This window comes from Talpa europaea (assembly GCF_964194135.1).
Source record: "Talpa europaea genome assembly, chromosome: 13".
Lineage (NCBI taxonomy): Eukaryota > Metazoa > Chordata > Mammalia > Eulipotyphla > Talpidae > Talpa > Talpa europaea.
Window position 1 is genome coordinate 97,771,117 of NC_140080.1, and position 69,134 is coordinate 97,840,250.

Genomic DNA, 69,134 nt, shown 5'->3' on the forward strand with positions numbered 1-69,134 from the left:
CCTCTAGGCCTCTCCCGCCTCGCCCTGCTCCCTGGCAGGGAATTTCAATAAATCCTCCGTTTCTCCCCTCTGCTCAGGGGAACCCTTCACCTGGCAGGCGAGCCTCGCCGTGACCCCACCGCAGGACAGAGTCAAGGGGCGTCTCCGCCCACCCCCCACACCTGTAGCTCCAGTTTAAGCCAAAGGAAAATTAGCATTGAGGACTTTTTGGTTATGGCCTTTGCCCATATTCCGCTGCAGAGAAGCGTGTGGAGTCATCAGCTCTTCCAGGTACCAACGTGTCACCATCTGACAAGACTGCGAGGATGTGGATGGAGACAAACGCCAAGGGCGCGGCGTGGGCAGCACCGCACTGAGGACACGCGCGTGCAGCAGGCTCCGTAGTGCAGGTGCTGCTGCAGCGCAAGAGCCTGGCCCTTTGGTTGAGAACAATCGTGCAGGAGCGGTTGTGAGGGGACGGAGGACACGGAGAAAGGGGAGGGTCAGACCAGAGAACTGCCCGGCAGCTGTGGTGCGGGGCTGAGTCTGCCCTGCAGGCGCCTGCGTCTGCCTGAGGACTCGGCATGGGGAGTGGGCTCGGCTCGGGATCCCAGCCCGGTCTCCATCAGATCGCCAAGGCGCCGGCTGGTGAGCTTCTGGGTCCGGTGTCAGCCCGGTCCTCAGCCTGGCGCCCCCAGCCAGCACCGCCTCCCGAGCGCGGCCTTCCCCTGGACGTCAAGCTCCAGGGGGACCTGCATGAGCTCCGGGGGACCTGCATGAGCTCCGGGGGACCTGCATGCGCTCCGGGGGACCTGCGTGAGCTCTGGGGGACCTGCATGAGCTCCTGGGGCACCTGCATGAGCTCCGGGGGACCTGCATGAGCTCCGGGGGACCTGCGTGAGCTCCGGGGGCACCTGCATGCGCTCCGGGGGACCTACATGAGCTCCGGGGGACCTGCATGAGCTCCGGGGGCACCTGCATGAGCTCCGGGGGACCTGCATGAGCTCTGGGGGCACCTGCATGAGCTCCAGGGGGACCTGCGTGAGCTCCGGGGGCACCTGCGTGAGCTCCGGGGGACCTGCATGAGCTTCAGAGGGACCTGCGTGAGCTCTGGGGGCCCTGCGTGAGCTCCCGGGGGGGACCTGCGTGAGCTCCGGGGGCCCTGCGGGAGCTCCGGGGGCCCTGCGTGAGCTCCGGGGGCACCTGCATGAGCTCTGGGGGACTTGCATGCGCTCCGGGGGACCTGCGTGAGCTCCGGGGGACCTGCATGAGCTCTGGGGGACCTGCATGCGCTCCGGGGTCACCTGCGTGAGCTCCGGGGGACCTGCAGGCGCTCGCGAGCCCCGGGCTGACTCGCTGGCCCGGCAGAACGGCGGCGGCCGGTTGCAGGCCGCGTCCCGGTCTGTCCGGGACGAGCAGGCCCGGAGGAGGGAGAGAGAGCGGGAGCCGTCTTGTCTGGAAGTGTGGCAGTTTGCGGGAAGCCACCTCCGGTGCAGCGCTGACTCATTAGAAGACAAACCAGCGAATGAAATAATTTATGATTTATTTAAAATACACATCGTTATAAATTCCAGGACTGGGGGCTTCGCGGGCGAGCGGCTTCCCGGGGTGGGGAGGGGGGGCTGCGGAGCCCGGGCCGGCCCAGCGCGGACCCTGAGGCTGCGGGAGACCCGCGGGGTCCGCCCGGGGCGAGGCTGGCGGCGCTGGGGGCGGGGCTAACGCGCGGTGGGCGGGGCGGGCTCGCGGGGCGGGGCCAGCGGGTGGTGGGCGGGGCGGGGCTAGCGGGTGGTGGGCGGGGCGGGGCCAGCGGGTGGTGGGCGGGGCGGGGCCAGCGGGTGGTGGGCGGGGCGGGGCTAGCGGGTGGTGGGCGGGGCGGGCGGGGCGACGCCGACGCCGGCCGAGGCCCGGGATTGGGCGCCGGGGGCGGGGGCGGGGCCGGGGCGCGCGGTCGGCGCGGCGCGGGCGCGGCGGGTGAGGCGCGGGGCGCGGGCCGGGGGGTCGGGGGGCGGCGCCGCGGCCGGCGGGTGCGCGCGGAGCCGAGGCCGGGGGCGCGGGCTCCGGCGGGCGCCGCGGGGCCGGGCGGGCGGGCGGGCCGCAGGCCTCCGGGGCGGCCGCGCGCGGGAGGCCCGGCCGGCGTGGGCCACAGGCCGCGGCCGGCTACGGGGCCGCGCGGGGGCGGGCGCCGGGGGGACGGCGCGCGGGGGCCGCCGGCGCACCCCGGTCAGCGCCCGCGCCGGGGGGGTTTGGGGGGGCCCTCGCCTCCCGCGGGGTTTGACCGGGGCGCCGCGTTCTGCCGCGGCGGTGCAGGCCCGACCTCGGCCTGGCTTTCGGCCCCTGTGAAGGGGAGGTGACCCCTGACCCCTCAGGCAGGGCCAGCACCCCTCCGCCTGGAGGGGACCCCTGCGGAGGGGCGGGACCTGGACCCGGAAGCCCCGCGGGTTTGCGAGGGAGGAAGCCGGGGTGTCCCGGAGCTGCGCATCCGGAGTGAGGCCCCAGACTGCACATGGGGGTCCCCCCATGTTAGCGGGCGCCTTGCAGACTTGCAGCCCCGATGCAGCATTTATGCCGTCAGTTCTTGAGGGACGGACGGGATGGGGACTTGCAGAACTGGGAGATCACCTGTGGCAGGTCCCAGGTGCTGCCCGAACCCTTCCCCTGCCCCTCGCTAGATGCGCTGCTGCAGCTGTTACTCCGGGGCGGGAGTGAGCCCCCCGGCGCGCACAGGGAAGGGGGGGGGTTGCTCTTGCTCTGGCGCAGCACTGTCACCTGGGCGCGTGGTGCCACCTTGTCTGGGTGTCGGGTGTATGGCTGAGGTACTGATGGCTGGTGGGGGCGCAGCCGGGCATACCCAGACTGTGGGTCGGAGGGAGACTGGGCTCACCTGGGCTGGATTCCTGCCTCAGAGCAGTCGCTCATCCCTGGAGGACCTTCAGGTACCTGTTCCTCTCTCCCAGGTAGAAGGTGCAGCTTGCACACCTTGTCTTTGAACCACCTTAGCTGGAAAGTCGTGGGTTAATTTCCCTGCCAGGTTAGGAATATGTGGTATTTAATGGTCTGGACGGCAGGTGTCCCTGTTTATGCTTCTGGTGCTGGGTGAGTGAAGATTTGACAGATAAAAGCAGTGGCTGAAATCACCCAAGTGTGCTTGGAGGCTTGTGGCCACAGGGTCCGGTGCTGGGGTTGAGGAGGCAGCCGGGGGCCGGACCCTGCCCAAAAACCGCAGCTCAGCCCTGCTCGCTCCTGGCGGGATGGTCACTGCTCTGCTCAGAATCCCGCGGGACTCCTGTGCCGGGCAGAAATAATAGCTCTGTAACCGTGTTATGTGGGTACACAGCACCCCTGGGGTCCTGGGACTCCCAGCCAGAGTTCTCAGCCAGGTTTCCGCAGGACCCCGCCTCCCCGGCTTCTCAGGGCTGTTTAAGCTGAGGGCGCCCCGTGGTGGAGTCAGGCTTGTCAGTGGAAGGGAGGGGAGAGGCAGGCCTGGTGTCTGCTCCGTGTTCTCCCCTGGCGGGTCACGGAGCCTGTCTCTGTACTAGTGGGAGAGACTGGAAGCGAGAAAGTGCTCTGGGGGAGGCTGGAAGCTTCTTCTGTCCTCGCCGGCCTCTTCCTGGACTCACTCCCTGTCTCCTAGCGGCTGTGTTTGGCGTGTGTGGGCTTGTGGCCGAGACTCAGGAGGTGACATCTGTGCTGGGATCCCTCGAGCGACCCCTTCCTCTGTGGTGACTCTCCAGGAGGCTTAGGAATAAAAAAGTAAATCAAGAAAGTTTTCCTGCTGGTGTATCAGGGTTGGGGGGAGTCATCAGACTGGCCTGCCCTTGGGTATGATTTGTGTACACTTGCATTAAAAAAGGGGGGGATCCGCAGAAGGGCGGTCTGTGCCGGTCACTTCCTGGACGACAGGCCGCGGGGGTGGAGCACCCTTTAAGAGCCGCGCCCCTCCCAGCCTCCCTGCACTCTGCTCCCTGCGTCCCAGACTCCAGGCTCTGCTGCTGTGCAACCATGTCGGCCCTCACTGCCGTGTTTAAGTACGTGGATGAGAACCAGGATCGCTACATCAAGGTGAGCAGTTTGCTCTGATCGTACCTGGCACAGAAACTTTCAGGAAGCTCCTGTGACTCGTGCTGTTTAAATCCAGACTGAAAAATACCTTGGAGGCAGAGAAAGACAAACGCTTACTGACAGAATGCGTGAGCTCACTCTTGTGGGGGATGTAAGAAGAGCACAGAGGGTGTAGGGCTGCAAGTGCCGCCGGGGTGGGGATTGTGGGGAGATGCGGCCATGAGGTGCAAATTTGCAGGTAGAAGGTGGAGACGCTCTTGGGGTGCGACCCCAGGTGGGACTGCAGGTGGCACACTGTACCGAGTGCCTGAGAGTTGCAAAGGGCGTATTCTCTCCACACGAGAAAAAAGGTGACTAAGAGAAATTACATGGACAGAGTCTGGAGGGCTCCTCTGCCTTCTCGTGAGATGTGTGAGCTACACGTTTGGCCTTTTTTTTTTTTTTTTTTTGAAAGATTTTTTTTTTTTAAGATTTTATTTATTAATTTATACAAGAACTGGGGTACAGGCCAGAGGTATGGGGTGAGATGATTCACCAGAGACAGAGTGGGGAAGAGAACAGGCAGACTGACTGAAACACACTGCTGAGGGGAGCAGCGGGTGAGACAGGAGAGTCTGCCGCGCCATGTGGGACCCTCGCCAGCCGCCCAGGATCGAACTGGCTCTGCAGGGGCTGCGGACAGCTTCACAGCACGGCGCTCGACCGCCTACGCCACCAGGGGAGGCCCTACACATTTGGGTTTTGATAGAAAGTCTTAATATATGTTTCTAGAAAAACAAAGCTGTTTGGAGATTTTTTGTTTACTCTCCACCCACAATTTCTAGTGGTAATACTTCTTAAAGATTGCTTTTGCATTTATTGAGCATGTCTTAAATGATTAGGTGATGTTATGTTACTCCCTTCTGGATGTCACCTTGGAGAACCACGCTTTAAACTGCCTCTTGGTAGGCGCAGTTCCAGTGAGAGTCCTTATTCTAAAAGTTACACTTTAGAGAACTTGGCCACACTCAGGACAAGTGAGCCAAGTTGGACCGTGGAAACGTTGCGTGTTTTCTGTGTCTTTGGGTTCTGATTTTGTTGGATCCAGACAGAAACTTATTTATGGAACTGTCATCTTACCTGCAGCTCATACTTAATGGTCAAAGATAGACCTTCTCGCATCTTCCTGTGCCGCTGCAGTTCTCGGGACAGTCTCAGTGCAGAGAGAATTTAAAATCTTAAACAAAATGCAGGCTCGCGGCTCTCCTTCTGGAGGCTGGTCACGCTCAGGGTGCGGTCCCCATGGCCGCTGGCACCTGAAACCAGCAGCGGTGAGCACCTCGTCCAGGGGCGCCTCTTCTGAATCCCTCTTTGCTTGTCCACACACAGAAGCTCGCAGAATGGGTCGCCATCCAGAGTGTGTCCGCGTGGCCGGACAAGCGAGACGAGATCAGGAAGATGATGGAGGTGGCGGCCAAGGACATCCAGCGGCTGGGCGGCTCAGTGGAGCTGGTGGACATCGGGAAACAGAAGGTAGGAGTCCTGGGCCTTGTGGGTGTCACGTCGGACCTAGCCCAGCGGGAGGCGCTGGGACCCCACAGTGCTCGAGCCCTCTCCTCGCCCGGCCACCTGCTGTCTTTAGGACTCGGGAGGGAAAAGCCTGGTGTCCACACTGACCTCTGAGTTCTCCCAAGAGGGTTTTGTGATGCTCAGCAGTTTTCTCCAGGAAGGGGCGCCTGCAGGGCTCCTCAAGATGACTTCAGGAAAGCCCTTTCCTAGAACTCAGCTGACTTCCCCAGCAGCAGCCGGTCAGCTGCCGACCGGGAACGACGCCACTGTGCACAGGGTGAAGGCACCCCCGGCCCTTTTTCTGACTTGGTTCCTAGAAGGGGGTCCTTTGGGGTTGGGGAGCTCAGTTGCATTTTGGGTGCAGGTTTTGGAACGATGAGCTTGGTCTGTTTTCTTCCGATCTGAATGAACAGTCTCACTCATGGTTATTCCTCTGCCTCATGTCAGCCCGCAGTTGCTGGTCAGGTGCAGGCTCCCGGCTCGGTCCTGCACGGTGGCCACCCTGAGGGTGTCCTGCGCTCTTACTGTGAGGCTGGCCGGCTTCGCTTTATCTCGGCCTCTTGCCTGAGGATCTGAATGTTATGTGAAAGCCTTGCCCTGGGGCTTGAGGTGGGGACATTGAGCCCAGCTTTCCTTCTCATAAACAGAAGCCAGGCCTGAGCGGGCAGTCTCCGTGCCCAGCCAACCACTGTGGGCCCCTGGCAAAGAAGAGGAAGGCCTCTGGCCGCCCACCCAGCACGGTGTGCTGGAGATTTCCCCCGACTCCAGCTGTGGTCACGGACGAGGTCGTACTCCCTGCTGGGGAGAATCAGCCAGATTTCTTCACGTTACTTCCCTCTAGGAGCTCAACCCTCCCCACCCCACCCCATGTGGTGAGACTCTGGTGGCACGTCCGTCACCCTCCAGCCGTCTCGTCACGACCACTGGATTTCTTCCGTTTCCACAGACATTTCAGTGCAGTTCTCAAGAACACCCTCCACAAGAGACTAAAGCGACTTCCGCATTTTAAATTGCGTAACATTTATGCTTACCGGGGATCAGCAGAGCTTGCTGTCACAAAGTTCTGCCAAGATTCTTGCCACACAGGAAGGGCCGGAAGACCTGCTCCTCCTGGACTGCTGTTCAGTTTTCAGGGGTGGGGCGGCCGGGGCCGGGTGTGGCACATGCACGTGGAGTGTCCAAGGGGCGACCTGGGCAGGTCCGTGTCCTGCTCGCCGGCTGGGGCCAGCTGGGTCCTGGTGGGCGAGGCAGAGAGACAGGCTCCAGTGGGGAAAGGTGGGCCTGGAGCCATTTGGTGTTGGGCCTCCCTGCCGAGGCCACTGCAGGAGATATCACATCCAGCCTGTGTCCGGCTGGCCACTGCCTGGGGCCATCGGGGTGAAGGGACACTGTCCAGTGGGCATGGGAGACCTGGGCCCCAAGGGCCTGACCTCCATTTAGAGACCCCTAGGAGATGGCACAGGTGTGGCTCCTGAGCCCTGGGCGGTGTAAGGGTGGACACGAACAGTGTGCCTGAAGTCAGGTCCTCGGGGCTGGGGCCTGGGCATGGGGTGGAAATGAGGGAGAAAGGTGGGACCCTTGGCAGGCACTCCTACCCAGACGGGTGCCCTGCTTCTGCTTCTCCAGACTTTGTTCTGGAATGTTCGGAGTACTTAGCGACACCCTGACTGAAATTTGCAGTATGAATTTAGTGTGATTTTCCATGAGCCCAATCGGCTTCTTAGAAAGATGCCAAAGTATTTCAGGGACTCTGTGTTAAGTAGAAATTTACATGTGAAATCTGCTGTCCTTTAAAAGTCACTTTCTTACTGAGGCCGGCTGAGGGCCAGCTGCCCCCACAGTGCCGCCCGTCACGTGAGACCAGGGCCGTGGACACGCTCAGGCCCCAGTGGGTGGCCTTGGGGCCAGGGCTGAGCACGGTAGGGAGCGACCGAGAGCCACCTGCTTAGGCATTTATGAGCGGGCTTTAGTGAACACCAGCCCTGCCCACAGGAATTCCAGCAGGCCCCTAAAGTCCATGTCCACTCAGGGACCCCCAGGACCTGGGGTTGTGGAAGGACACCTCCATCCTCATCCCAACTCGCTGTCCATTTCACCCCTTAACTGTCAATCATTACTTAGCTTCATTACCAATTCAGTGTGTGTTTCCAACGCTGTTACCACTTGCATGCATGGAAAAGCTTTTGAGCATTTCCAGGCCTAAAAATGAGCTACCAAGTCACACCTGGTTCCAGGAATAGCGTCCAACTTCCGGCCAGGGGGCACCTGTGCCGCTCTTGCCACGTGTTTCTGGGCCTCTTCTGCGCCAAGGCCCTCTCCGTGCATGACTGTAACCTGCCTACGAATTTCAAAAACAACTCCCTGCTTTGGGATAATAGTAGATTTAATCCAGTATCTTAGAAAACAGTGGAATAAGCTGCATGATAAACTCCACCTTCTTGGTACATCTTGTTATATAAAAGTTAAAAAACAGCCTTTGAAAACTTACTAAACTGTAGTTGGTAGACGACTCGGCCTTCGAGCTCTGGATCATTGAGAAGGAAACCCTTGCTGTCGAATGCCTCTGTGGCACACACAGTCTCAGGCACTGCAGCGGCGGGGGACCGAGGAGGAGACACGCGGGTGCAGCGTGTGGTGCTAGCACTGCCGCTCCCCAGGTGTGTAACGCTGCTCCCTCTCGCTCCTAGCTCCCTGATGGCTCCGAGATCCCGCTGCCGCCCATCCTGCTCGCTAGACTGGGCTCTGACCCCAAGAAGAAGACCGTGTGCGTTTATGGGCACCTGGATGTGCAGCCCGCGGCCCTGGAGGACGGCTGGGACAGCGAGCCCTTCACCCTGGAGGAGCGCGAGGGTAGGGGCGGGCGCCCGGGGTCTCGGGCATCCAGAGAGCCGTGAGCCGCCCTGTTCCAGGGAGAGCGCTGGCCTCTCCTGCTGGCCTCTCCTGGCTGGCCTCTGTCCGGAACAGTTTGTTTCTCCTTAATCTAGAAATTGGGTTCTGGAAGTTTCCAGGTGTGCAGCAGGTGGCTGACACTGGGCAGCCTCCCCTGCTTGGCGGAAGCAGGTCCCTGCAGCCTGGGTCGCTGGGCTTGCAGCCGGGGCAGTACCGACGCAGACTCGGGGCCCTCTCCCGCCACCCCCACCCCCCACCTCCCATGCATCCCTGCTGTGGGGGTGGTCCCCAGCTCCCCACGGACTGCTGGGAAGCGGGTCTCCCCCGCCAAGCACACCCCCCTCCCGGCTGCTGCGTGCTCCCGCATGGCGCAGGACCCACCCTCCCGCCCTGCCTCAGCCCTCCCGTTTCTCACCTGCCCAGCCCTGTGTGCGCACCTTGCTCCCGGGCCACGTCCAGTTGCCTCTGCTGAAGGCCCTTCTAACCAGAGGTGCAGCCTCTGTTCTGGCCTCTGCCTGGCCCGGGTCAGCTGAGCTGTTTGCTCTTGGCCAGCAGAGAAGCCGTTGGCTGAGCCACGCGGGGTCGGGGCGTGGCCGTCCCGAGATGTGGCCACTGCGTGTGCCTGGGGCTCCTGGTCCGCACAGTCCACACAGGGTCCATGTCTCCACCTCTGGCCCACCCCACCCTCTCCCCCCCTCCACTACCTGCATCAGAAACTCGCGTATCCTGCCCCCCCATGCCTTCCCTCGGCCCCTGGTCTTCCCCGCTGAAGGCCTCAGGCTTGTTGGGGTCCTGTGTCCTGCTCGCTGCTTCCCTCCTGCCCCACAGACATCAGCCAACAGCAGAGACAGGCGGGGGGCTCCATGGTGCTCCCCTCTTCCCCAGCGGGGCTGTGCTTCCTGACCGCCCCCACCTGAGCCCCGCACACTGCCCATGGGCTGGTTCTCTCGGGCCTCCCCACCACGCAGACACACAGACAGACACCTTCAGTGGACATGGGGGCTCGGGGACGCTGGGCTCCCTGCTGGCACCACATGCCCGGGGAAGCGTCCCCGCACACGTCCCAGGCCTGCGGCCGTCGCCCAGGCGCCCTGCCCTGAGGGTACCCACCCGCACCTCCGTGCACCCGCCTGCACCTCATTCAGCCAGTCTTTGCCACAGCCAGGGGCTCTCAGCAGAGGAGCTGTGACCCTCTGAGAGTCAGTTTCGTTCCCAGGGTGATGTCAGCTCTGGCCTCCCACGGCCCGGTGGCTCTCGAAACCCTCAGCACTTGGAACAAAGAATGAGGAAGTGAAGTGGGGACCAGCCTGGCTGGCTGAGGGGGTGCTGGGCCAGGCCGACATCCTTGCCTCGCCCTGCTGTCCCTCGGGCCCAGCCCTAGGGCTCAGGACAGGGCTGGACGGGGCACAGGAGCCTGGGCTTGTAGGTCGCCCCCTCCCCGCTGTGCCCACGCAGCCGGCAGCCCCTGTGCTCAGGAGGTGCTGGGCCAGCCACGCCGAGCAGCAGCAGCCCAGCCTGGAGAAATGAGTAGCAACAGACATAGGTTCTGCTCATCAAATTAGGCAACAGAATTGCTGGGGCGGGGGACTTGGAGCCCCCTTGTGATGATGATGACTGGGCCTCCCCAGCTGGGGCTGCTTTCCTGGGCTCGGCTCTGGGGGTGAGCCCGGCCTCGGCAGGAAGGGGGAACGGCGGTCAGCTAGAGGTGGGGGACCTGGAGCGCACAGTCTCTGGATACTTCCAGCAATAGAATTAGTGCTGAGAGGCTGAGGTGCTTGCCGGGGACACACCGTTCTGCCCCCCAATCGTGACGGGCGGCCTGCCGGTTGCTGTTGCAGGGAAGCTGTACGGGAGAGGAGCGACCGACGACAAGGGGCCGGTGGCCGGCTGGCTGAATGCCCTGGAAGCCTTCCAGAAAACAAACCAGGTACGGGCCACTGCCTACCCTGACTGCCCGAGCCACCTGGCTTGTCAGGACGCAGGCTGGGTCTGCTGCTCCCAGGGCAGCTTGTAAAGGCCAAAGGTCACGCTGTCAGAGGCAGCGGCATCCCCAAAGCTGTGTCAGCACATTCACTGAGATGTCAGAGCGATCAGAAGTTGTTTTCCAGCTTCAGGAAGCAGCACGTGTCGGTGCTTTACAGCTGCTCAAAGGTCGGCACCCGGCGACTGAGCAGGAGCCACCCGAAAGGAGACCTGGGCGCTGGCCTCACCTGTGCGCTCACCTGTCGGGCCTCATGACCCAGACAGGCTCACTTTCTCTGCACAGTTTTTATCCACCAAAAACCAAGTTTTATTTTTAAAAATAAATTCCTCAGCTGTGAAATACCTGCTCCTTAGCAGAACTTTGTCAACTACAGACAAAGGGTCTCTGGTCCTGCGAAACTTGCCCTCTCGCCACGTCTCCAGCTGCCAGCCTTGTTGCCATCACGAGCGTTGATGAGCTGGCCCGCGCTCGCGTCTTGTGCCGCGGTGAAAGGAATAAGCAAGCCTTTTTGTCACAGTCTGGTGGGGTGCAGGGCCTCTGGGCCAGCAGTGCTGAGCCCAGACCTGACTGTCGCAGGGGCCACGAAGGGTCGCCCTTCTCCAGGGCCTGTGGGGTGCTCAGCCTCAGCATGTACGGTCAGAACCTCCCAGGGCAGCCCCACCTGCCCCTGCTGCACGTCCCGCGTGCCCGGCAGGAACGTGAGTGGGTGTCCTCTGGGGCAGTTCTGAGCCAGGGCTTGGTAGATTTCAGTCTCCTCTGGGGCCCTGATTCCGAAGCCACCTGGTTCAGGGTTATTTCCCGTCTGCGGAAGGGGCTGCCCACCTCACCATGCATCAGGGAGCAACCTAGGGGGCAGCGAGGCCAGCTCTGGAGAGGGGCCTTGAGTGCGTGGGGTGGAGGCGGCTCTGCAGGGTTAAGAGGGCCGCCCTCCCTCCCATGTGCTGGGCCCCCGCCGGGGAAGCAGACTGTTCCTGGGCCCAGCCTTTCCTTTAGAGAGAGCAGCTCCAGCTGCTGGGATGAGTGCGGGGACCCCGGGGTAGGCGGGAGCAGTGCTCGGGCTGTGGAATTCCTGGATGGAGTCCACTGAGCCAAGTGTCACTTCCGGCCCCAGCAGCCTGAGTGATTGGGTGGGAGGAAACGGGTTTGAAGTTCGTGGCTTCAAAACATTTGCTGACTTTCTGTTGTTTTACAAAATAAAAGTACCTGAAAGCTGTACCTTCCCTAATGCTCACCCCCCGCCCCCCAGGAGATCCCGGTCAACATCCGCTTCTGTCTGGAGGGCATGGAGGAGTCTGGCTCCGAAGGCCTGGATGAACTGATCTTTGCGCGGAAAGACACGTTCTTCAAAGACGTGGACTACGTGTGCATTTCCGACAACTACTGGCTGGGGAAGAAGAAGCCCTGCATCACCTACGGCCTCCGGGGCATCTGCTACTTCTTCATCGAGGTATCTCACCCGCCTACCCGGCAGAGGCGCCCCCTGCGGCTCCCCCAGCCCTGCACTCCCTGCCCCTCCGCCGCCTGCAACAGGCGGCCACGCTGACCGGAACCTGCCTGGCGCCCTGTCCTGTGTGAGGCAGGCCCTGGTGTACCCCAGGCAGGGCCACTCATGCTCCGTGGCCCCAGGCCACATGCATGCATCTGCGAGCCGGGAAGGCTGGTGCTGCCCGGGACGCTGAGCAGGGTTAGCGGGGGCCCGACTCAGACTGGAGCCTCACCAAGCTCTTCAGACGCGCGTCCCTTAAGAGTTAAAATGTTTCCTTGTCAGCCCGAAGCTCTTGTCCCCTAATCTTGAGGAAACTGAGACGTCGCACTGGCCAGGCCGCGCTGGGCTCCCACCCACAGACCAGGCAGGCCGCAGGGTGGCTGCTGGGGAAGTGGTGGCTGTGCGTGAAGCTTTTCACGGACTCGGGGTGCTGAGCGCTCCCCGTGCTCCTCGCCGTCTGCCAGCGGCCCGGTGCCCCGGGCCAGCACCTGGGTCTACCGTCGTTGACGTTCCTGAGAGTATTTTTTTTTTTTTTTTGATGCTTCCAAGTCTTGTGATTTCAGAAGCACCTTGCGTTGCTCCTTGAGGGGACACATTTTAAAGCCTTCCTGCCAGGGCTTGGGAATGTTCTCTGTAATGTGTTGTCACCCCCGGGTTACGCTGCCCCACAGCAGCGCGTGTGACCTCTGTCCCCAGGTGGAGTGCTGCAGCAAGGACCTGCACTCCGGCGTGTACGGCGGCTCGGTGCACGAGGCCATGACAGACCTCGTCACGCTGATGGGTGAGCAGGGCCTGGCCGCAGGCACCCTCCACCGTCCCCACCAGCCACACCCCACCCACTCCACCCCTTGAAAGGCCCACGCACATCATCTCTGCCCCTATCTCCTGCACTGGCCCGCCCTCCTGCAGCCCCTGCACAGGACTGGGGCCTGGGGCCACGGCTCCCACACCCACCCTTCAGCACATGCCACCCCGCCCCCGCCCGCTGAGCCCGCCGCCTCTGTCGGTCCCTCCAGGCTGCCTGGTGGACAGGAAGGGGAAGATCCTCATCCCTGGCATCAACGAGGCCGTGGCCCCCCTGACGGAGGAAGAGCTGCAGCTGTACGAGAAGATCGACTTCGACCTGGAGGAGTACGCCCAGGATGTGGGGGCCGAGACCCTGCTGCACAGCTGCAAGGTGCCCGCCCGCCCGCCCAGGCCGTCTGTCCGCGTCTGTCTGCCAGGCTGCCGGGTGCTGGCCAGGAAACCCGCGGCGGGGCGTGGAGCCCAAGCATTCCTGTGCTGTCCGCACACGCAGGAGGCCCTGGGATGGGTGGGGCGGCACGGAGGTGGGGAGCCCAGGGAGCTGGGCCCGTCCACTGGTGCAGGACACTCTTCACCCGGGCCCAGGAGGTGGCCTAAGCCGTACTCGTCCCGGCAGGACGGGCAGGCTCTGAGGACGCTGCTGTCCTCCCACCCCGCTGCCCCAGAATCAGCGTCTGCCCTGGGGCCAGGCGTCCCCTTGCGCTAGCCCCGGACGTTGAGTGGCTGAAGCCTAAGAGCCCAAAGCCCCAGCGGCTTCTCGGCCAGGCAGCCATGTGGGTGGTCTGTGGCCTCTGCTGACGCGCCCACTGCCGGGAGGCCTGGGGCCATAGAGCCCAAGATGCTTGGCGGGCTGACTGGCCACGGGCTCCCCCAGGACAGTGCATGGCTCTGGCCTGCCTCTCCCAGTGGGTTCTGCCCCCAGAGGGGGGCCTGTGTCTGCTCCCTCTTCCTCCTGGAGCCTCAAGCCACAGTGTCTCACAAGGCCCAGAGCACAGCAGGGAGACCAGCCCCCCACTCCACCGCGGGCCAGGCAGGCGTCCCCGGGGTGCGGCTGGTGACCAGGAGGGACGCCCCAGGACACAGCAGGGAGGCCAGCCCCCCAGGACACCCCAGTCACCGCTGTCCTAACCCACGTCCCCCCCGCAGACAGACCTCCTGATGCACCGCTGGCGGTATCCATCCCTTTCCCTGCACGGAATCGAGGGTGCCTTCTCGGGGTCGGGTGCCAAGACCGTGATCCCCAGGAAAGTGATCGGCAAGTTCTCCATCAGGCTCGTGCCGAACATGACCCCTGAGGTGGTCAGCGAGCAGGTAGGTGGGGCTGCGGATCAGGCTGATGGGGCTTAGGCAGCTCGAGCCAGGACGTCTGGGCTCCTGCCAGCTCGGGAAGGACCGGGGATGAGTAGTTCAGGAAGGGCAGGGGCGATGGGGCGAGGCCAGACAGCGAGCATCCCGTCAGCGACCCCGTCACTGCTGAGCCAGCTGCACTCTGACCTCTGACCTCTGACCTCACCTCAAGTCAGCGCTGACTTTGGCCAAGTCTGCTATTGCGCGTGTCCACAAGCGCCTTCTCCGGGCCTTGAGGAGGAGAGTGGGCAGAGAGGCCCAGAGGGGAGGGCACCGGCCCACAGGCAGGTGTCGCGGAGATGGGGGTGTCCCGGTCCACACCTGGCCCCGCAGCGCGGGTGTGATCAGTTCTACAGAGACGCCAGGAGCGTCCTTGAAACGCTGTCCCAGCGCGGAGACACTGCCGCGGGGAGCCAGCTGCGGTTAGAGCATCGCCCACACCTTCGAGTGTGTGGACGCTGTGTCCTGGTACACTTTTGCCGTCAGCACGTAGCTCCATGTTTGGCAGCAGAAATGAGACCCGCTGTGGAGTCACAAAGACCCGCTGGAGACTCCCTGCAGAGCCGCGGAGACGGGCTGTGGCCCGCGGAGGCCTGCTGCAGATGCGCTGAGCCCTCCGCGCGCGTTGGAGACGCTCTGTAGCCAACTGCGGACCACTGCGGACTCCAGCGGACTCCAGCGGAGTGCTGACTGGCATTGGGGCAGATGCCAGCCTGGTGATGCCAGCCTGGTGATTCTGGGTCTCTTCGTTTGTGGCACAGGTCACGGGCTACCTGACTAAGAAGTTTGCTGAGCTGAACAGCCCCAACAAGTTCAAGGTGTACATGGGCCACGGAGGGAAGCCCTGGGTGTCCGACTTCAACCACCCCCATTACATGGCTGGGAGGAGAGCCCTGAAAACAGGTCAGGACGCCCCTCGGCGCACGCCCTGCTGGCCGTCTGGGGGCTCTGCCCTGGGTTTGGGCACGGAGCTGCCCCCTGAGGAGCATCACGGGGGGCGGCCACCCCAACTCCGAGGTCTGGGCTGTCCTCAGCCTGGGGCCTGCAGCTCACCACTGCCTGGGCTTCTCCCCCACAGTTTTTGGCGTTGAGCCGGACCTGACCAGGGAGGGCGGCAGCATCCCCGTGACGCTGACCTTCCAGGAGGCCACAGGCAAGAACGTCATGCTGTTGCCCGTGGGCTCGGCCGACGACGGTGCCCACTCACAGAACGAGAAGCTCAACAGGTGGGTGCGGCTGCCAGGCCTGCATCATGGGTGCCCAGGGCGCCCCACCAGGCCCTCCACGCCCTCCTGGTCCCGCTGCTGCCCTGTGCCCCTCCTCCAGCATGTACCCCTGCACATGGTGGAGGAGTCAGGACACTGCAGAGCTCCTCCCACTGGAGAGGTCGCAGGTCTGGGCTGGCTCACCGGGCTCACCCTATCCTTGGCATGAACAGCTGCGCGGGCTCCTGGAACCTGCAGGGAGGGGCGTGGTGGCGGAGGGTTTGCAGCCATGAGGCAGGAGGCCCTGGCCGTGCAGGAGCCACGGATACAGGACGGGCCAGAGTGGGGTCACCAGGGCGGCCGGACGGGCTGACGCAGAGGGTAGAGGTGGCCACTTGTGTCTCCGGTTAAACCAGAGCCGCCACTAGTCCACGGTGCCCGTGGGGCCGAGCCCGTGCCTGATCACAGGTGGCCGCAGTCTCCAGGCCAGCAAAGCGCGGCCACAGTCCCAGTCAGACACTCCCGAGTGCCCCGTGTCCCTGGACCTCAGCCGTTCCGGGGCGCCACCCGCGCTGACCACATGCTCTGCTCCGCCAGGCACAACTACATAGAAGGCACCAAGATGCTGGCCGCCTACCTGCACGAGGTGTCTCAGCTGAAGAACTGAGGACCCAGCTGCGTGGGTGCCCGGAGCAATCCCAGCATGACCCTCGTCCTCCTTCCGTCGCTCGGGACAGCGGCCTCTCCCTCGACCCTTCTCAGATCACACAGCTGCCCAAGAACAACCAGGCAGCGCCCGCCTGTCCCCTGGGGGCGGTCCCTGGGCCCAGCGGTCAGCGATGTTGAGCCTGGGGCGTAACAACCCTGGATGACCACAGGTTCTCAGAGTGGTCAGTGACTTTGTCCCACAAAACAGCCAGGGTCTGGCAGGACAAGTCCTGTGCAAGGTTCTGCCTGTCGTCCAGCTGGGCTGCACAGAGCGCTCCAGGCCCCATCTCTGGTCCGCGGCGGGGTCTCCCCCGGCATCTGAGGCTCGAGGGGCCTCTTTCTGGAGGAGGCCTGGTGTTGCCTGTTTCTCCTCGTTGTGATCGCCCCAAACCTCATCTCCCTGGCGGGTTCTTCTGTCTCAGTCTGTGCTGCTGAATAAAGGAGGAAGTGAAGCCTCTGGGGGTGCTGCCCCCTGGGTGGTTTTGTGCTCTCAACAGTCAGGACCCATCGGACTTGGGGAGCTCCGTTACCTCTCCCTCAGCTGCCTGCCCAGACGCTGTGTTCAGCCAGAGCCACCGCAAACTGCCCAGCCCCTTGCGCGCTCCGCCCGCCCCCCGCCCAGCGTGGCACAGAGGCCTCCGTGGCCTCATGTCTTACGGGGGCGCCTGTACCGTTGGCGTTTCCCCGGTTAGCCTCTCTGTGGCCAGTGTAACTGTCAGAGGGGAAGGAGCGGAGGGACCATCTGCCCCGAGCCCTGACCCACGCGCTGGGAGCCTGCCGTGACCGGCAGCCAGGTCTCCTCCGGTGGAGAGGGGAGGCGGAGGGACCGCAGCCTGCCGGGGTGAGGGCCCAGCCCAGGAGGCTGGTCTCATGAAGGGGAGCTGGGCACAGAGGCGCCCAGGGAGATGCGGTGGGGATGACAGCAGAGCGGGGACACGACAGGGACACCAGTAATCACCAGCCGCCCCGGAAGGCAGGATACACGCCCGCACCCACACTGCCCTGAGGGGACCCGGCCCTGCCCACGCCTCGGTTTAGACATCTGGTCCCCAGAACCACACGCAACGCACTTCTGTGCATCGGCCGCCCAAGCCAGCCCCCGGGGCGAGGTAGGTCCATCACCAGGGTCAGCATGCCCGCCAGGGTGTCCGGCACCTGCTGCCCTGCAGGCCCACCCAGCACCCACTCCCTCCCAAAGGTGACACCTGGGTCGCCCTGGGTGGCCCTCACAGCCCCAGTCACCTCAGAGGCTTCCGGCCGCTCCCTCACCCCTGTGTGCACACAGGCCCATTGTCCTCTGCCGTCCAAACAAATGCCCGCCTCTGAAGCATCTTTGTTTCCAGATGTGAATAGGTCCACTGTGCCAGCCTGTCCTCCGTCTGGGGGCCAGGGTGGGGCGGGGGGCACAGGCGAGCCATTTGCTGAGGGTACTTAACGCCAGCTAGGCCTTGTGGGAATATCTCCACTCCCTGGGACGCAGGAGGATCACCGGAGGCTTCAGAACTCGGGCCCAATGGATCCCACGCTAGGGAGAATGGTGAGTAGACCCCCTGCGGTCCAGGGGAGCAGAGTGCTGGAGTTCCGTTTGTTAAAGCAGGTGAGCCCTGTCAGCGAGCCAGCCGGTGCCCCTGGGACGCCCCTGCTTAGAAGAGCTCTGGGGTGCGCCTTCCCCAGCCCGGGGTCCAGATGGCCGGAAGTGCTTTATCCGTGCGCTTTCAGTGGCGCACACCCGGGCAGGGTCAAGAGGGCTGGTGCCCCCCAGCAGTGCCTGGTGCCGTTAGACCTGGCGAGCAGAATCCAGGGTGAGCAAGGGCTCCGGGCTGAGTGCCACCAACCAGGGCGCCCCCACTCTCGGCCAAGCTCCCCGTCTCCTTCCCACCATAAGCAAATATCTTTTTAAAAAAAAGATTTATTTATACAAGAACCGGGGTACAGACCAGAGGCGTGGAAGGGTGAGAGGATTCACCAGACAGAGCGGGGAGCAGAACAGGCAGACAGAGGGAAGACGCTGCTGAGGGGAGCAGCGGGGAGACAGGAGAGGTCTGCGCGCCATGTGGGCATCTCCCTGGCCGGCCGGCATCGAACCTGCGCTGCAGAGGCTGTGGACAGCTTCACGGCGCTGCGCTCACCCGCCTGCGCCGCCAGGGAGGCCCCCTAAGCAAATTTCTTATTAAAGCCACGGGGCAGGACTCCAGCTGCCAAGTGTGAAAGTGGACAAGGCTGCACCTCCGGGGCTGGGGGCCCCTTTCACTCAGAGCCCCAGGCCCTGCTTCCCCTCCAAGCGCTGGTGCGAGCCCCAGGGGTGGAGGCCCAGGCGTCTGCGTGTCCCGAGGGCATTAGCCTTGCCCTCCAGCTCAGACAGGTCTAGGAGAGCTCTCACTGTCAGCAGGGAAGAAAGCCTGGCCCCGCCCGGGGCCTGCCTTCAGGCCAGGTGGCTGGGACCCTGCTGGGCACCTCCAGAGCTCGCCTGTGGCCGCCCTCCAGAGGAGCACGCTTTCTCCTGGGTGCTTGGCCCCTGTAACACGAGACAGATGAAAAGAACTGCCTGAAATCTACCTACGCGTCTCCCGCACACGCAGAGCCAGGGAGAGCAACCGGGCTTAGCCTGTGTAGCCTCTGCCGCGAAGCAGCTCGCACGGGACAGGACGGGGAAGCGGCCTCAGCTCCCGGGGGCGCCGTGGGGCGCTGAGGGGCCAGGGCTGCAGGGCCCTCCGGGCTGTCTCTGCGCCCAACGTCCTCTTGTTAAAGGAAATTTGTGTCTTGCCTTTAAGGCAGAAGTGGGGAGAAAAGGGCGAACTTCTCTGATGGGTGCTGCTGCTTAACTCACGTCAGCGCAGCGCCATTCCACGGCAAGGCAGCCCTGAAACCTCCTCGGAGTCGCACGCTCGAAAAGAGCGGGAGCTGGGGAGCGATTTGGCTTAGAAGCTGTGAGATAAGAAACTGGCAAAGGGAGAGAAAACCCAAATTGGAACATGGGAAAAAGGGCAAATCTTAACCCTCGTTCCCGTGGCTTATTGAATCAAGCCCTGGGTCCTGGGAAGAGGTCAGCCCGGTTGCATCATCGTGTCTCCCCCAAGCCTCCCCAGTGAGACGAGCAAGCGTGTGTTTAACGAGAAGCCTCCTAGGGAAGCGGGAGAGATGAAAACACATGGCACACGCCGTCCCTGAGCCCGAGGTGGTCCAGGGGCCAAGGAGGCGGGGCCCGAAGCACCTTGCTCTGGGGGGAAGGGGCAGGTCCCAGTCCCCAGCTCCCAGTTTGAAGGACGTTTGAAGGACAGAAGGCAGCTCCTGGTGTCCAGTGACCATCTAGGGGGCCCCGGTGACCGTCTAGGGGGCCAGGCCTCACCTGCAACCCCTGACCTCGTGGGGTCCCTCCCTTGCTGAGCCCCTGCAGCGGCACCATGGAGTCTGGCCTGTAACCCATTATCAGCGTTTCAAAGAGAAGAACTTGAAAAACAAAACACTTTAAAAAAGCAGTGAATCATTAAAAATAAATGATTATTTCTGAGGTATATAATATTTTAAGATAAAAATTGGGATTGTGATGAGTTATATGGGACTATCAATCCAGGACATAGGAAAGGCCCAGGAGTTTTATGCAATTTTTGAAAAAGCTGCATTAGAAATACATAAAGTCAGACGTCACTTTATGTGGCGCTGTCTCTCGTGTAACTTACCAAATATGCCTGATTAGTTTAGCATCACTCTTTTTAGAGGAGAGAGAACAAATCTTTGAGATTTTGGAAAATCACAAACGTGGTTACGGGTCAGCAGGACTTCATGTAGAATCTGTGGGAAAATGTCAAGAAGTTTAAAACATCATTAAATATGATTACAGGCCACGGCGAAACAGTACTTAGTCATCCATGTAACCAAAGTACAAATTTAAAAGATTTCAAAGAGAAGTAGTTAGAGTATTAAAAAAAAAAAACTACGTCAGTTCTTTTATTCTTTTAAATTTTTTTAAAGATATATTTTATTTGTGCATAGAAGAACTGGGGTGCAGGCCAGAAGTGCAGGGGGTGAGAGGATTCAGCAGAGACAGAGTGGGGAGCAGAACAGGTGGATTGACTGAAACCCACTGCTGAGGGGAGCAGCGGGGAGACAGGAGAGGTCTGCCGCGCCATGTGGGTAGCTCCCTGGCTGGGGATCCAGCTCGCTCTGCAGAGGCTGCGGACAGCTTCACAGTGCTGAGACTAACCCCTGCGCCACCAGGGAGGCCCCCAAAGATTTTCTTTTCTGAGCTTTTCCCAACTCTTTATACCTGTGTAAGTTTTTGTCTTTTAATCTCCTTTTTAGACCTTTAAATAATCTACACTAGGACAAAAACACATCTTCACACTTTTATATCTTTTCTTCCAAAAACACATTTTACATTCCTTGCAATCTTCGAATGAAGTTTTAACTCTGTGATTCTCTCTGTATAAATGTTCTTAAGAATCAGTAATAAGAGAACAGAGGCGAACCTGTAATAAGAAGCCAAAAGTAGATAAACTTTAGACTCGAATGTTTCAGAACTTTGTCTTATGTAAAAATGATGTGGATGTTTCCAGAACAGCCATCATTTCACTTAGTATAACTTTGTTTCAAGTTTCCAGAAAGATTCCAAAAACTGCTTTTCAGCAGACGTGTATGAAAAGTAACACTGGTTTGCAGGAAGGAGTTTGTTGGGTGCTGCCCCTACCCCCCCCCCACCACCCCCATGCAGGCATGAATGTCCCTACCTCAGACACGAAACAAAGCAGGGGCTGAGGTGGTAGCTTTGCAGGGCCCTGGGCCCCGGACCCCGAGGAGGCTTTCGTTACCACGAGTGACACCCGCTGAGTGCAGGGACCAGAGCCGCACAGAGGCTGCTGACGCCGACAGCGAGGGCAGGCGAGACCCCACAGGGAGCTGGGCGCTCTGGTCCAAGAGTGTCCCCCAGAGTCCATGTCCACCTGGGACTCAGAATGCGATCTCATTTGAAAAGAGGGTCTCTGCAGATTAGCTGAGGGGGGGTCACTGGATGGTGGGGGCGGGTCCTGAAGTCACTGGAGGTCTCGCAGACTCCCAGGAGGAGAGTGTGAGGCGGGATGTGGCCTGGAGCCCAGGACAGCCGGCCGCTCAGACACTGGGCAGAGGCAGGAAGCCTCCCTGCCCCTTCAGAGGGGCACGGCCCCCACACTGTGACTCCAGACGTGCAGCGCCCAGGACGAGCAGGAAGAAATTGCTGTCGTTACGTCACCCCGTGATTCCTGGCTCCCCTGCAGCCACTGGTACCGGCACAAAGGGACAGGCACGTCCCGGCCCCTGAACACTTGCTCTTGAACTTCAGCCTGGAATCGTCCCCGCTTTAGCCCTTAGATCTCGCTTCTCTGTGGGAGGGACAAGAATCCTGCTTTGAGATCAAAACAGGTTTGCTCTGAGCTTAAGGCCTCATCAGATAACAGAAGTTATCCAGGAGAGTATCTAGGTAATTCGGGTTCCCAGAAAAAAGCATGTGTCCTCTAGTGGGGTCCCCATCGGTGCCTTGCTCTGCCAGGCCAGTCTCCCGAACTCCAGCGGCCCCTACCCCGCCTCCCTCCGCTGTCCTCAACCTTGTTCCGGCTTCTCAGCTCCCAGGGACCTGCCCCCCATCTGCCTCCTGCCACTCCCTCCTCCTTCTTGTCTCTGGTGCTTCTAGTTGCTTCTCTCCTGTTGGGGTGCCAGAAAGCCTTGACTTCACCTGTTCCCTGAGATCAGCCAATCACCCCTGCAGGTGTGTCAGATTTGGACTTAACCAGAAGCTGGGTCCATGGATCTAAGAGAGGCAGCACAGTGGCGACGGGTCTGACTAGCCAGGGCAGGTTAAGCTGGGCAGGGCTGGGGCTCTGGGATGAACATGCCACTTTGTGGTGTGGGATTCACACTTTGCGCCCTTCTAGAGGGAGAGCACACCCCGTTCCAGGGGCAGGATCTGGGACAAGCTCTGTCCTGGGACCCGGCATTGCCTTTCAGGATGTTCCCAGCCAGTGTCCACGCCCTGCGGGGAGCCCGCATCTCTGGCCGTGCCATCCAGCTGCCGCCCACTCCCAGCTCACAGTCTCCCTGCAAAACCGGGCGTCCCCTAGGGGATGTCTGGGGACCCAGGCCCCCCCCAAACTGGGGGACTAGAAAGGGTCTCGGGGCCTCCTCACTGGCGATGCCCGCTCTCCCCTTCCCGGAGCCCACGCAGGTGGCCCGGAGCCCTCCTCTGTGGGCGTGGACCCCAGGCTGTGGAATAGGGAACACCCGGGGGTCAGGGCTATGGTCACTGGATGGGCATCTGATCCCCTGGCCCTGCAGGACCCTGGACCTGGCCCGGCCTGCCAGCCTCAGGAAGGGCTCCCACCTGAGCTGGCTCCACCTGCATTCCAGCAGCTGGGGTCCTCCCTCTCCAGCCTGGCCAGTCCAGCAGTCCCGGCATGCTGGGCCCCATCCTGCACATGGGCTACAGGCCAGCCTGGGTCTGGAGGAGGGGCCGCTGGACTAGACCTCAGCCACAGCTCTGGGGCCGGTTCCGCCCCCCTCTCCCCCCGCCCAGCCAGACCCACTGAGGCTGAGGACGCTGGCGAAGCAGCCCTTCTGGACCTTCCTGGGGCGCTCGGCTTCCTGGACCAGCTTCCCTCACCCTGGAATGAGTCCAGGCCCCAGAGGCCTCTGAAAGCCCCCCCCACACCCCCAACACTCCTCAGGGCGAGGAGGCCAGAGGGCCTTCACCAGGCAGCTCTTAGCGCCATTCTACTCCACCCCAGGGCAGAGCCCGCAGGGGTTTTAGCAAAATCCAGAAAGGCCTGTTTAGGGGGTTGGGTTTTTATTTGTAATCCCATCATAGTTAAGCTCAGCTAAAGAGGCAGTTTTCCCTGTGCCATAACCAAGTCTTCAAAGCTGACAGGGATCAGGACCTCAACCACCACCGGGTAAGTAGACGCTTGGCACCGGCCGACAGCACTGAGGGTGGGGCAGGCTTGGTCGGCTTGCAAGACGCGCGTCCTGCCCTGGGCTGTCCGGTGGGGGTCAGAGCTGCTTTCGTTTCCGTGTCCATCTCGGCAAGCTGCAAAGCCGCGGCAGCCAGGGATGCGGGGCGGGGTTTTGTCCTCACTTTCCTGCTCCCAGCCTCCTTTGGGGGCGCCCGGTGCTGCTAAGCAGCGAGGCCCATCAGCTAGCACCTTGGTGGGGAGGGGAGCAGGGGGGCCCAGGAAGAGGGGCTGCGGCCATCAGAACCCCGCAGCTTCCCAGCCCCCGTGTGGCCCTGACTTGGAGAAGTCGCTCACGTGTTTAAAGATGAAAACAAAACGTGTTTAGAAATGACTTCACTTTAATTCCACACCTGAGAACAAGCAGCAGGACAGCAGGCGCCTGCGCTGGGGCCGGGCAGGTTTACCTGCCAGGCTTCCCGCCAGAGACGCCGCCCGCTTGCACCCTCCGGGGAGCCACAGGATCCGGGACAGCTCCCTGGGGCCACCTGCTGGACAAGCCCCCAATTGGCCCGTGAATGCGCGCGCGGCCGGTGCAGACTGAGCTGGGGAGACCTGGGCCCTGCAGCAGACCTGGGCCCCCGCAGCAGACCTGGGCCCCGCAGTAGACCTGGAATGGCCGTGCTTCACTTCCTTTGCACTCGTTTCTCATGCTCAGAACCACCACTGCAGGAGGGCCTCCGCTTTGATTACTACGTTCCCTAAGGACTCTATCACAGCATAATCCCCACTCCTCGCGATGCATCCATTTAAAGTGTGCAGTTCCCTGGCTTTCAGATGGCACGATCATGGCCACAGTTTCAGAACATTTTCCTCACCCCACAGGACCCGCTACCCATTTGCAGTCACGCCCCACTTTCCTGCCTCTCCCGCCCTAGGCAACCCCAACAACCTGCTTTTTGTCTCTCGATTCCCCTGTTCCGAACAGTTCACCTAAGTGCACGAGCACCGCGCAGCCAAGGTCCACCGGGCAGGGCCGTGTCAGTACTTTGGTCTTTTTATGGCTGAGTAATATTCCACCGTGTGCCCCGTACATGCTGCTCGCCTGGTGAGGTGATAAGCCAGAGGCTGTTGAATACGCTGCCCACACACCCGACTCCAAATGTGGACTCACATTTGTTTTTCTTGAGTGCATCCCTAGGAATGGAATTTCTGGGTCATTTGGCAACTCTGTTTAATCATTTGAGGAACTTCCAGACTGCTTTCCAATTTTACATTTTACATCTGCCCCAGTGGTGGGTGAGGGTGCCAGTTTCTCTATACCCTCCCCAACACTTGTTATTACTATTATTATTATCTGACTTTTTTATTTTATTATCTGTTATTATCTGACTTTTGTTATTTTCTGACTTTTTGATTTTAGCCATGCTAGTGGGTATGGAATTGTGATTTATTATAAATTGACTTGCATTTTTCTGGTGGCTAATAATGTTGAATATCTTTTCATGAGCTTATTGGCCATTTGTGGGTTTGTTTGTTTGTTTGTTTGGAGAAATGTCCATGCAAATCCTTTAAAATCGAACTGTATGTCTTTTACTATTGGGTCTCACTAGTTCTTTATATTCTAGGCATAAACCCTTTGTCAGATATATGATTTGCAAATTTCTTTCCTATTCTGTGGATGTCTTCTTACTTCCTTAATAGCGTCTTTTGAAAAAGAAAGATTTTTAAAGTTTTTTATTTTGTCACTTGGGCTTTTGGTGTCATATCTTAGAAGCCATTACCTAACTTGAGGGAATGAAGATTTTTCACCATGTTTTATTGTTTAAGTGCTGTGTGGAGCTGGGCTTGCATTTAGGCCTTTGCCCATTTAGAATCAGTGTCGGTGTATGGTGTGAGGAAGGGGTCCAACCTCATCTTTGGTGTGTGGATGTCCAGTTGTCCAGCACCATTTGCTAGAAGGTCTGTTCTTTCCTCCACGGACACCTTGGTTGAAAAGCAGTTGATCATAAATATGAGGATTTATTTCTAGACTTTCAATTCTAATCCATTGATAAATGTGTGTATCCTTAACCAGCATCATACTGTCTTGATTCTTTGTGACTGTTCTTAAAGCTTAGAGTTCTTACGCATTGTTTCCCAGCAGATTTTACTCTTTTATGAGGACATTTTGATGCATTCCTTAACCTAAGAAAAGAAAATTCCAAAGTTCAAAACTTCTGCCCTGAATGCCAGTCCCTCCTGACAGCTGACCCCTCCCCAAGCCTACACCACTCCTTCCCCACTCGGGGTTCAGTACTAATTTCCTCCTGGACTATGCCCTGTGAACCCCTCCCCCCACCACGGTGACACAGTCCACACTTTATATGCTACCCCCACTGCTTTGTTGAAGCTGGTAACCTTCTGATTGGTCAGTGGGTCAGTATGCAGGCTCCAAGCTCATCAGCTGGGCCCCTGGTCAGCTCTGAGGCCAGCCCTGATCTTAGATGGCGCAGGGAGTGCAGTGGCTTCCCAAGCAGCACAACAAGGGAGTGGCTGGGCCACCTGCCTCCCCAATTTCAACCTCTGAGTCCAAAGTTGGTGCTGGCTTTGCCTCCTATGTGAGTGTGGAGATGTCTCTGTGCTTGCTCAGATATTTGCAAATTGAATCTCAGCTGGAAATGTTTTTGACTCCTGGGAGCCTTCCAAGGAACACCTGAAGGAAGGCAGGCTGGTGGGGCCAGCGCTCTCCCTTGGGGCGGCAGCGGCTTCGCAGCCCCAGCAAGGCTGTGCACCCTCTGGCCCTGGGACTCCTTCCGTGGGGCCAGATTGCTTTGCTTTGTGTTTCTGGAGGTGATTTCCTGGAAGATACAAAACTCACAGGTTCCTCTAGAGTCACTAGGAGCCACCTTTGGATGCTGGTCTGTCTGGACACTCACACCTCATCTTTCCTGTCTTGGGGCCCAGAAATGCAGGCCAAGGAAAACAGCTTGTGTGGAAAACAGCCACACAACAGCCCAGTGGAAAACAGCTTTAAACAGTAAAGTCTATTTTTTAAATGTACAAAAACCGGGAAGGGAGAGCTGGTTTGGAGCCGGTTGAGTCCCACTGCCTGCGGGGCTGGTGCCCTCTGGGGGGAGGCCCTGGGAGAAACCCCTGAGCAGGATTTGTGGGGTTCAGAGACCGCACCCTGCATGGCGGAGTCGCGGCGGGGTGAGGGTGAGGGGCTGGGCCTGGCTCTCTGCAGAGCTGGGGGGGCTGCGGCCTGGACCTGGGTGAGCCGGGCTGGGGAGTGGGACCCCAGCGCCCACCTCCTGCCCAGGCCGGCTGCGGCGCAGCCCTCGCGCTCACTTAACCCACCAAAAGGCAGATACTGAACAAGGGCGGACTGAAAATCCTGATGTTCTAACATCAGATAAGCAAATGTCTCGCTGATAAAGGTGGGATTCGGACAAAAGTCACAGATTCCTGATGCGACCAGGAGCGGCGCCCCTTGTGTTCAAACCTCTCTGCAGGGGCGGGGTGCTCCTCCCCTTGTTATAGGACAGGGAGAGGGGCAGCCCAAGCCCCACAAACCTGCCTATTCTAAATGGGTTCTGCCATCCGCCGCATCCACACAAAACATAGGAGACTTTAATGGGAAGGAACTTTAATACAACTAGGAAACAATACAGGAAAGGCAAAGAGTCTAGTTTCTAAATGAAGCATCCAGAGTGACCCGTCCCCTCGTGGGTAAAAGTCCATCCATATGGGATCGGCCCAGAGCAAGGCCCCAAAGCCTGCCCCAAGTCTAAAGCATCTTCCAGTGGGGACCCCCAGAAAAGGGTCACAAACAACCAGACAAGCCCGGAAGGAAAAGAGCAAAATTAACATCCAGATAAAAGCTGCCATGGTCACCTCCCCACGGGTCTCACCCACATCTGTGTCACCCCGTCCACGACCAAAAGACAAGCGCAGCTTCTTCACGTGTCTCTAGGCTCCACGCGCCTCCTCCAGGTCTCCTTCTGGCTCCATCCTGCTTCCTTCCTCAGTCTCTTCTGCAGCTTCTCCTCTTCCTGCTCAGCTCCACCCTCCCTTGGGTGGGGCAGGGAACCTCCCCCTTTCCTGGGGACCACCCTGTTGCAATCTCCACGGGTGCGGGCAGGGCTGCACCCCCGCCAGCGCCCCTGCCAGCTGGCCCTGCCGCTCCCCTCTTTCCCGGCCCCGCTGGGCGCCCCGAAGCTGCTGGAGCGGGGTTGCAGCGGGCGAAGGTCTGCCCCTGGCTCCGGCTCCGGCTCCGGACGGGCTCTGGGGTCCCGCCCCGGGGTGCCCCCCATTTCGCTACAAACGAGATCTTTGTGTCGGGGCGGGGAGGGTGCCCCGGCTGGCGCCTGGGGGTGTCCAGCGGGGCCACCGCAGGGCAGGTGCTCGGAGCGGACCACGCCCCCGGCCCCCGGGGACGCGGGGTGAGGAGAGGTGCCCCGAGGGAGGGAGGGAGGGAAAGCCGGGGGCGTGTGCGGTGAGGCGGAGACCCCCGAAGGCCGCGGCCCGAGTGGGGAGCGGCCGGCAGGGGCGCGCCAGCCGAGCGGGGTGATCGTCTGGCCCCTCCCTGGCGAGCACCGAGCCCCGAAGCTGACGAGGGCGCGTGTCCGAGCGAGTGTCGCCCGCGCGGGGTCCGGTTCTTGCAGCCCGGCCCGGCGCGGGGCCCAACCCGCTCCCGACGCGCCGCAGACCTTCCCCGACGGCCCCGGGAGGCCCGCGCGCCCCGGAAGGCGCTGCGGCTGGAGACGCGGCCCCGCTCGCCCCCGCGCGCCCCGGTCGCCCCGGGGCCCCGAAGGGCCGGCCCAGCGCCCGCCCAGCGCCCGCCCAGCGCCCGCCCAGCGCCCTCCCTCGCCGCAGGCGTCCGCGCTCCTGGCCTTCCTGCTGCTGCTGGACCGAGGCATGTTCTCCCCCGCGAGGGCGCCCGCGCGCGCGCAGCAGCGGCTCTTCGCGCACATCGACGGCCGCCAGCACGAGTTCGTGCAGGTAGGGCCCGGCGTTGGCGGGGGGGCTCGAGCCTCGGGACCCCTCGCGGAATTAAAATAGCAAAATATAAAATAATTAAAATGAATAAAAATAATGACCTTCGTTAAGAGGCGCCTCCCAGCCAGGCCTGCGGGAACGCGCTGGTGCGCCCCCCAAGGAGGGTGCCCACATAGTCGACGCTGGTCATGGGGTGGCCCGCAGCCTCCCCTTAGAGGGGCCCTGGCAGAGGAGTCACCTTCAGAATGTGCTCCCAGGCCTGCCCCGGGGCTGCGCACTCTAGGTCTGGGGTTCGAGTTCAAGGCTGAAGTGGCTCCTGGGTAGCCCAGTGTGCCCGTCTCCTTGACGATCCTGCACTGCCAGGGCAAATGGGGGGGGGGCCGGCGTGGAGAGGGGCAGGCGGGAAACTGCTCTACCCGGTCTCCCTCCCTGGTGCTCCAGGCTTTCCAGTCCCCACCCCTCCCCAGCACACCCCTCCATCCGACAGAACTCCCTGGGGTCTCACTGGAACTTGTGCCCACACGGGGGACCTGCCAACGCTGGGGTGTCACTGTGTGGACACTGGTGGGACACCCAAGGCCACATGCCCGGGGACTGCCTGGACCGGACCTTCCCTGCTCCTGCCCACGCGGGAGGACTGGCTGAACAGAGGGGCTCCTTGTGTGTGCGAGGCCCCAGCGTCCTTCTGGAAGGGGGTGGATCTGTAGGCAGAGAAACAGGGGGGTCAGATGCCAACGTGGAGGGCGGGGAGGTTTGAAGCTCGCAAATGTGCCCGATCCGCTCAGCTCTGGGGCCAGTTGACCGCCTCTGCTCTGCAAATGCTAGTGCAAAATGTGAACTCAGCATTCCTTGCGGAGAAACGAAGTTCTCTGTAATACGAGTGGAAGCGCCCCAGGCAGAAGGAGCTCGGCTGAGCAAGGTCCAACCCCAGATCAGGCTGTGCTGGTTTTGAACAAAATCGAAGGCTGCCCCACCCCAATGCTGGGGCCCCAGGGACGTTCACTCAGGAGCCGTTCCAGGCTGGCCCCAGCTACCAGAGCCTCCTCAGCCCTTAAGCCCTCACCCAAAGGGGTGCCCGCTTCCCCCCCCCCACAGACACCTGACCGTGGTGGGGGGCTTCCCACCCCCATCAGGAGTAGTGCGTCCTGGAACAAGGGACATGACCCTGGGACAGCCAGAGCACGCGGGCCATGGAACGTCATGGCCCCCGGAGCCAGGTGTGCTCCCCTCCTGCCTGGGTGCCTGTGACCTGAAACTCTCCAACCAGAGGCCTGGCGGGATTCCTTATGGAGGCTTGTCCACACAGCAGGCTAGATTGTTAACTCGGTCTCCAGCTCCTCTGGCTCCCTGGAGAGTCGGGGGTGGGCTGCAAACTCCCAGCTTCTAATCCTGACTCCCAGGCCCCTGGGAACCATCCAGAACCCACCAGAATTGCCCAACAGAACTAAAGACTCACCTGATGCTCCAGCACTCGGGCCTGGTTCTCTGGCCATGTGGTGCATCTGGCCAGCCCTTCCCTGCAGCCCCCATGGGCCCAGGAGGATGCGGCCACGGCTCTGGAGCAGCCCAGCCTGCCCTTTCTTCCCGAGCAGCCCCCTCGGGCCTCCAGCTCCTCTGCCTCGTTCCTCTGAATTTCACAGTTCCAAGCTCCATCCTCTGGAGGAGCGCTCTGGGGCTTGGCCCCCTGTCCGGGCATCTTGGAATGGTGGGGTACACCCCAGTAGGCGTGGGCCACACCCCCATGCTGATCTCTTGGCTGCTTTCCTTTGCAGACCCTCAAGGAATGGGTGGCCATCAAGAGCGACTCCGTGCAGCCAGCCCCCCACCTCCGACAGGAGCTCATCCGGATGATGGCCCTGGCCGCTGAGCACCTGCAGCGCCTGGGCGCCAGTGTGGACACCGTGGACATGGGGTGGCAGCAGGTGTGCACCCGCCCCAGCCTGCCCTCCAGATGGCCAGGCCTGCCCTGAAGGTGGCTACAGAACACCCCCACTGCAGGCCGAGTGAAGATGAGCCCCCTGAGCCCTTGAGCCTGTTATGTCGGGTTTGGTCCTGTCAGGACTGGGGCTGGGGCCCAGCAAGAATGGGCAAAGGTCCTTGGGGCTTACTGCAGAAAACAGTCTCCCTCACACTCGCACATTCTCACACTCGCTCTCACACGTTCGGCCGGGCCACCTCCCTCCCGTGGGGCCTCCCTGGAAAGCAGATGCCCCTTCCTGGGGGAGCCCGTCTTCCACACGCCCGGCTCCAGCTGGCTGGGCCTGGGCTAACCGAGGCCGACCTGGCCACACGTCTCGGAGACGGTCCTGCGAGCTGTCTGTGTGCCTTCAAGAGACGGCCTCGTGGTGCCCGTTTAGGAGCTAGACAGGCAATGCCAGAAGACCGTGTGGGCGCTACTGGCCCCGGGCAGAAGCAGCACCCAGGGTCACGCCTTCGAACTTCCCTCCCGCAGCTGCCTGACGGCCAGACGCTGCCGATACCGCCCATCATCCTGGCCGAACTGGGCAACGACCCGGGGAAGGCCACCGTGTGCTTCTATGGCCACCTGGACGTGCAGCCCGCCAGGCTGGAGGATGGGTGGCTCACCGACCCCTACACGCTGACGGAGCAAGACGGTCAGTGCCCGGCAGGCAGCGCGCAGGGCTGGGGGTTTTATTTTATTATTTTTTTAGTATTTGTTTATTTATGCATATAAGAGCTGGGGTGCAGGCCAGAGGGGTGGGGGTGAGAGGATTCACCAGAGACAGAGCGGGGAGCAGAACAGGCGGCTCTACTGAAACCCACTGCTGAGGGGAGCAGCGGGGAGACAGGAGAGGTCTGCTGCGCCCTAGGGGTAGCTCCCTGGCCGGGGGAATGAACTCGTGCTGTGGTGGCTGGCGATAGCTTCATAGTGCTGAGACTTAACCCCTTGCACCACCAGGGAGGCCCCCACTGGGGAACTTTAGATGTGGCCTCTGTCCTGGCTGCAGGCCTTGGCCGGTCGCTTCAGTCACGCAGGACGGAGCACAGATGCCGCCGCCAGCATCACTGAATTGTTTCGTGAGCTGAGTTTTCTTCCCGCACAGCAGGGGCTCCGTGCCCCTGGGTGAATGAAGCCCAACCTGGAGCTCTCGGCTGTGCGGGAGTTAGTTGTGCAGGTCATGCGTGAGGCCAAGTGTAATGAAGGTTTACGGAGGGAGTAGTCACGCCACAGGGACGTGAATTTCAGACCCACTTAGTTATGGGACTAGACGCTGCTCACACCCGCACCGTTCTGCTCGGCGTCCGAGCAAGGCCCGTGCCTGGAAAGTAGTCCGTCGGGATGGTGGGCCACAGCCGCGACTGGTTCTCGCTCACTCACCCTGCAAGAGTTGTCCATGGGTTGCTGAAAATTCTTCCCCCACGTTTAAAGGAAAGCTTTACGGACGAGGAACGACAGACAACAAAGGTCCCGTGCTAGCCTGGCTTAACGCCGTGAGCGCCTTCCGAGCGCTGGAGCAGGTGGGTGACGGCCGGGCCTGGGAGACAGGGGGGTGGCGACGGCGCTGATGACTGTGGTGACGGTGGCGTTGGCGGCGGCCCTGGTGAGGAAGGCAGGGGGCTCCGGCTCCCCGCTCTGCTCCAGGCTTTCAACGGCCCTTTTCTCTTGCTCACACCCTGCGGACAGGCTGTGGCCACGCTCCTCCGACCCGCGAGCGGAGTGGGCGCGGGAAGGCTGGGCAGCTGCTCACGGCTCGGTGGGCTGGGGCGGGGGCGGCTCCTGGAGCCTGAGCTTTGATCACATTTGAAAACAAAACAGCAGGATCCACAGGGAGCCTGTGAACACGCAGCTCTCTGTCGCTGGGCCTTGTCTTCTTCTTTTTTAATCTTTATGTTGCCTCCTTAGATTGTCTGTTGTCTCTGTCCCTCGTTCTAAGCATAGTTCTGTTAATAGACACGCAGCCCTTTGAAGAATATTAGTCACTCTGAAAACCTTGCGGAGAGATATCTCCGGCACGGGACGTTTTGGCTGAATCTTAAAATTTCTTTTCGTTCTTGCGAGAAGTAGTTTTCTCTCCGTGTCCAAGTAGGGGTCTGCGAGGAAAAGGAGGGTGTGCTGTTTGGGGCCTCTCGTCTTTGGGCCGCCAGAGGGCGGCGTTGGCGGGCCCAGGCCTGCGCGGTCAGCAGGGAGGTCCAGCCGGCAGCCCGCGGCTCCTCTCACCCCGCTGCCCTCCCAGAAAGGATGGGATTAGACCCCACGCGGAAGACTGGATCCTCTGCGCTTCAGATTCTCTCCTGTAAAAACGAGGGTGTGCAATTGGGGCGTGGGCTCCTGACACTGAGTTTATTTGGGGGTGTGCTTTGTTTTCATTCAGACACCACCTCTCAGGGAGCCGGAGCCGGAAGCCTGGCCTTGTCTGCCGCTCCTGCACCCGCCCCTCCCACACCCCCACACTTTCCTGAGCCACAGCTTTCCTGAGCCAGAGCTTTCCTGAGCCAGAGCTGTGCTCCACCGTCCTCCCTCCCTCTTCTTCCCGGCCTCCTGCTCCTCTTCTGTCCTGCTCCCCAGGTGCTCAGCCCCGCATGGCCTCCTGGTCTGTTTTCCCAGAGGCGGAGCAGGTGCTGAGCCCCACCTCTGTCCAGAGGTGACTGGAGAAGGCACAGCTTGTCTCAGCCCCCGGGGCCAGGGACAGAGCAGAGACCACAGCCCAGGTCTGCCAGGCCTCTGGGCCAGCTCCTCCTCCAGCACCTTCCTATGGCTGGTTTGTGTTTCATTGATCTTTATTGGCCAGAAAATTCTTAGGCTGTCCAGCAATTTGCTGGTTACAGGCTTAAACAAAGAGCTTTAAGGATTCGGATTTCAGACCTTTGGTTCAACTTCCTAAGACCCGCAGAAGTAAGTGCAGGTGACACATTTGAACAAATGATTGTCCCAACCTGCCCTTAACCAACCGAGTGACCGCAGGCGACTCACTTTCTCGGGCACAGTCCTCCGCTCCCCCCACCCTGCTGGTCCCGCTGTGGCTGCTGCTCATCAGAGTAATCCTTGTGCCCCGCAGCAATCGCTTTCACATTTGTGCCCCCTAGACTCTGACCCGCCTCTTCACGTGGCTCCAAAGATATGAAAAAAGATCAAAACCAAGTGGGGAAAAGGCACAAGGTGAGATTCCAAAGGGCCCTCTGGGCCTCAGCTGGGGCGAGAACAACCTCTGCTCCATTTTGCTTCGAGATCAAAGCCTTTGCACACGCTGAGCCAGGCTGAGCTCCTGGCTGAAAAAGAACAGACGCTTGAAATAAAAATTATCCCACGGCTTAGACACTAGACAGGGTTTCAAAGGACGGAGCTCTCATTTTGCGTGCCCGGAATTAGCAGGACAGGAGAGAGGTTTGTAACTGAGTAACCGTCCTTGGAGAATTCCTTTGGGGGTGAGGAGGCAGGAGTCACTCTGCCTGTGAATGTTGTTTTCCATTAAGGGGTGCCCTCCCCCAGCCCTGCACTGTCAACATTACGTTGTGCGTCGTGCTGGCGTGGAGACTCCGAGGGAGGCCCTGGATGCTCCATCAGCATCTCAGCCTTTGCCGTGGACAGAACTGCTGGGCACATGAATTGTCCACGCACTGGCCGTCTCTCATCAGCCCACGTGTCTGTGCCCTGCAAACTGCCCACATCCTCCAGGGCGAGCAGGGGAGCAGGCCCTGCCAGGCCGTCGGCTCCCTCCTCCGTTTGTTCCTGCAGGATCTCCCCGTGAACATCAAGCTCGTCATCGAAGGGATGGAGGAAGCTGGCTCTGTTGGCCTGGAGGAACTGGTCAAAAGGGAAAAGGACCGGTTCTTCTCCGGCGTAGACTACGTTGTGATCTCCGACAACCTGTGGCTCAGCGAGAAGCCGGCGCTCACCTACGGGACTCGAGGGAACAGCTACTTCATGGTGGAGGTACCCCCCGCAGAGGCTGGGCGTGTCTGTTCTGGGTCTCTCGTGTGTGTGTGTGTGTGTGTGTGTGTGTGTGTGTGTGTGTGTGTAGAATAACTGGGGTGCAGGTCTGAAATGCTGGGGGGTGAGGGGATTCCCCAGAGACACAGCGGGGAGCAGAACAGGCAGATCTACTGAAATCCGCTGCTGAGGGGAGCAGCGGGGAGACAGGAGAGGTCTGCTGCGCCATGTGGGTTGCTCCCTGGCCAGGGATCAAACTCAGGCCGTGGTGGTGACAGCCTGAGACACGACCCCTAGGCCACCAGGGAGGCCCCCATTGTGGATCCTTGGCAGAGAGAGCCCTGGTGCAAGCAGGTCTCTCCCCAGGGCGGGAGGGCAGGCTGGGAGGGAGGCTTTAGGAAGAACTGAGAGCAGCTGAGGTGCTCTGGGGGGAAAGGGGTGTCTGTAAGAACAGGGCTCCAAGGAGGAATGGGGGACGAAGTCTTGAGCTAAGGGGAGGGACTGGCCTCTTTTGCAGGGACTCAGTGGCCACAGACACGAGGGCACCCGCCTGGGGGCCTTGCCGTGAGCAGGAAGTGAGTGTGTCCGCAGGAAGTGGCTGTGTGAAGGGCGTCTGAGGGGGTGGGTGAGGGTGGGCTGGGGTAGGAATGGTCAGGGTCGGGCTGCATGAGCGGTGCGGCCGCCCCTGCTCGGGCTGGGGATTTTCTGCAGCTGTGCTCACGTGGGAGGGTTGATCCAGAGTGAGGTTGTTCCAGCTGGTGAGACAGAAGTCAGGAGAAGCAGCTCGTGCTGGCCACGGAGACGTCAGAGCAGTGACCGTGGACGACCCTGGGTGGGGAGGAAGAAGCAGGAGGCCATCCCGGGCATCTTGGAGGGGCCAGGCCAGGAGGAGAGCGAGGGCAGCAGCTGAGATGGGTGGGTGCAGCTTCTGATGCGGGAGCCTAAGGTCTTGGAGCCAGGATGCTGCAAACTCCAGAGCACATTCGTGTGACTGCCCAGTGCAAGGTCTCCGCCCAGGGCAGGGTCCTCGCTCCAGCGACCACAGGGGCCCGGGGCTGTACTTTCAAGGTGAACTGGACAGGGCAGGACCTGCGGGGCAGAGGAGGGCAGGAGTGAGTCAGAGAGGCTCACCGGCTTCAACTCTCATTAGAAACCGGTGTCGCCCTGGCTGCGGGCTCAGAGCCAAGACGAGTCGAGGGCTGGGCTGCCCAGGGCTGCTCTCCCCTTCTTGGGCCCGGGCCAGCCGGAGAAGCAACTGCTATACCTGCTGCATCTCAGAGCTGGTAGTGCCCGAGACCCAAGCGTCTGCTCCTTGAACAAGCCAGATCCCTAGGTCAGGTGTGCCGTGGGCGTCGGCGTGAGCAGACGTGGAGGCCACAGTGAGGCACCTGAAGCTGCAGGGGAGGGAGACCCCAGGGACTTGTGGAGGGGGGCACCTAGCACTGTCCTGGGGTGAGGAAAGAAGAGAGGAGAAAGCTTCGCAGACGCGCAGGGGAGGACTTTCAAGGAGGAGGGATGAGCAGCGGGAGGAGGGAAGCTAACAGGGCGAGGGGCTGCTGTCCTGGACGGGCCTGTGCTCTTGGCCGGCTGGAGGGGGACAGTGGTTCTGGGGGAGCTGAAAGCAGACCTGGGAGGCCAGGTGACAGGAGAGGCGGGGCAGTGCCAGGCCACCCCCTGAATCTGAGGCTCCTCTGGCCTCGGACAGTCTTCCACCAGGGGGATCCCCCAGAGAGCAGGCTCAGGCAAGCACCTGCCATCCCTGCTACCTGCCTTCCAGGTGAAATGCCGAGATCAAGACTTTCACTCGGGAACCTACGGCGGAATCCTCCACGAGCCAATGGCTGACTTGGTTGCTCTCCTGGGTAATGTCTTATGTGACCTCACACTGACTACTTGGCATCAGTTATAGCTTTAAAATCAGTTCATGGTACAAAAGGTGGAGGTGAGAGCCTGGATTACTGTAAAGCGGGCGAGTCGGACCATTTTAATTTATTGCACAGCCACAGCAGGGCAGGTGTTACCAGGCTGAGCCAGCCCTCCGCCTGGCTCCTTCCTCGGAGCAGCACCTCTGGGTGTGGCTCTGCCATGGGCCCTGGCCACTCACCCCGCCCCCGGCAGCCCTCCCAGTGCTGCCCAGGGCCAGAGCAGCGCGGCAACTGCCCCCCCTTGCTCCCCGTGCCTGCAGGCAGCCTTGTGGACTCGTCGGGTCACATCCTCATCCCTGGGATCTATGATCAAGTGGCTCCCGTCACAGACGAGGAAAGAGAAATGTATGAGGCCATCGATTTGGACCTGGAAGAATACCGGAACAGCAGCCAGGTCAAGAAATTTCTGTTTGACACCAAGGTATGGGCCCGCTGGTGGCGGTCTGAGAGGAGGCCCAGGGCCGTGTCCTCCCCAGCCCCCGCCCCCTGCTGCAAAGCCCACATCAGCACGGGCGCAGGCGAGAACCCCTGGCAGTGGCCACTCCACGGCCACCTCCTGCAGCCTAGACCCACCAGTCCCATTTCCGGGGTCCCGCTGGCAGTGGCCCCAGGCACCCAACCTGGAGTGCTGGCTCCCCCCACAGCCGTGTGCCCCAACTGTGCCCTGGCTTGCCCCCATGCCCCCTCAGCCAGGAGTGCCCTGTCTGTTCAAAGGTAGAGAGCGGTTGAGGCTGGTCTGTCTCCAAGACCAAAGTGACGGTTTTCTAGACAAAACCAAGAGCCTTGGGGCAGCTCTCCGTCCCCCGTCACTGTCTCAGCGTCTAGCCGGTGCCCGGCGGTCCCTCCGGGCACCTTGCCCTCCCTCTCCTCTCCTCCTCTTTGCAGCACGTACCTGCTGAGGTCTGGCAGCTGCTGCTGGTGGGGGGAACCAGGCTGCACAGAAGCGGGGGCGCGTCTGTCTTCTACAGATTAGCTGCACGGGCTCAGAGCAAGAGAGGAGACCGGCCCCACATCTGGGGCGTGCTCTGGAGCTTTCTGAACAGTGAAGCAGTGCAGGTGTTATCGGGCCAGGGCTGGGCATGGGCGTTTGTATCGAAGCCAGTTTCTGAAAAGCCCGGCCGTCTACTCTGCAGATAGAGCACCGGCGGCCGCAGGCAGGTGCTGGGGTGCAGGCTGTCGCCCAAGGCTGATCCTCCTGTGCCGTCAGTCCAGACACGGCTAAGTAGGCCGACAGGGACGTGCCGTGCGTGGTGTCACAGACCTGTGGAAATTGGTGATTTGACTTAATTGCAATTAAACATTCTTTGGATTCTTTGATCTTAATTTAGGAGGAAATTCTGATGCACCTGTGGAGGTACCCCTCTCTTTCTATTCATGGGATCGAGGGCGCATTTGATGAGCCAGGAGCAAAGACAGTCATACCTGGCCGGGTCATAGGAAAGTTCTCGATCCGTCTGGTCCCTCACATGAACATCTCGGTGGTGGAAAAACAGGTAACATGTGTGTGGCTCTGTTACAGGGCAGGGAGAGGGGCACCCCAGAACCCCCAAATATGCCCACTCTAAATAGGTTCTGCCATTTGTCACATTAAGACAAAACATAGAGACCTTTAATGGAAAGGAACTTTAATACAATTAGCTTGTAATACAGAAAAGACAAAGAATACAGTTTTCAAATCAAGCACCCGGAGTAACCCGTCCCCTCGTAGGTAAAAGTCCACCCAAGCGGGACTTGCCCAGAGCAAGGCCCGGAAGCTGCCACAGTTTAAAGCACCTTCTGGCACCACAGAAAAGGGTCAGAAACAGCCAGACAAGTCTGGGAGGAAAAGAGCAAAATCAAGATCAACGCTGCCCCTGTCCCCTCCCCACGGGGCTCACCCACGTCTCTGTCACCCAGTCCAGGACCGAGGAGCAAGCACAGCTTCTTCACGTGTCTCTTTGCTCCACGGGCCTCCTCCAGGGCTCCTTCCGGCTCCATCCTGCTCCTTCCTTCCCCAGTCTCCTCTCCAGCTTCTCCTCCTCCCTGCTCAGCTCCACCCTCCCTTGGGTGGGGCAGGGAACCTGGAACCTTCCCTTTTCCTGGGGGCCCTCCTGTTACAGTTCCGCCTCCAGGCAGCCCTGCGCCCGCACGACAGTTCAGCCAGGGCGGTGAGGCCACACGAGCTCCTTCCCCCAAAATACAGAAGGGACTGAGCAAGTGTCAGGAGACCAGGACAGTGTTTGTTCCATAAAAATCTCTTTCCTCGACAATATGCAGCTACAGCAGTCAGATAAGTAACCACTTGGAGTTGGAGTGATGAGAAATTAAAAAAATATTAAATAGTAGCTAGAAAGGCGAGAACAGTTTTATGCACAGATGGGGGCGCTAAGGCCGGCCCTTGGATGGAGCCTGAAAATCTGAAGCCCCAGGGGTAGTTTCTCTTGCGGTCTGACAACCCCCCCACAGCAGCCGCTCTAATGGGCTTGTTATCTGGAAGGAGCCGTGCGTCTAGATGATCAGCCCGCCGCAGTTTACCTCCAGCTTCACAGAAAGTGGAATAATTAAACTGCAGGAACACCCCCTCCAACCCTCTAGCCTCCTCCATTGTCTTCCCAGCACTGACTGCAGGCTGAAGACCCCCTCCCTGTGCCTCCCCTGCCCTCTGCTCTCTCTACTGCTCCTCCTGCCATTTTTTCACCTTCCTCGCTCTGTGCCTCCTCCCGCCCCTTCCCGCCCCCACTCCTGGAAGCCCTGTTGCTCTTTCTCACATCCCAGAGGGCAGGGCCTGCCCAGCCCCAGCAGCTGGACCAGCCTGGACACGGGGCAGGCGTTCAGAGGGTTTTGTTGCGGGATGAGGGGGAGGAGACACCTCAGAGGACAAGTATCCACGGCAGGAATTCAGAGCAGGCTCTGGACAGGGCTGGAGCAGTAGGAGAAGGGACTCCAGCCTCCTTCTCAGCTCAGCTCGGAATCCCTCCCACTTTCTGGAAATTTCCAAAGACTGGATGCTCCTAAGATGACCACTTAGGAACTGATAGCCCCATGAAGAGGGATACTCGGAGGGAGACGTTCACCTGGGCGGTGTTTTGTAGTGGCCATTCGTGATATATTGGCCATCATCTTAGTCAAGCTTTCACAACGAACCAAAGTCTTAAAAGCCAACGGTTGGCAGACACCACGCAGTGGTATAATGGGGAGAGAGGGCAGGGAGGAGACGGAGCGGCAGGGAGCAGGGAGTGAGAGCCATGGGTCCCCCCTGGGTGGAGCCCTGGCTTCTGCTCCCTGTTGGAGAGACCCCCAAGCGCTCCCCTGCACCAGCCCCCCCATGTCATTTTGCACTTGCAGGGGAAATCACAGCCCTGGAGCCGGCCGGGGTGGGATTTCAATCCCTCTCTAGCTGAAAGACCACTGTGCGCGTGGCCTGAGAGGTTACCTCGAAATCTCCCTTTGCTGAAAATGTTTCTTGCAGGTCAAACAACACCTGGAGCAGATTTTCTCCAAAAGAAACAGCTCCAACCACATGGCGGTTTCCATGACGCTGGGGCTCCACCCGTGGGTGGCGAACGTTAAAGACCACCAGTACCTGGCAGCCAGAAGAGCCATCCAGACAGGTGGGCCTTGAAGCCCTGGGCGGTAGTTCACAGCCCACGGCAGCCGCGGCCGCAGCACCAGCCGGGGCCTCCTCGTGCTCTGCTTCCGGGTGTCCCCTCGCAGGGCTGTTGGCACACGCGCTGCCCACACAGCCTTCCCCAGCCTGGCAGCCTCGAGGGGCAACGTTCCTGGCCGGAGACCTGAACTGGGGGCAGTTGGCTGACAACCTCCCAACTTTATGCTGGAAATGACGCCATCACAGAAAAACAAACCGTTGCCAGCACGACTGACCTGAGGAGTAGAGGAAATCCTCTGGGTTAAGACGGGAGGAGGAAGCTGGAACGGAGGGGAGAGGGCCCTCCTGGGGATTCCCGTCTGGTCTCCCAGGGTGTTGAGTTTAAGGGCCTCAGGCCAGTGTGAAGCAGTGAGACCCTCTGCATGGGGGGGGGGGTAGCCTCAGAGCACGCCCACCCAGGAGTGTGTGCGTGAGTGTGTGCGTGCTTGTGCACGAGTGCAGGTGAGCTTGACCTCTCTGCTTGGGTCTGGGTTGACATGAAGTCTCCCTGAGAATCTTCAGCCCTGGGCACACCCTCACCAGGGCGGGGCTTTCCCTGCGAGTGGGCCCGCTCTGCCCTGACTGATGCCGCAGCCCCAGGGACCGCAGAGGCTGCTCCGGGTCTGCTTTTCCCTCTGGGACCACAGTGGATGTGTCAAGGGCTACCCTGGGGGCTGAGTGCAGACTTGGGGACATTCAGGTGGCCCCTGAGTACAGCTGGTTATTTGTTGCCTACCAACCCCCCAGCCCCCTTGTATGGTGTTTGATTCACAAAGCACCCATGGGTGGGGACGTGGTCTTGGGGCGCTCCTGCCGGAAACACAATCCCTTCCCATGGCATCAAGGGACACTTGACAAATTAATCAGTGCCCTTCAAGAGGGGCAAGGTCAGGAAAGACTTGGGGTGCCTGAGAAACCACCAAAGACTAGATGGAGGTCATGGGGGCGATCACAAGCCGGGTGGCGGGACCCAGATAATGTTGTTTTTGAATTTTTATTTTAATAGTTTGGGGGTTGCATTTTTGCTCCTCCACATGGGCACCTGTTCTCTCACCCTCCACCTAAGCACCCCTGCCAATACCCCGTCTGCCTCTCTCTCCCACCCGCTCCCTCCTGCTCCTTCTGGCAGCCTTCTCCAGCTAATAATATTCTCCGATGCCGTTTTCCTAACCGCGGTCTCCTCGCTGCCCCCAAGATGCTGACATCAGGGAAAGGAGAGTAAGGAATAAATGGGAACCCTCTGTACTATTTTTGCAAGTTTTCTGTAAGTCTAAAACTAGTTCAAAGAATTTTATCTATAAATATTTTTGAAGTAGGCCATTGTAAAGGAGGCAACCACGGTTTTCTTCTGGACCCGCTGGTTATTTTAGAACATACAATTCATGATATCCAGAAGCTGACTTACCTCAGGCCCCGAATCATGGTCAAAAAGCAAGCTATCTAGAAAACTTAAATAAGGGACCAGGAAAAAGAATAACTATAAGAAAGTGAAAATCAAAATCAACAAAAAACTATGAACCAGAGACACTTTTTGGGGAGTGGGGGTCGGGAGGGGAGGGATTGGGGTCAGAATGGGGCATGTGCAGTTGTATGGGGGAATATAAAAATAAAATTTATTATTTAATAAAAAATAAATAAATAAAAATTAAAAAAAAAAAAAAAGCAAGCTAAAGCTAAGGTCACGTTTGCAGAGACCGGCGAAGGCGATCCTGCCGCTATTTGATTCCAGTAACTCCTTCCCTGTGTTTCAGTGTTTGGATCAGAGCCAGACATGATCCGGGACGGATCCACCATCCCAATTGCCAAAACCTTCCAGGACGTCATCCAGAAGAGTGTGATGATGCTCCCCCTGGGCGCGGTGGATGACGGCGAGCACTCCCAGAGGGAGAAGATGAATAGGTCAGCTGAGGGCAGGCTCTAGTCCCGGGTGTCCCTGGTGGTGCCAACTGGCCTCGAGCTCTACCTTGAATTTACATCCCCTTCCGGGGGGGTTGTGCTTCCCCGGCCCAGGTGGCAATGACGTTCCCTTTGTTTTCCCTTTTGTCAGGTGGAACTACATAGAGGGATCCAAAGTGTTTGCTGCCTTCTTCCTCGAGCTAGCTAAGCTGCACGGGGAACGCCAGGGACCCGCAGCTTAGCTCTGGCCCTCTGCGGAGCCCCTTTTCCACCGAACCCCAGCACCCCGCCTAGCCCGCCAGATAATTTCTCCTTCCCACCGGAGATGATCTTTAAACATCAGGACATCAATCGAGTATTCCAAGGCACTCCCTAAAGCCACCGTCCCTTCGATCGCTTGATGCCCCCCGATTCCTACACCTGCAGCCCCGGGACTGACTGCAGCCCGGAGCGAGGAGGGGGGACCTCCAGGGATGGCCTGGCCCTGCAGCGGGGTGGGCCCTGCAACGTCCCACCTGCCCCCTGCGCGCGCCCCCAGGCTGGAGCGCCCTTGCTTATTAATAAAAATGTCGTCTGTCCCACCGCGCCCCAGAGTGGTCCCTGAGTCGTTGTCAGAGGCGCTCCTTCAGCCCACCCCAACGTAACCTCTGCCCTTGCTTGGTTTTCCCTGCTTCTTTAAAAGCTCTGACGTGGGAAATGAGCGATACTCGCACCCTGCTTCTTGGCGTTTCCGAGCAAAGATTTGTTTTTCACTCCAAGCCTCTTTATCTTTGGGGTGTTGGCGCCCAACGGGCCAGCCCCTCCCATGTCCTGCCCCACCAGGGAAGACCCCCACTCCGGCCCCTGTGAGCATGCAGCCCCGGCTGCCAGTCCCGGTGGGCATCTCACTGGGGCTGCGTCCAGACTGCGCCAAGCTTTTCCTGCCTGGAAAAAGGGCTGCTCGGCCCGGCCAGCAGCCACACCCTCTAAATCTACAGGGTCGGCTGAGGCGGCCTTCACCAATCCTTTAAAACCATCTCATTTGGCTTGATTGGATTTAATGGTGTAACCTCGCGCACCGAAGAATGTAATTTTTTACAGCTGAGTGCGTGCAAACACTCAGTTCACTCTGTTCGTTATTTAAATCGCATTCGTGGAGAAGAGTTTACAGGTTTATTGGAACGTGTCCCTTATGCGCCACGTGGAAGCTAGACGTGCACGCCTTCTTGGAGGTGGGCGTGGCGACTTGCTGTGCCAAAGGCCATGTGGCTGGACCTAGGACCAGAGACCCGAGGGTCTGGCCCCCGGGCAGCAGCCTGGCGGGCATCCTCCAAGGATCGTCCTCTGGCGCCGTGCGAGGCTGGCCCTGTGCTCATCAGCATGGTCCGTGCTCAGTGACGCCGCTGCACCTGGTGATGCTTCCGTGGGACCTACCTGCTGGATTGGGCGAAACATGCAAGATATTTGTGATTTATGTTTTTTATTTTTTTAAAGATTTATGCATACAAGAACTGGGGTATAGGCCAGAGGTGTGGGGGGTGAGAGGATTCACCAGAGTGGGGAGAACAGACAGACTGACTGAAATCCACTGCTGAGGGGAGCAGCGGGGAGACAGGAGAGGTCTGCTGCACCCGGTGGGTAGCTCCCTGCCCGGGGATCGAACTTAGGCTGCAGTGGCTGTGGACAACTTCATAGTGCTGCGTCCTAACCCCTTATGCCACCAGGGAGGCCCCCAATTTATGTTTTTTAACGAGTGTTCGTGTTAGTCAAGGAAGCGAAGCTGGTTGTACGGTACCCCCTGCGTAAGCAGCCGGAGCCCCACGCTCACTAAGTGACAACAGACACTCGGGCTCTCTGTTTCTGCGGCATCTCAGGGGCTGCTGGGCCAGAAGCGTCAAGGGGGCAGGAGCCTCCATCTTCCATCCCCACAGGCAGGGTCCAGGTGTGGTTTTCTGCCTCCGGGGACAGGAGGGGCCCCAGTTCCCATCCCCTCTGGATTTTCTACCGGTCTGAGCCCTGTGCAGGGGAGCCAGGAAGGAAACGTAAACCTCAAACAAATATGTGCAAAGGGAGAAAAATGACCTCTGGGCACTTGTTGGGGCTCCTGTGTCCCCCATCAGAGGGCACCTCATCACGTTGGAGGAGGCAAGGGTCAGGCCCTGGAGACGAAGGTCACTTGGATTTGGGAGAAGCTGTGATGGGCAGTGTAGGGGCAGGACAGGACACAGGGCAGGTTTTCTAGGATCCAGCAGACTGGGTAAAGGAGGAGTCAGAGCCCTCAGTGGCTTTTTGCAGGCTTTTATTGGGGTTTACCTGGTACGCAGCAGGCAGGGGTGCTGGGGGGCCGGGAGGCTGGCAGGAAATCCTCACTCTATCTGGGCTCTCCGGTGATCTCTGCTTCTGCTTCTTTGCTTCTCTTTCGGCTTCTACTGGCGTCCCCGTGATGCCGCCCTTGAAAGCCCAGTCTCAGCCCAGGTGAATCCCATCTCCCTAGGCCCACACCCGACTCCAGGTGCCGCCCTCAGGCATGCACTCAGGACTGCAAGGATCATCTATCCTGACGGCGGAGGGCAGAAAAGCCTGACATTTTTCCTTACCCTTAGGACAGTAACAGGGACTGGGGTGTGTGGGCTTTGCATCCCGTCGGTAGAGGTCACGAGCACCGGCCTGGAAAGCTGTGTGTGCATGGGCAGCCGGGCAGCCCTTTCTCCCCCCGGCCTTCGGCTGAGGCCCAGCAGCCCAGTGGAGTCCCCTCTCTGTCCTCTGCCTGCTCCTCCAGTCTCCTTCTGCCCCAGTGAACCCCAGCAACTCCTCCCTAGTCCTCCCAACTGCTTGCCTGCCCCTGGGCCTTCTCCGGCCTCCAGCCCGGAGACACACACCCTCCCCCTTCTTGGTCTGGCCAGCCGCTGCCCATCATTCTTCAGGTTTCAGCCTCTGTGCTTGTCCGGGGAAGCCGTTTCTGCTTCCCGGCGAGGTCTCCCGATCACACACATCAGTCTCCCCAGCTGCGCTGTCCCTTTGGTGATCTCTAGACTTAAGTACATATTTGTACTATTGAGAAACTGCCCCCCGCCCCCCACCCCGGCCCGGCCCAGCCCATAAGCTCCCTGAGGGCGGAGTCCACGTCTGTTTTGTTTACTGTGGTTCCAAAGTTCTGGGTGGTAAAGGACAGATGACTGAAGATGTCAGCACTGAATGGTCGGTCTGTCTGCGCTGCCTGCACCCCGTGAGGCACCAGGTCCTCCTCCCCAAGTAGATGTTAAGCCCATGAGGTCAGCTTTCCAAAAACCCTTGTTCCTTGGGGGTTCAGCGAGGTGCACTGCCCACAGGAGGTGCTCACACTGACCCCCAGACCTTCCTCCTGACTGTGCAGCTGCAGTGTTGGGGGGTCTCCACTAGGCCTCCAAACAAAAGAATGAGCAAACCATATAAAACAAAAGAAAAAACTCAGAGGTGCAGAGAGCAGACGGTGGTTATGTAACAGGGTGGTCCCCAGGAAAGGGGGAGGTTCCCTGCCCCACCCAAGGGAGGGTGGAGCTGAGCAGGAAGAGGAGAAGCTGCAGAAGAGACTGAGGAAGGAAGGAAGCAGGATGGAGCCAGAAGGAGACCTGGAGGAGGCGCATGGAGCCTAGAGACACGTGAAGAAACTGCGCTTGTCTTTTGGTCGTGGACTGGGTGACACAGATGTGGGTGAGACCCGTGGGGAGGTGACCATGGCAGCTTTTACCTTGATGTTGATTTTGCTCTTTTCCTTCCGGGCTTGTCTGGTTGTTTCTGACCCTTTTCTGGGGGTCCCCACTGGAAGATGCTTTAGCCTTGTGGCAGGCTTTGGGGCCTTGCTCTGGGCCGATTCCATATGGATGGAGTTTTACCCACGAGGGGACGGGTCACTTTGGGTGCTTCATTTAGAAACTAGACTCTTTGCCTTACCTGTGTTGTTTCCTAGTTTTATTAAAGATCCTTCCCATTAAAGTCTCATGTGTTTTGTGTTGATGCGGCGGATGGCAGAACCCATGTAGAATAGGCAGGTTTGCGGGGTTTGGGCTGCCCCTCTCCCTGTCCTATAACAGTTACAGAGGGCTGGGGTGAAGAGGGGACAGGCCAGAGTTTGGGTAGTGACCCCAGTGTCATGTAGTCAGATGATGGATGTAAAAGTGAATACCCGAGGCCTCCCTGGTGACCTAGGGGTTAAGTCTCCGCGCTATCACCTCTGCAGCATGAGTTTGATCCCCAGCCAGGTTGCTGACCCACCTAAGGTGCAGCAGACCTCTCCTGTCTCGCCTGCTGCTCCCCTCAGCAGTGGATTTCAGTCAATCCACCTGTTTTGCTCCCCTCTCTGTCTCTGGTGAATCCTCTCACACCTCTGGCCTATACCCTAGCTCTTCTACAGCAAAATTAAAAAAAGAAAAAGTGAACACTCAAAACCTATATAACCAAATTATCTCATTAAAAAAAAAAAAAAACAGAAAAACAAGCCCTCAACCGAACACCATTTTATGATAGGACCAAATACCTTTTAAATACCTGTGCTATTTTAAATGCTTAGTTTTAAATATATTCCTTGTCAGGCCTCCTGGTGGTGCAGCGCTTGAGCGCTGGGCTGCAAAGCTGCAGCCAGTTTGATCTGTAGCACCAGTTCGATGCCTGGCCAGCCGGCGAAGATCCCACATGGCCACGCCCGCTGCTCCCCGCTGTGTTTCATCAGTCTGTCTATTCTGTTCCCCGCTCTGGCTCTGGTGAATTCTCTCACACCTCCCGCGCTTCTGACTGTACCCAGTGCTTGCATAAATAATAATAAAATTTTTTTAAAATTTTTAAAAAAATTAAAAACATATATTCCTTGTCATCTAATAATTATTTTTAATGTTAGTCAATGCAAGTTTCAATATTAATGAACATGTGATAGCTTAAGAGTCAAATAATGATTTGAGGTTATTTATTTATTTATTTATTTATTTATACAAGCACTGGGTACAGTCAGAAGCGCGGGAGGGTGAGAGAATTCACCAGAGCCAGAGCGGGGAGCAGAGCAGGCAGAAGGACCGAAGCACACTGCTGAGGGGAGCAGCGGGCGGCAGGAGAGGTCTGCGCGCCATGCGGGACCCTCCTCCGGTGGCCTGGGAGCAGCCGGGGATCGAACCGGCGCTGCAGAGGCTGCGGGCAGCTTCGCAACCCAGCGCTCAACCGCTGTGCCACCAGGGAGGCCCTGGTTTGAGGTCTTACACAGATGAAATGACATGTCTGTTTCTGATGATGTGCTTCTGGTTCGATGTAGCAGGGTTCGGTTACCTGCGTATCTGCAACCTAGGGACATATATTTCTATCTGCCTGCCTGCCTGTCATTGCCTTTCGTGACAAGCCATAAAACTTAAACCCAGGTCTCACGCTTGCACACATTCCTTCTGTTCGTCCACTGAGCTCCTTAACATCTGTACTCTACTTTGTAGGCATTTCCCAAGGAAGCAAGAGACTCTTCCCTCTACAGCATGAAAAGCATGCTCTTCCTAGACAGCAAGCTCCTGGCGCCAGGGCGGGGGACATCCTGGGCTTGGCGCCACTCTGCAAAGGCTCACTTGATGTGCTATAGAGAAACGGGATTTTCTGAAGCAAAGCGCTGTGTTCCTTTTTCCTAGTGTGAAGCGGTGGGGAGCAAGTGGTAGGTGCGATGACTATAATTTCTTAGCAGTTGGGATAAGTAAATAATGCTTCTGCGCTTCTTCAGTCTGGGCAACTTGAAGAGAAAAAAACTGTCATTATGTGGAAAAATTTTATTTAAAAACATTACTCTAGTGTAATTTCCTATTCAGAATGAAAACGATGTCAGAAAAATTATGCCTCTGACTATAATAGAAAATATGAAGTTATAAATCATCTTGCCTCCCACACTAAAATTCGCCAAAACAGCATTCCAAGGGAACTCAGAGTTAAAATTCTAGTGTGGGTGGTTTCGTGTTCATAGCATATTCTCACTGTTTTTGTAGGCAGGCATTTGAAAGTAATGACAGAAAATGTTAAAAAAAAAAGAATTTTAAATGACACTGTGAAGTTAGTCATTAAACATATTTAGTCACTAAAAATGACCAATGCTACCTTCCAAATTTTATGTAATTTTAATTTTTTAAAAGATTTATTTATGCATAGAGGAACTGGGGTACAGGCCAGAGCTGTGGGGGGGTGGTGGTGAGAGGATCCACCAGAGACAAAGTGGGGAACAGAACAGGCAGATCCACTGAAATCCACTGCTGAGGGGAGCAGTGGGCGAGGCAGGAGAGGTCTGCTGCGCCATGTGGGTAGCTCCCTGGCTGGGGATAGAACTCATGCTGCAGTGATTGCGGACAGCTTCATAGGTTGCGTCTTTAACCCCTTGCACCACCAGGGAGGCCCTTATGTAATTTTAAAGAAAACAAATGACCTAATCTTATATAAAATCCTCCTTGTGTTGAACCAGAAGGCAGAGATCATGGCTTGAAATTCCATTAGGTTTCTCTGGCCCAAAGGTAAGGGCTCGCACTCCGTCTCCCCTTCTGAAGCTCCTGATGGGCCACGCTGACTGGTGAGAGGGCCTGAGTAACACACGCGCTGAGGACACCCCAATACATCTACATGCCGGAATTGACATTTGAATAGCAAACCTGTGCAATTTTCTCGGTTAATTAGTGGCAAAGACAGAACTATATTCTAACCCAGGTCTTCTTATTCTGTGCAAAGGATTTGAGGGCCATCCTCAAATCAGTGGTACTCCCACTCCCAACTTTGGTACTACAGAAACATCTACAAGGACAGATCATTGCATGTGAAAATAGAAAGTAGAAAGTTATCCATGAGTCAGAAAAAAGTACTCATCTCACGGCACAGCCTAACATGGTGGCAGGGGAGGTTTTAGTTCAAAGCGTGAGGATCATCAGGGCTTTGAGCAAATCTGTCCACAGCGTGCGGGACCATCAGTCAATGCACAGTGTGCACTGAGCACACTGGGTGGGAAACCACTTCAGAGCAAAGCAGTGAGAATGAGCGCCAGTGTGTTCCAGCGCTCGAGCCCATCAATGGACGGATGGCAGCTGGAGCGGGCAAGACCCTAGGGCTCCACGATGCTCCAGAAGCACCTGCAAGAGCAAATGCACCTCGGTCCAGAGAAGTTCCTCGGCCTTCCCGTTCCTGGGGTGCACAGGTTGGACAGGAGCTGGAGAAGCAGCTGAGCACTCTTGCTTTATAGAAACCTAATATACAAGCACATTCTGTGGTTACGAGGTGTGGGAAGTCAGGCTTTCTGAAGAGAGCCCCGGGTCTTAGACGTCTTGCTTTTGTCTCTAAAAGGTCCATGGGTAAAAATACAAAGAGCAGAAATCTTGATTTTGGAATCCAAACCCAGTGTAGGCAGTTCTTCTGCTTAACCATCCTAAAACCAAGCACTCTTCTTGAAGAGGCTACCCACTGTCCAGGCTAAGAGCCACAACTTGCCACTGAATTTGCGCTTGATTTATACAAGCAGAAAATGAACACTATGGTACATTTCTGACGCAGCCTCCTGATAATGTTCAAGTCCACAATCCAGTCAGTCAGACTTTCATTATCATCTGCGTTGTGAACGAAGTAATTCTGAGTACTCAAGTTTCCAGTAAGATCTGAGTAGTTTCAACTGAACACTTCAACAAGGGAATCTAGTTTTATTTATCTTTCATTCAACAGGCACCCAATAAATGCTGGTTTATAGAATAAATACAGCATTACTGTGAGGAAATTGTTCTCCTTTTCTTTTTATAGAACATTTAAGTCAACCTGGTAGAGTGGGAAAGGTTGACTCAGTTGAAGGCTGAAATCTCCTTTTACTAGCTGCGTGATCACCAAATGGAGCAATTTTCTACTGCAGATGACAGACTTCAACCAGATAACGCCTATGAGTTCTCCACAAAACAGCACTAGAAATACTATCACCCGGATACTCTGTTCTAAAGAGAACTTAAATGGGGTATTTTTTTTTTTTTTTAAAGATTTTACGCAGACAAGAACTGGGGTACAGGCCAGGGGTGAGAGGATTCAGTAGAGCCCGAGTGGGGAGCAGAACAGGTGGATTGACTGAAACCCACTGCTGAGACAGGGGAGGTCTGCCGCGCCGTGTGGGTAGCCCCCTGGCCGGGGGCTGGAGACGGCCTGAGACGTCACCCCTTGCGCCACCAGGGAGGCCCCTGACCTGGGGTGAGTCTTTGGGGATGGTCCGGTTTGGGGGGCTCGTCCTCGCAATGCCGCCCTTGGACACGCGTCTCAGTCATGTCACCGGGACACCGGGCCGGGCGGGGCCGCCGGGAGGCGCGGCGTCCCCGCAGCTGACCCCGGCGGCCGTCGCGGCCCTTCCCGAGGGGCGCTCCTGCCTCGGTTCTGGGGGTCCCCCAAGACCGGGGGGGGAGCCGCGCCCTCGGCGCCCCCTCTTCCCAGGGGCGCGCGTCGCGCCCTGAGCGCGGAGGAAACAGCCCGCGCGGGGCGTCCCGGGCCCCTCAGGCCTGCGGGGCCCCTGAGGCGCCCCCGCCGCGTCTGTCGCCCCTGGAGGCGCCGGGCCCGGCGGAGCCCCCGCGCCTCGCGATGGGGGGGGCGCGGCGCGGCGCGGCGGGCGGGCGGGGCGGGGGCCGGGCGGCCCCCGCAGCCTCGCGCCGGCGCGTCCTCGCCGGGAGCCGGGCTCGCTCCGCGCGCTCCTCCCGCGGCGGGGGCTTCCGGGCGCCGGGACTTCCGGCCGCCCGGCCCGCGGGCCCGGGGTCGGAGGCGCCCGGCGGCGGCGCGCGGGGCCGGCCGGGGCTCGCGGGGCCTCGCCGCGCCCGCCCGCGCCCCTCCGCCGCGCCGAGCCCCGCGCCCGCCGCCCGCGGGCCCCGAGCAGCGGCCGGAAGCCGCGCGGCGCGGCCGGAAGTCCCGCCCCTTCCTCCCGGGGGAAGACGGTGAGCCGGAGGAGCCAGTCGCGGCCCGGGCAGGGCGAGCCCGCCGGCGCGCAGGTGAGTGATCCTCGGGCCGGGCGGGGGGTGCGGGGGCGGGGACCGTCCGGCGTCGGCGCGGGGCCGGGGGGCGGCGGCTTGAGGGCCCGGGCGCGGGCCGCGGGGCGCCGGGAGCCCCGTCCGGGCCCTTCGCTCTTCCTCCTCCCCCCTCCCCCCGCCTCCGCCCCTCCCCGCCCGCCGGGCCCTCCCGACGCCGCCCCGACTCCCGGCCCGCCCGCCGCCCGCGCGGCCCCGCCGCCCGGCCGCTCCCGCCGCCCGCCCGGCCCCCCGGCCCCCCGGCCCGCGCGCCCCCCGGCCCCCCGCGCCCCCGCCCCTGCGCCCCCCGCGCCCGCCCTGCCGTTGGGGCCGCGGCGCCGGCACGGGGGGCGCGCCCGGGGCCCGGGAGCAGGACGCGGCGCGCCCGCCGGGGGAGCCGGCCCGGCGCTGCCGACCCCCGGGCCGCGCCCGCCCGCCGCGGCGCGCCGGTTCCTGGGCCCGGGGCGGGCCTCCGGGCGGGGCGGCGGCCCCTGCGCCCGGGAGCGTCCCCGCGCGCGGCGGGCCCCGGCCCGGCGGGCGCCCCGGCTCTCCGGCGGGGCCTGCGGCGGAGACTCGAGTTAGCGGCGCCCGAGTGGGCGTCGGAGCCCGGCCCCTGGAGCCTCGGCCCCTCCGCGGTGCGGGCCGCGCCGGGGCTGGCGGTGCCCGAGCTTTCCCTTCGCGCCGCGTGAGCCGCTGCGGGCACCGCCTGCGGGGACTGCCCGGGCGGTTGGGGATGTGCAGAAAAGCCGGAGACGAGGCAGAGCTGCCGCTGCCTGGCCCGAAGGGGGGCGGAGTGGCGCCCCCGGAGCCAGCATCTTCCTGCGGCGCCCCGTTCTGCTGTGGCCGCTGGAGACGGTCTCCCCGCGGGCTGCCCACTCCAGTGGCTGCTCCGAGAGACGGATGCATCAGTAAATGCCGCGCCTGTTAAGTGCCAAAATGAAGATAGGGGAGCCCCGGGGAGATCTGCCTGCCGGGGAGATCTGCCCGCCCCCGGGAGATCTTGCAGGATGCGGTGGGGAGCCGGGGCCCCAGGATTCGTGGGTGTTCATTGATGGATGGGCTGTTCCTCCCAACGTTTATTCCAGTTAGGCTTGTTTTATTAGAGGAGGACTCTTAACTGTTGCAAGAAAGTCTCTTAATTTTAATCTTTCCTCTTCCTTTTCCTTTTTCTAAAAAAAAAAAAAAAAAAGATTTATCCATGCATACAAGAACCGGGGTACAGGCCAGAGGCGCCGGAGGTGAGCGGATTCACCAGAGACAGCAGGGATCAGAACAGGCAGACTGAGGAAACACACTGCTGAGGGGAGCAGCGGGCGCGCAGGCCGGGATCGAACCGGCGCTGCAGAGGCTGTGGACAGCTTCACACTGCGGCGCTCAACCTCCCCTGCCACCAGGGAGGCCCCTCCCTTTTCCGCAAATATCACTGGTAGTGAGAAGCGCGCTTTGTAACTCCACTAATAGAATAAATTAAGGTCTGTAACTCTTGATTTACAGTGGCCATGACATCTGCAGCCATAGTTGACGTTGGGTTTTTTAGGTATGCATCTGGACCTCACAGAGTTTGCTTTCTTTCCTCCCCAACGCCGACTACTTGTGGAATTTAATTCACGCAAGGAGCATCTATCGCACGCCTGCTTTGTGCCTGCTGTTGTGTTAGGGTAAAATGGAGAACAGGGTGGTGGGGATGTGGGCATGTACCTAGGCATGACAGCACAGTCTAATGTTAGTGCAGGAGTCCATGGGGACATGGTGCCAAGGTGGCAGTTGTGAGTCTTGCTTGGCAGCCGTAGAAATTGCCTCGGACTGACTGACGCAGTAAAGCGGTTTATTTCCTTCAGAACTGATGGGAAGGTTGGAGACCTGGGCTTGAGAAATAGGAAGCATGAGATGCTGGTGGTTGAGGCTGCAGCCAGGCTCGTACCACATAACAACAGTCTGGTTAGGATTCTGCTGCTGGTGATGTTGTCACTGGAGAAACTGCTGCCTTTGTTGCTGGACTGCTGCCACTCCTGCCACTGGGTAAACTAACTTTCTCTGCAGCTTAGCCACATTTCTCTATCATCTGGAGGTCTGGATGGGAACATGGCGTGGCCCAGCTGCTCTAGTTGGCTGCCCCAGTGGGGACACCGAAGAGCTGTTTTTTTGGCTCATCTCTCTGGAAGCCACACAGCAAAGGATTCCTATAAAATAAGGTGGCTTGAGGTGCAGGTAGCCCTGAAAGTAAAAATACTCGCATAACCACTTACCCCAAACTTGGAGAGATTAGGGGAGACTTCAAGAGGGATGATGCCCAGAGAATGAATAGGACTTAAGGCTGGGCAAAGAGACAGGTGCTCTGGGGAATCATGTTTCAGGTAGAGGATCTCCAAGAGCTAAGGGGTAGGATGGAACATTTCAGAAATTCAGGTGCTCAGTGTAGCCAGTCAAGAATGAGGAGGTGTGAAAGGTGAAGAGGACCTGTTGGATAAATGGAGCTTGGTGGCATGAGGCTGTGTTGAAGTGGTGTCAGAATGGGCAGGAAGCTTCTTTCAGAGGCCGTGGTCGTGGTTCCAGACATCAGGGCATCTACACCAGAATTGCAGAAGGAAGGTAGAGGGAGGTTAGTGGGTTGTACGTGTTCAGTTACTTCCGTGGCTTGGGCACCGAAGGGGTGAGTGAAGAGGTGAGTTGGAGGTTGCCATTGTTGGGTTGGAGGATGAGCAGGTGTTGTGGTAGATGGTTTCAGGTCGGGCCCCTGTCTGTGGTGATATTCTAGATGATTGTGTAGCTGACTCCTGAGAGTGCAGGAGACTCATCAGCCTCTCATCGCAGCCTCCGCCCCCACACAGGCAGTGGTGTGCGCGTGTGTGTTTACCAGCCCCCTTTGGACTCTGGCAAGAACTTGGCTTTCGTATTTATGATCACAAGTCTGGTGTGGTGTCTTGCACATAGAAGATACTCAACAAATTTATGTGGAATTCAATTCACAGGTTTACGCATAGGGAGTGAAAGTGAGTACAAGCAATTTGGAGGGGAAAGAAAACACAGTTGTAGGGCCTATGAAATTTTGTGTGTATGTGTGCATGTGTGTCGTGTGCAGGCCCCTGTGTCTGTGCTTGTCGGCGCGTGCAGCGGTGTCTTCACTTCTGGGTAGCACTGGGGAGGGTCCTTAACTCCACGGCCTTTTCTGCTCGCGGTGGAAAGAGACTTATTGCCAGTTTCCTCCCGTGGCTGGAGCCCCACCTGTGGCTGCTCTGGCGGCAGGTGCTCACTGTGGTAGGGAGCTCCTGACTCGAGTGCCGAGCGAGGCCAAGCACCCGGAATGTAACCCCACGTGGGCCTGCGACCGGCAGCTGTGATGCCAGTGTTGGAATGGAAGGGCATTGCCGTCTTCCTTAGTGCAAGGAAGTCCGGGCTTCCAGAGTTAGCCCTGGAAGGGGAACATTTAGGGAGGGAAGATGGAGATAGGTGAAATAGTCCCCAGTTGTCGTTTTGGTTTCATTTTTCTCTTTGAGTATTATTGCTTTTACGGTTAGTTTCCGAACGTGGTGTTGTCTCTTCAGTGTCTTTGTGAGTGCTCCTGAGAAGAGTGTTTCCGGTGTACCGAGGACTGAGTGCCAAGGGACAACAAAAGAAAACAGAATTAATGGAAAGAATAATAGTAATTTTTTTTTTTTTTGATCACAACAGAAACACTGGGCCAGGTGCTGAGCACAATCGCAAATGCCTCCTTGAGATCTGCGCTACAGGTTTATCCTTTCTGCGCAAGGCAGACTTCGGATGGTCCCTCGCGAGGTCACCCGCTGTTGAATGGCAGCGCCCGGTCGTCCAGCGAGCGGTCTGCCTTCCGCGCTCGCGTCCTCAGCCGCTGGGCCGAGCTCTTAGCAGAGCTTAGCGCTCATTCCCCGGGCACGCAGGCCTCTTTCGGCGTTTCTCCCACGTGCATGCGGGCTGTGAGTTACTGGGCTCCATTTAAGGATGAGCCGAACTCCGTCTCTCCGTGTTGGGAGCCCCTCAGCATGTCCATCATGGTGAGGTAGGAGGCGGGGGCCAGGGAAGCCCCCCAGCCCCCAGGGATGCCTGCCCTGACCCCCGAGTGGTGTCCAGGTGGCACGGAAGCAGGAGACACACACAGTAAGGTGTGGCCTTACGTAGGGACTGGAGGAGCCGGTGATCGGCTCACGCGTTCGTTCATTTCTTAGTGTTTATTCCAAGGCGGTTCTCACTGGTGCCAGGGCGCTCAGGCTGTTGGGGGGCGGGAGGATGTCATGTGGGAGAGGGGAAAGGAATCCCCTCTCCCCAGCCTGGGCGTTTGTCTGATACTGAAAAACAAATGTGTCCACGAGCGTGCGCACACACGCACACAGACACACACACAAACACACTCCAAATATAATTGTACCTCACACTCCCAGGTCTGCTTTCCAGGGACTATTACAATGGACAATTTCTATGTCTCCTTCTAGATTTTTTTTTTTTTTTTTGATGTGAACAAAACACATGGCAATGTTATTGTCTTCTCTCCAAGAATCAGCTCTGATGGCAAAGCCCGGGCGAGTCAGGCCCAGTGGGCACCACGACAAAGGGGCCTTTTCAGCATCGCGCACTAGAAGAGAAGGAACGTGGGCTGGGGTCCCCGGGAGCTTGCTCCCCGAGGAGCGATACCGCCTGTGTGTGAGGCAGCGAATGCATCGCGGGCCCTGAAACGCCCCGGTGCTGCAGCTAGAGTGAAGTGCCCCCGCCCCTGGCTCCCTGGGAGCTGTGGTGGGCTTCAGGCCTAGCGCTCCTCCGCCAGGCCACGTTCCTGCGCGTGGCTCCTGCCGTTACGGCTGCCAGCTCCTTTTCTCCTTTTCGGTTCTTGCGTGGGTTTGTAGCCTGGAAGCTGCGGCAGGTTCGCTGTGACGGGACAGGAGGCAGCGTGGGGTGTGGGAAACGTCTGCCTTTTGGACTCAGGCCCAGCGCCTGGGCTGCGCAGCTACGCGTGAGAGTCGCCAGGATGGGAGTGTGGAAGGTGGTCACCGCGGGGGAGGGCACCCAGATGGGGGAGAGGCTGCCCTTGCCAGGGCCAGCTCCGCAGCTGTCTACCCGCGGGACCTGGAGTTGCCAGGGAGGAGCTGGGCCTGCGCTTTTCCACCAGGGCCTTGGCGGCTTTTCTCCTCCCTAGCTCTTGGTTTGCTTCGCAGTGGGGGGCACCTTTCTCCCCAGCCACCCCAGCAGCTTCCTCTGTGTGCGTGCTGGCGTGTGCTGGCCACTGGGCCCACCGGGGCTGCAGGCCTGCTCTCATTCGGGTCCCGCGGGGCGGCGTGCACTGTGTTGCGCGGGGCTGGCCCAGCACTGGAGCTTGCCGGCCTGGCAGTGCCAGGTGCCTTCACAGTGGGATCCTGTCAGGGGGGCCAAGCCGTCTTCTCCCCGGAGGAAGGCCCGGTGCAGGGATGGAACCCACATCAGCGAGTGTCGCTCTGCCCAAGGAACAGGGCCTGCCGAGCACTCCCTCCGTGGGCTGAGCAGCCAGGTACTTGGCACCTGCGGTTACCTGAGGCCTTGTGCCTCCAGGGAGCCCCCGCCCACCTGGTCTGGCTGATGGCCACCTTCCGTTGTGTCCTGCATGGTGGGGAGAGAGCGGGAGGACTCTGGTCTCCTTCATTTGTAAGGACACCCAGCCTGTTGCGAGGCCCCACCCTCGTGCCCTCACCCAGAGTGGTGCCCCTTCCAACGCCCTGTGGGAATAGTAGGAAACACAGCTCAGTCTCAGTAGGTGGGTTCTTGGAATGTTGTTATTTTGTGAACTCCCTCCAAAATAGGCTTGGCATAGAACTTGGGATGCTAGCTGTTTATTAGAGTTTAGATGACTTTCGCGAAATCCAAGTAAATGCAGTTTCATTTAAAATAACATGAAATTAGGTGTATTAAATAAATGCTCGAGATCAGTTGATTACAGGTTGACATTTTAATTGTTTCATTTTGATGAAATATGTAGAGAAATACTGCAGTGCTCCTTTCACTGTTAGGCCTTGCAGGGATGAATGCCCTCATGGAGTTTCCAGCGTTCGGGAGTAAGGATGTGCCAGTGATCTATTCGGGTTCCTTCGTTGTCTGATAAGGAGGCTGGGCCCAGCAGACATTGTGACTAATCTGTCCTTGAGACTAGCAGCAGAGGAGGGATTAGAATCAGGCTGTGCGTGTCACAGGTGAGGCTTCTGCTCTTCCCTCAGGGGGTCCCCAACTTCAGGTGCGTCCGGGTCACCTGGGGGACTCGTGAGAACACAGATGCAGGGTGACTCCAAGGCCCTGATGAGACCACATCGGAGAGCCCGGCCCCCCGTGACGTCACCGTGGCTGCCTCCAGTGGACGCGAGTCCCTTTGTGCCGTGTGACCGAGCGGCGCTGCGACCGCTTGGTGACGGGTGATGACTAGGACTAGACGTACAGTATTTATGGAGTTACCTGGGCATTTCTGAGGATGAGTTTGGAGGGGACGCCCTTGTGAAGGCTGTGAGAGACTCAGTCTTCTCAGCAGCACTCCTGGTTGGCTGCTGGAGGGTGTGCCAGCCACACCTTAGACCCGTTCTGTGAAGTTGTGCTTTCTGGTGTTACTTTGTGTGCTAAAACGGTTACTTAGATATTAAACTCTCACTAGGCCCCTAGTAGAGGGTATGAATTTAGTAAGAGAAAAAATAAGATAGGTCATTGCCCAGAGATTCTTCAGGGCTCTAGGAAAACACACTCTGCTCCCTGGGTGACCCCAATTGCAGGCCTTTATTGAACAGTTAGAATTTATTTATTTCAGTTTAACCCACTGGGATTTTTAAGCGTGATTATTGGAGGCGGTACGTACTTTTTAAAAATATGTCACAAAAATTTTATTTTAGCACTCATGAGTGATTCCCCCACACCTTTTAACATTCCAACCGAAATGATTAAAAAAAAACCTTCACTTTGAAATAACTTCAAAAAATTGCAGGAACAGCGCAGAGAGATCTAGAAACCGTTCACTCAGCGTTCCCTGTTAGCACCCTGTGCCGACGGTGCATTCTCGGGGCCGGGCGGCTGATGGCTCATCCAGAGTGTATGTGAGTTTCTCTGCCCGTGTTCTTTCCTGGGCTGAGGCCAGTGCGGCCCAGTAGCCCACACAGCATTCAGATTTCTTTATCTCTTCCGACCTTGCCGATTCTGAAGAGTCCCGGCCCGAGGTTTGCAGAAGGGCCTTGAGCTGCACGGGGCCGTTGTTCTTTCACGACGGAAGCGGCAGTGGAGCGGCTCTGCCTGGGAGGGGAGGCTGTGCCCTGACGCAGGCGTGTCCTACGCTGGTGGATGTTACCTGTGACCTGTTGCCTGAGCCGGGCCTGTCCTTCCGTGCTCGCACGGGAACACTTGCCCCTTCGTCCTGGCCCTGTAACCTTGCTGATCTGGTGGTGAAGTTTAAAGGAAGTAAACATACGCTGCTAGACTCCGTGGCGCCTCCCCCCGGCCATGAGCTGTTCCTTATCTTGGGAGACTTCAGGTTGATGTCAGTGCCACAGCACAGGCAGGGGCAGGTGTGGCTGTTGGAAGAATTTGTGCCTGATGTCAGTCAGCATTAGCCTTGAGCTGGCAGCAGCGGGGGCTGTTGGTCCCAGTTCTCCTGCTGTGCTTTTGCCAGCTGGCTCAGCCTGTGCCTGGTGTACGGCTTTCCTGGACTGCTCCATTTCTTACAACTCTCCCTGTAGCATTTTTGCAGCGGTTGCATGTATTTCATCATGAGTTCATCACAAGGCGGCTGCTCCACGTGTGCCGCGGCGTGCCACGACGTGCCCTCTCACGCGCCCACCGGGCGGGCTGTGTGTGCTCTTGGAGACGGTGCTCACGGAAGTGCTGGCTGTGTGTTGTGTACACACGTGCATTTCCTCGAACCCCAGAATTCACGGGCCTGTAGTGCCTCAGCCGGTGTACGTTGGAAAATAGACATCTGGCCTGTCGCCCCCAAAGCGCACACGCTCCGTGGGGCAGGGAACAGAGTCTGCCTCCCGGCGGCTTGTTGGGTACCGGGGCACACAAGGCGCTCACCACATAGGAATACACGACGCACGCTTTGTGACCTGCGTGTAAGTTGCCAACTGTCTTGACCATCTCCCCGCATCACCCCGCTCTGTCATCTGCACCAGTTCAGTGTGAGGCGCCCCGCAGCTCTTGGCCTTTAGCCCAGCCCAGTCTTCATCTGGGCGGAGCTGGCTTCCTCCTTTTTTTTTCCCCCAATCTAGAGTGTTTCAAGGTCAATATCCTTCACTTATTTTGTCCAGTTTGTTGCTTAAGGAATTTGCTACAGAGTCCTTGCTAACTCAAAGAAGAGACACACTGTTGCAAAATTAGCCTCTGGGAAGACTGTGTAGGTTCATCCCAGCCACTAATGTGGAGGCCACCTATTTCCCCACTTTCCCAGTGCTCACCCCCTTGTGTTTTAGAAAAAGACTAACTTGAAATTTGGGGAGTATTTTTAAGAATTCTTGGAATGTGGTGGGTGGGGGTCATTCTGACTAGTTTGCTAATAACCTAGATTTTCATATTGAAAATTTCCAGTTTTTTGCATGCCTCTGTGAGAGAGCAAAGAAAACCTCTCTAAATAAAGTGGTAGCAACCCTTAGTATTTCGGGGGGCACTTACTGTGTGCTTCTTACAGTTATAGTTGGCTCTCTATAGGAGCCTCCTTGTGACTGGCGTGCATTTCTCATGGACACCAGCCACGGAGAGCTGCCGCTGGCGCGCCAAGGCCGGGACGGAAGGCGGAACCGGTAGGCTGGGGAAGGCAGTGTGAGAAGTGGCTGTGAGATTCTGAGAGGGGGAAGCGGTTCTTCAACAGACCACAGAAGGCACACGGAGTAAAGGAAAAGGGTGGTAGGCCGCACAACATCAGCAGCGACAACTTGTGTTGACGGAGAGAACCCTCCGGTGCGCGGGGCCTCCGCCGGGACACACTTGCTGCAGCGAGTCGCCGGTGGGCCCACCCGCGTCGAGGTGTGAGCGGGGTTACCACAGTTGGGGAAAAGCAAGCAGACAAGGCACGAGTTTGAATAGATATTTCCAGCACATATTACTGATTGAAAGATCAGCATCTAAATGGCAAACAGTGACAGTTGAGCTGGACAGAAGAGAAGTGGGGAATGACCCGGATGTGCACCTCACCGACGTGCACCCCCGAAGGCACAGGTGCTCGGCTTTGTTAGCTGTCAGGGATGCACGTTAGGACCGACGTGGCCTATAGTTTCAGACACTGAGGTTGGCATGCCCGTGTAAGAGCCTGATGGGGCCTTTGTTTGGGGCGTGGGGCCAGCAACTGTAGCGCCTGCGTGCAGCGGTAGGAATGGCAGGGCCACAGTGCCTGTGGGCGCTCTGGGGACACACAGGATGCATACCCGTTGACCCAGCGAGCAGTGCTTCTAAGTTGTGTTTCCAGCACTGCATGAGAATGCTAGAAATGCCACTTTTGGGGCCCCGTCCCTAGACCTCTGTGGGTGGGCTGGCCAGTTTTCTGTCTGTACAAGCTGTCTGGGTGATTTGACCAGTGCTGAGATGGCAGTGCCCAGGGGAAACCTGGAGACCTTTACAAGGACGCTGTCTGTGAAGGCAAAAGTGGACATCTCTGTCCCAAGAAGGGACACATCGCAGCATGTTGCCCCAGTGTGGTGAGACCAAGTGGATTTTTACTACATGCTTTGCCCAGAATAAATGTCAGGAAGGCTTCTCGCAGAAGAATGAATGCCTATATTTTTGCTTTTTTTTTTTTTTTTTTTTCACATTTAGAAACACCAGAACGAAATTACCTAATGTTAGAAATAAAGAGAAGGTAGAGAGATCATGAAAACAGGCACGTGACAAACACAGCTCAAGTTTGTGGGTAGCTCTGTAAGAAATGGGACAGTGATCAGTGACATGAAGTAGGACTTCAGAGACAAGGGTTGGCCTTTCTTAAACTGAGCTGTGCTTGGGTAATGTTCCTGTGCTTGCGCCTGTCACCTGTTAAATTTATATTTTGTATCTGCTGAACAGTTAAAAGACATGCTTTTTTCTTTTTGCGAAGTCTGTCTACACAGGCTATTCAGTTTATATGAGAAAGGTATGAGGGTGTCATGGCAGTGAAGATGTGTTTTTTGTGGTTTTGACATGAAAGTACTTCCAGGGGCACAGAGATCAAAAGGAAGGTGGGTTTTGATGTTGGTGATTGTTAATACTTGTGAAATGCTTACTCTGTGCCAGGCACTGTTCTGAGCCCATTAGCTGAGTTTCTATTCTATTAACTGAGGCTTGAACACACAAAGTACCCCTGGGGCAGGTATTCCTGTTTCCGCAGTTTCACAGAAGAGGACCCGTCTCCTGGGCGCAGGTGAAGGGGCAGAGGTCGACTCGCAGCGCTGTCAGGAAAGGGCAGAGGAAGCAGTCCATTGTGGACAAAATGACCTCAGGTTTGAGGGCACTGGAGTGATCAAAGTGGAAGACAAGTAGGAATTGGGGTGTGGAGGAGGACTGGTGAGAGAGAAGGGTGTACTTACTCCCATATTGGAAGCTAATTTATCTTACTGGTTTGTTTCTAAACCAGTTTACATATTTTCATCATTCTAACAGATGCTAAGTCCCAAGGCAGAAAAGAGTTCTTAGTTCCAAGGATTGCATCTCCCAGTTCATTGCAAAGTGGTAGTACCAGCCATGGGGCTTGGGAAATCACACTTAGGGACTTGCTTAGGGAATTGGTTGTTTTAAAAAGGGCACTTTCGGGCCTTCCCGCTTGCACAGTGGTTGAGCGCTGGGCTGCGGAGCTGCCCGCAGCCTCTGCAGCGCCGGTTCGATCCCCGGCTGCTGGGCGGGGGTCCCACATGGCGCACAGACCTCTCCTGCCACCGCTGCTCCCCTCAGCAGTGTACTTTGTCAGTCTGCCTGTTCTGCTCCCTGCTCTGTCTCTGGTGAATCCTCTCACCCTCCTGCGCTTCTGACTGTACCCAATGCTTGTATAAATAAATAAATAAATCTTAAAAAAAATAAATAAAAAGGGCACTTTCAGGAAGTCTATCTTTATCTTTCTGGCCTTGATAATATTTTTGAGTGTCATTTATCCCAGATCTGGGGACTTTGTCATACATAAACATTGCTCACACTATAAACATTCTTTTAAGCCATCTTTGTATGGCAATGATTCCTTGACATTTAGTACAGGAAAAATAAAAAGATGGCTCTAGGTGCCTAAGTCAGTAGGAGCCCCTGGAAGCACTGCTGCTTGGGTTTGCTGTTCAGGTTGCCCGAAGTGTCTAAGGCAGGACAACTGTCAGGCACCTTGCACTTGTGATTATGTAACATGTGCTTTCCAGCAGAGGCAGCCCTCGCCAAGAAGTTGACAGCCTGCATGAGTCCTTCCACAGCAGGGATGTCTGCGTCTCCGGCCCCAGGGCGACTGCTTCCCAGCAGACCTTAGGGCTTCCGCTCTTCAGTTCAGCTGCATTTTGCTGGTGCTGACCATTTTCTGCACGCGCAGTGTTGTTTGACGTGCTCGATGTTCATTCTGCGATTTTCCCTTGTGTGCTGTGCTTTCCCTCCCATTTAAAAATCAAATGGTTTATAGTAAAAACAAGCCCAGGTAATAAGAAGCCTAACGGGGGGAAGACCTTGTTCAGCACAGTTGGGGTGATTCAGGTGCAGCCATCCAGGGGGCCCACAGCCCGCACACTCGCCGCTTAGAAAGGCTGATGCAGACTCCGTGTTTCAGACCTCGAACTGGCAATGCCCCGCTTCCCAGACGTGTCCAGTTTGTTTGTGGTTCCTTCTGATTGGGAATGACGGAGCAGAGTTTGATGTATAATTATTGGATCAGTTATTACGGGCTGAAGAAGCACATTCAAGGGCTGTCTATAATTATAAAACCATATGAATTTAAGCTGGGCTGCTAATGTACTTTTTAAAAATTTTTTTATTTATTTATTTATACAGCACTGGGTACAGTCAGAAGTGCGGGAGGGTGAGAGAATCCACCAGAGCCAGAGCGGGGAGCAGAGCAGGCAGAAGGACCGAAGTACACTGCTGAGGGGAGCAGCGGGCGGCAGGGAGGTCGGAGTGCCAGGTGGGATCCTCGCTGGCGGCCGGGGATTGAACTGGCGCTACAGAGGCTGCGGGCAGCTTTGCAGCCCAGCGCTCAACTGCTGTGCCACTGGGAAGACCCTGCTAATGTACTTTTAAAAATAGTTCAGAAAATTTACATCATTCAAAGAGAGGCAAAGGAAATTACAGTCTTTCAGACAATGAGATGAAATGGTTTTCATCAAGAATCTTCAGGGTCCATAATCTGGTTTTCCATATGAGTGGTGTTTCACACCCTAGGATTCAAGTTGGTAGGTTGAGGCTGTGTTTGCTAAAAGTGACATTTAGAAAAATTTTTTGTCTGGCAAATTAAGATGGCGCAAGTGGTTTTGGAACCCCCGCGTGATGGCCTGCTTCGCACAGTACGTTATGCTCCTTCCATTTCCCCTTGCCTGCTCCCCCTCACCCCTCCTGCACCTCAGCTTTATGTCGGGTCCAAGTGCCAGAAGTACATTTTGGTTTTTTCAAGTTAGGATGGACTTTAGTCCACTGGGTCCCAAATCTGGCTCATTAGCTCACCCAAGGAGTTCTTTAAAATGGCAGATTTTTGTCTCCACTCCAGACTTTCTTAAACAGAATTTCTTCAGGGGCAGGGCCAGGGGATTCATGTTTTGATGGTTAGCTCCATTTGCAAATGATTGGCATTGCCTGCAATGCTCATGTTTTACAAATGTGGAAGTGAAAACTAGGTATATGCTCTTCCAGGGAGAGGAGCATTTCACAAAAAAGACTTCCGTAGGTCTGATCAAGCCCCAACACTCCGCGTCGATGGCAGCGCTCTCAGCAGTGTGACGCCGTGAAGGCCGGCGTGTGGCAGCGATGGCCTGCCGTCTGTCCATTGTGATGGTCGTGCTCTGGGGCTTTGTTGGCATCTTGGGGCCCTGGTTCATGCTGAAGCATCCCAGTTGCAACTGGGGAGTTATCAACGCGTTGATAACTTATGTTTGCTGCTTTCTCTTGGCTGGTTGCAGTGCTGGTCCCACTGAGTCCTCTCTTTGGAGCACAGCTGGAAAATGAAGACATCTGATACCTCAAGCATCCTTGGCCTTGAGGAAGATCTGTCCTTTGTTGCTCCGTCAGTTAGGGCACGAACAGATTCCTCTGGATGCAAAAGCACCTCCAACCAGACCAGCTTCTTTGGCTTGTCTCTTTAGGCCGTCAGCTGCTTTAACAGTCACGCAACATTGCAGTATTTACTCTGAAATGCAGTATTTTTTCTTGTCACCTTTTATACAGTTTGATGAATTATGTGCCGACTTCACCTAAACTGTGCTGGCTCCATAAAATCTTCATGCTCTCTTCTGAGACAGAGGTGCTGTACTCTGAGAATGCCTTTCTCTCTCCTGGGAACCTGTGGATTTGAAGGCGGCTCCCACCTGCTCACAACACGGGTATCAGTAGCACGTTTAAAAACTTACAAGTCAGCAAGACTCCAGTCGTCCCGTCGGTAGGAGAGCTTGTTGGAGGGAGCTCTCTCCCAGCAGAGTTACGCCAAGGGGCACTTTCAAGATGAATTTATTTCTGCTGTCTTTTGGAATAAATTATTTTTCTGCTTTCTGTGGAAAGAGCAGGGAGGGTGGAAGCAATGGTGATGGGGCCATAGGCACGTCTCCATGTTTCCTCACCTTGTCCCTTGTCACATGGCGCCTGTGCGCGAGAGTTCTGCCGTGCCGTCTGGCACCCTTTGGCTTAGGACGGGAGGAAGGCTGCTCCTCGTGGATAGCTAATTGAGACCATCGACATTTCATTACATTCCGCACACAGTCACCAGCTTTGCTGGGTCAGTGGGGAAAATCTGGCAGCTCTCTGGTGGACAGTGTGTTGCCCGCATGGCGTCCGTGAGGACTCTGGAGGCTGCTCTGGGAGCCACCGGAGTCAGGAATTGGCATAATGGTCCAACAAGTAGCCCCCCAAACCCTCTCTTTGAAAGGAAGTTTGAAGCTTTTTAGTGCAACACACAGCTGCAGTGCGCCCTTGTTTGAGGTCAGGCTTTCGGGTTCCCGGGTGTAATCATGGGGACTGCTGGCCGCCGTGAGGAGTCAGAATGCTGTCCCAGCTAAGAAAACTTTTCATCTTTTTGGGGGAGCTTTACATATGTTCTTTTGCCCCTCCGTACGGTTACTGGCAGTACTGTGGAGGACTTCGTGAGCCATACATACGAAACCAGGCCACTCTCTTTAATTTTTTAAAACTCTATTTTTTTTAACATTTATTTATTTATGCATACAAGAGCTGGGGTACAGGCCAGAGATGCAGGGAGTGAGAGGATTCACCAGAGAAAAAGCGGAGAACAGAACAGGCAGGCTAAGCGAAACACACTGCTGAGGGGAGCAGCGGGCGAGACGAGAGGTCGGCTTCGCCATGTGGGTTTCTCTCTGGCTGGCCGGGCATCGAACTTGGTGCTGCAGAGGCTGCGATTGCTTCTCATGTGGTGCCTAACCCCCTACGCCACCAGGGAGGCCCTTAAAACTCTATTTGGAAGTGATTTCATTATATTGAAAAATGTGAAAATAAAGAGGACCTTTATAGAAAATAAAATCTAACCTTTATATCTGTGTGTTATCATCTCGCTGGGTTTGGTTTGTCTCCTCTCTTGCTCGTGCACACACACACGCACACGCAGACACACGCACACACATTTTCCGAACCGTTGGAACCATCTGAGAGTAAATCGTGTACTCTGTGACTCTTCCCCACTGCTACTGAGTGTGTGCTCACTGAGGGCCGGGCCGGCTCGTGCGTGCCCACAGTCAGGCAGTTTTGTAAACCTACACTGGCACCTGTCCTCATCACGGTTCTCCAGAGAAACCGCAGCAGTAGGATCGGTGTGAACATTTGGAAGCGACTCGTTACGGGAATTGGCAGCTACTGGCGGCCGGAAGGGACCGCGCTGCACTAGGGCGGGGCCTCTGCACAGAGTGTGGGGCTCCATACCCTCAGCTCCCTGAGGCTCTTCCCACACGTGCCCCGCCCCAACTTACAGGACCCCACTTTTTCCCTGCCAGTGGAGCTGCTGCACAGTTCAGCCAGCAGCCGTGGGAGGGTTTGGTTTTCAGCGGTGTCAGGCCCAGGGCTGGAGAGGAGGGTCTCAGCCTGCCCAGAAGCTCTGGGGCAAGAGCTGGCGCTCTAGTCCCTGAGCTGTGCCTCCACTCACAGCAGTGATCAGCTGTGTTCGCCCCGCCAGCCAGCGTCATCTCAGCGCTTCATTCCTGGAAATGTTCGGAAGTACATACAGCACTTAGCGCCTTGCTTCTTACAGGCGGCCGGCTGGGAGTGTCCGGTGTAGAGAGTTCGCATCTCCATAGACAGTTTTTGCCTTGGACTGTCAGGGCTCTCTTTACTGGGGAAAAAGCTCTTTAAATCTAGTTTGATGAGAGAGTCTATTCCAGAGACCTCGGAACCACTCAGAAAACTCAGCATTAACCTTCTGGGCCTCTAGAGCCACCCTCAGCCCTAGCAGCTGTGTTGGCCGGGCTCCCTGGAGAGAGAACCAAGAGAAATCGGTGTAGGTGGAGGGTGTTCCAGGAGTCGCCCGGTGGTCACGGAGGCCGAGGAGGCGCCCATCGCCCCGCCGCTGGAGAGAGAGGCAGGACGGCGGGCGGCGATCTCTGGTCCGGCTCCGCGACCAGGAGCCGCGCGCTGCGTCCCATGGAGCCTGTGCGAGCTCAGCACGGTGCCCAGCGCAGACTCGCCTTCTCCCCCTTGTCTGCCCAGGCCCTCAGCAGATTGGGTGCTGCCCGCCCCCTGGAGCAGTGGGCAAGGCTTTCTTGAGGCCACTGACTCACGTGCCAGCCCTTTCCAGAACACACCCCGAAATATTTTTCCAGCTCGCGGGGCACCCGGCAGCTGTATGAACTGACATGTAGAATCAGCCACTGCGGTGCCTTAGCTCCGTTGACCGAGTGTCCGTGGCATCCCGCTGCCGCCAGAGCACGCGTCGGTGGTCAGGTCTCTGGCCTCCCTCGGGCTGCAGCGCTTCCACGGCGGTCCTTTGTCTCTTGACATGACGCCGTGAAGAGGTCAGTCGTCCCGGTTCCTGTTTCCCCGTAACCGAACAGCCTCGTGTTGTCTTTGCTTCTTCCTCTTGATGAGCGGCGGGCGTGGCCGTCTCGGCCGCGCTTAGCATCGGGGTGCTGTCCTGCCGGGTTCACGTCTGCGGGTGCATCTTGACGCCCGCCTTTCATCAAGGATGTTAGTTTTTACCCCCCAACCTGGGCGAGATGTTGCCGAGTTACCTTTTTCCCTTGAAACTAATAGGCAGTTTGTGGGAGATGCTGTAACACCCCCCAGTCTTTGCACATCCCAGTTACCCCTGCATTTCGTCATCGGCAAGTCTCGTCTGATAGTCCTCGCCAGCACGACTTCCTGCCTCTCGTGCCCCTGCACGCGCACCGTTCGGCCTTCACCATCCGGCTACAGGCAGAACCGCTGCTGTGCTGTCTGTCAGTCTGTCTCTAGTCGTCTGCGTGGACACAGTCACTTCTGGTTGTAATGGACTAGAGGTGCTTAGTTACCGTAGTGCTCAAACTGTCCAGATTTGACCAGTAGGAGTCCGCCCATGTGGATGCTGGTGCCTTTGTCACATCATTTTAAAAAAGCATCTCCCTTTTTCTGATGCAAGGTTATTCCTGGCTCCTCTGAGCCTGCCTTGCCCCCGCCCAGGAGTCGGCCATTTCTCTCAGACCCCAGGCTCCGTTGGCGGGGCTGGCATGGGGGCAAGGTCGGGCGCTAGGTCAGGTCCTTGCTACTGCTCCCCTCCTTCCGTTCTTGAGTTCCTGGGAAGGCTGAGTCACAGGGTGTGGTTTCTTGGTATCCCTGGGAGTTTGACCAATTGTAGGCCCCGAGCATCTCTTACTGTTCTAAGTCACCCCGTAACTTTCTTTTATTTGCGTTGTTTGATTTTTGGGTTAGTCCAGCATGTGTCTGCTAATCTTAAGCGGCCTGTTCGGCCACCATTTCGTTACCTGCAGTTCTAAACCTAAGTAAGGTCAGAACAGCCCTGTCAGTTAGGTACAGGAGCCCAACCCTGCAAGGTGCCTTTCAAATCAATCAAGAGCACAAAGCTGGATCACCCCGGGAAGGCTGTGCATCCCGAGGTATGACCCGGGACTGATGACAGATGCATATACTTACTCCTGACTTGCACACCTGAGGTATGACTGGGAACACCGGAGGACTGATGTATGACAAGGGACTCCAGAAGCTGATCAGTGGACAGCCTCCTTGAGAAGATTGAAACCATGGCTGGGGAATAAGGGCTTGATCTCCATTACAATACCGAGTCATCAGCAGATGAGAAGTGCCTGGGGGCAGACTCACAACCCCTCATTTTCTGGTTACCTTCTTCCCCTTACTTTTTTCTCCTTCCCCTCACAACTGCTGCTGGATGATTCTTCTATCAATAAAAAGGCCGGGATCTTGCTCTTCAGCAGCATCCTGCACCGCGCAGCCTGCTGCACACCTCCTGTTTCTTTATCAGTGTGGTGTTGCCGACACAACAGTCCAAGAACCACAGTCATGCACATACGTCTGTTTCGCCTTTCCTTGAGAGTAGTAGTTAGTATTTTTCACACTTCAGCCACGTGTAGATTTTTTTTTTTTTGTTTCCCTTTCCCATTCCCTCCCCCAGTAAATATTTTGTGAAGTATAGAAAAATGCCAGGAAGGAGAAAGAAATTACCTAAAATTTCATCACCTAGAGGGGTAAAATGATTAGCATTATTATGTAAGTGGACTAGCTTAGAACTATAAGCATAAAAAAATTCAGTATTGAAGCTTTTCTCTTTTCTAAGTATGCTTTCTTACCACTCAGATCTTTTATACCCAATCATTTATATTCGAAATGTCATGAGACTTGGGAGTTTAATGTCATGTTAACTTACTGACATTGGAATTACAGTGTTTTCTGGATTCTTCCAAAATTAGTAGCTTTAGTCTTTTCCCTGCAGTTCTTTGATCAGCCATCATATCCTTTCCCTCGTGGACCTGAACGAGCTGTCTGAGCAGGGACATCACGCGATGTGTCTTGAGCTGTTTTTTAAGTTCTCTTTCCCCCAGGGCTACCTTTTGGAAATACCCTTTTGTTTCAATTTTTTTTTTCTGCTTGAATGAAACAAATCCATCACGAGGAATGCTTTTTTCCAACTGGCGAGTGTTTAACAGTTGCCTAATCTCAGTGAGGGAGTTTTCTCATTGAATTTTAGGAATCTTAGTCCTCCCTTTTCATTTTCCAAAAGAGGAAACTGAGGCACAGAGAAGCTAAGCTGGGCTGTGTCTCGTGGCTGACTGTGGGCACAGCACGGGCTCCTGGCCTGAGCCTGGCGTTCCTTTCACTCTTGTGCGAATGTTCACTGTCAAGTATGTTTCTTTCCTATTGTCCTCCTCATTCTCTTCCTGTTTCTCACCTTCCAGATGTTTTGTGCTTCATTCTCTTGGCCTTTTGGAAAGGTAAAGGAAAATTTCAGGAAAGTGTACTAACTTTGGTCATGGAATGCTGTTTTTATGGCTACATGATAAATTCTTGAAAATAAAGGGTCTAATGGAAACACTTAATGAGAAAGTAGGCCTCTAGCACTTGTGACCTCCCCCTTCTTAGTGAATAGACCGTTTAAACTAAATTAAGTAAAGATATAAATTCTGTTGTTTCAGTTTTAATATTTCATGACTGATTTTATAGATAAAATTACATTTTACAATAAATAGGAAGAAGAATTTATACAGCCTGTTCTATTTGATGTGAAACAGTATATTCCATTTCTCTGTAGCTGTAAAGAAAATTCATTATAATGTCTTTAGTTGTAAGAGATGGCTTCATTGTGATTAGTTACGCTGATAATAAAGCAACCTTTTCAGAAG

General features: G+C 57.6%; 2 protein-coding genes across 2 annotated transcripts; both read left to right on the forward strand.

Annotated features, from left to right (window-relative positions):
- Positions 1–3,978: 3,978 nt before the first annotated feature.
- On the forward strand, positions 3,979–16,425 carry CNDP2 (carnosine dipeptidase 2; the record flags this gene model as incomplete). The annotated part of the gene is made up of 11 exons (XM_084251935.1): positions 3,979–4,038; positions 5,407–5,550; positions 8,274–8,436; positions 10,314–10,402; positions 11,706–11,906; positions 12,642–12,726; positions 12,962–13,122; positions 13,896–14,060; positions 14,858–14,999; positions 15,175–15,322; positions 15,899–16,425. The coding sequence occupies 11 exons, from the start codon at positions 3,979–3,981 to the stop codon at positions 15,966–15,968; spliced, it is 1,428 nt and encodes a 475-aa protein (XP_084108061.1). The 3' UTR covers positions 15,969–16,425.
- A 1,097-nt stretch (positions 16,426–17,522) lies between these two features.
- On the forward strand, positions 17,523–41,481 carry CNDP1 (carnosine dipeptidase 1; the record flags this gene model as incomplete). The annotated part of the gene is made up of 12 exons (XM_084252720.1): positions 17,523–17,546; positions 27,781–27,906; positions 29,676–29,825; positions 30,356–30,518; positions 31,295–31,383; positions 33,599–33,796; positions 35,571–35,655; positions 35,979–36,139; positions 37,047–37,211; positions 39,167–39,308; positions 41,095–41,242; positions 41,391–41,481. 12 exons carry the CDS (start codon positions 17,523–17,525, stop codon positions 41,479–41,481), a joined length of 1,542 nt encoding a protein of 513 aa, XP_084108846.1.
- Between the last annotated feature and the right edge of the window lie 27,653 nt (positions 41,482–69,134).